The following is a 72,089-nucleotide window of genomic DNA, read 5'->3' on the forward strand; positions in this document are numbered from 1 at the left end:
TTGAAAACTGGCTACAAGGGCGAGTTCAGAGGGTGGTGATAAATGGGGAGTACTCGGAATGGTCAGAGGTGGGTAGTGGGGTCCCCCAGGGTTCTGTCCTGGGACCAATCCTATTTATTTTGTTCATAAATGACCTGGAGGATGGGATAAAGAGCTCAATCTCTGTATTTGCGGACAATACTAAACTAAGCAGGGCAATAACTTCTCCGCAGGATGTGGAAACCTTGCAAGAAGATCTGAACAAATTAATGGGGTGGGCAACTACATGGCAAATGAGGTTCAATGTAGAAAAATGTAAAAATGCCTTTGGGTGGCAAAAATATGAATGCAATCTATACACTGGGGGATTCTAGGATGGAAAAGGACCTGGGGCTTCTAGTGGATGAAAGGCTCAGCAATGGCATGCAATGCCAAGCTGCTGCAAGCAAATAAAACAGAATATTGGCATGCATTAAAAGGGGGATCAACTCCAGAGATAAAACGATAATTCTCCCGCTCTACAAGACTCTGGTCCGGCCGTACCTAGAGTATGCGCTGTCCAGTTCTGGGCACCAGTCCTCAGGAAGGATGTACTGGAACTGGAGAGAATCCAGAGAAGGGCAACAAAACGAATAAAGGGACTGGAGGATTTCAGTTATGAGGAAAGATTACAAGCACTGAACTTATTCTCTCTGGAGAAGAGACACTTGAGAGGGGATATGATTTCAATGTACAAATACCGGACTGGTGACCCCACAATAGGTATAAAACTTTTCCGCTGAAGGGAGTTTAATAAGACATGCGGCCATTCCCTAAAATTAGAACAAAAAGGTTTAAACTTAATCCCTTGCCGACCGGCTCACGCAGATATATGTCGACAGAAGGGCACGTACAGGCATATTAACATACCTGTACGTTGCCCTTTAAGACGTGGCATTGTGGGCGCCGCGAGCTCCGTGAGTGTGATCGCGGGTCCCGTGGACTCGGTGTCCGCGGGGATACCCGCGATCGTCTCACGAAGAGGAAGAACGGGAAATGCTGATGTAAACAAGCATTTCCCCATTCTTCCTAGTGACAGGACACTGATCACAGCTCCCTGTGATCGGGAGCGGTGATCAGTGTTGTGTCACACGTAGCCCATCCCCCCCCACAGTTAGAATCACTCCCTAAGACACACTTAACCCCTGCAGCGCCCCCTAGTGGTTAACCCCTTCACTGCCAGTCACATTTACACAGTAATCTGTGCATTTTTAATCGCACTGATCGCTGTATAAATGTGAATGGTCCCAAAATAGCGCCAAAAGTGTCCGATCTGTCCGCCATAATGTCGCAGTCACGATAAAAATTACAGATCGCCACCATTACTAGTGTAAAAAAAAAAAATTTATAAAAATGCCATAAAACTATCCCCTATTTTGTAGACGCTATAACTTTTGCACAAACCCATCAATAAACGCTTATTGCGATTTTTTTTTACCAAAAATATGTAGAAGAATACGTATCAATGTAATACTGACATATAATCACACACATAGGTTGGACTTGATGGACTTGTGTCTTTTTTCAACCTCACCTACTATGTAACTATGTAATTGCGCGGTCATGCAACACTGTACCCAAAGGAAATTTATATTTATTTTTTTTCACACAAATAGAGCTTTCTTTTGGTGGTATTTGATCACCACTGGGGTTTTTCTAAACAAAAAAAGACTGAATATTTGGAACAAAAAAAAAACAAAACAATATTTTCAACTTTCTGCCATAAAACATATCCAATAAAAATGTAACAAATCCAATTTGTTCGTAAATTTAGGCCAAAATGTATTCTGCTACGTGTTCTTGGTAAAAAAAATTCCAGAGGAGATGAAGCACACAATACGGATGAGAAAAACAAAACTCCCAGCTGAACAGCAACACAGCAGGAAATTGTGTCAGGGAGCAGTGCAGATTGAGGTACCTGGGGTCCACCAGAGGAAATAGTAGCAAGAACACCCCTTCATGTGTTGAATTATTGCAAGACGTTCTCTCTCTTAGGAGTATCCAAGGAATCCAGGGGTTGACGCACCCCATCAAGATTTACCTTTAAAGTGTACCCAAGGCCAAAACTTTCTTTTTAGTTTTAAATAGATTGTGAAAGGTCTAGAACTGCTGTTTTTGTGTCGGTTTTCTTGCCCTAAAGAAGGCAGAGATCTTTGAGGCCACCAAAACACGTTGGATTATTTGTGTTCTCTCAATATTAAGGTTTTGTTCCAGGTTTTTATCACTGTCTGTGAACCTGCTGGGTAGATTCACCCTCACTATTTGTCCTGGTGACCAATGTCACCTTGACTGAAATGGAAATCTAAAATTATTCATTGACACCAGAACAGGAACCAAGGAGAAACCTTCCAATGGGGACACCTGCTCTGACGACAACTGCCAAGGAGGGGATTCTGCTCACCTTGGAGAGATTTCCTCTCACTATTGTGTCTACAGGACAGGAAGTGAAAGGAATCTGACGGATGGGGCAAAGTTTAGGCTTTTTGCGATACGGCACTGCGTTACTTTAACTGACAATTGCGTGGTCATGCAAGGATGTACCCAAATAAAATTTTTGGTGGTATTTCATTACCTCTGCAGTTTTTATTTTTTGTGCCATAAACAAAAAAGACTGACAACTTTCAAAAAGAAACAAACATTTTTTACTTTCCTCTAAAACATATGCAATAAATTAAAAAAAAAAATCTAATTTCGTTATACAATTTAGGCCAATATGTATTCTGCAATATATTTTTGGTAAAAAAAATCCCAATAAGCGTATATTGATTGGTTATAGTATTGGTTTCTATAGTGTCTACAAACTATAGAAAATTTTTATTAATTTTTTTACTAGTAATTTCTGCGATCAGTGACTTATAGCTGGACTGCGATATTGCGGTGGACATTCTGACACTGACGGACACTTTTTGGGGACACTAATACAGTGACACTAATACAGTGATACAGTGACACTAATACAGTGATCAGTGCTAAAAATATGCACTGTCACTGTACCAATGTCTGGAAATGGGTTAACATCATACGTGATCAAACGGTTAACTGTGTGCCTAGCCTGTGTTTCTGTGTACGGTCTCTTTTCTCATTGCACAGCACACCTGGATTATGTTGCTAACATGTGGGATCACCAGAATTCGCCAATGGGGGGTTTGCACGTATGTACCTTGGTTTTCCACGGCTCACTGCCACAGCTCCCGGGACAGACACATCCCTGGCAGCCCTCAATTTGCAACACTGCATGCTGAATCTGAAGAGGACTTATATACACCTTGCATCCGCTCCTGAAGTAGTGGCGTGAATTCCACAAAATGCACGTGTCAAGCTTTTTTAGATGCATTATAATCATACATTTACAGCTTAGATTATTAGGAACATATTTGCAATCATTAATGATTTTAATATTATTTTATGATATGGATTACAAGCCAGCCCTCAACAATTATACTATATACTGCAATGTGTTATACATGACATCTGTGTATATATATGAATTATAATGATAATAAACCATCATGATATCTGTATGTATATGAAAGAATAAATGTGCTATTTTGCATTTGACCACTTTACCAGCTATGTGTCACGTACTTCATTTAAAGTCCCAAACCTTTTCCCTAAATTTCAGATTCAGGGATGGAGACGTATGGCTATAGAATGTCATGGGCCTCATTTAACCACTTGCTTACCGGGCACCTAAACCCCCTTCCTGCCCAGACCAATTTTCAGCTTTTAGCGCTGTCACTCTTTGAATGACAATTGAGCGGTCATACAACACTGTACCCATATGAAATGTTTCTAATTTTTTTCCCACAAAATAGAGCTTTCTTTTGGTGGTATTTGGTCACCTCTGCATTTTTTATTGTTTGTTAAAAAAAAATGTAAAAATTAAGAAAATAATTTTTAGAAAAACAATACAAAAACGTTTTATATTTAGTTAGAAATTTTGCAAGCAGGTATTTTTTCTCCTTCATTGATGTACGCTGATGAGGCTGCACTGATGGGCACTGATAGGCTGCACTGATGGGCACTAATAGGCAGCACTGGTGGGCACTAATAAGAGGCATTGGTGGGCACTGATGGGTGGCACTGATAGCTGGCAGTGATGAGCACTGGCAGGTGACACTGATAGGCAGCACTGCTAGGTGGCACTGATTGGCACCATTGGTGGGCATTGATAGGTGGCATTTGTGGGCACTAATAGGTGGCACTGATTGCTGGCACTTACTGTGGGCACTGACTGCTGGCACTGGCAGGCAGTACTGGTGGGCACAGATGCTCTTCCTCTTTGGGACCGATGTCCCTTCAAACAGAATCCGGTGATCGGCTTTTTTTCTCCTAACGTTCTCAGCGTGAGAAGAGAAAAAAAAACTATTACCGATCCTCTGTTTACATCACGTGATCAGCTGTCATTGGCTGACAGTTGATCACGTGGTAAGGGGCTGGGTAAGGGATCGGCCCCTTACTCGGATCTGTGATCACCCGAGTCTCATTGACTCGGCCGATCACAGAGCGCGCCACGCGCCCTTCAGGGGGACGTGGCGAGCCTGCAAAGGGGAGGACGTCAATAGACATACTCCCGGCAAAGCAGATCCACGCTGAAGCCGTTGTTCGGATGTGAAGCATTTAAAGTCCCAAAATTCCCCTAATACCCACTTTGCGTACTTTGGGGGAGGTGCTTTTACTAGGTTAAAGCATGGGATCCATGTCACTGCTTTGCAGGAACACATGATCCATGCCTTCCCTACTGACAGGACGGTGATCTGCCTTGTTTACATCACCGGTCTGTCTCTGTACCGAATGATCGGCGGGTGCTGGCGAACATTGAGTCACAGCGGGAGCAAGCCGCTAGCAACGCGCATTCAGGCCCACTACTCGGAAGAGCCGAATCACATATATTGTAAAGAGTCTGCCTGGGTTAGGTTAAGAGAGGGTTAATGGAAGAGGGCAAGTACTTCCCTCTCAGGCCTGCTTATTAGGCAGCTGGTCAGAGAGGCTGGGGGGAGAGGAGAGGAGAGGAGAGGAGAGGAGAGGAGAGGAGAGGAGAGGAGAGGAGAGGAGAGGAGAGGAGAGGAGAGGAGAGGAGAGGAGAGGAGAGGAGAGGAGAGGAGAGGGTTTTGCTATCAGTTCTGAGAGGACTTAAATGCTGGATGGAAGTCTTGAACCTGCTGGGAGAGCTGGCCTGTAACTGGGACTTTGCAATGTTTGTTTGGCTGGGATGCCAACATGATATAAAAGACTGTTATACTGATGAGCAGAGCACCTTGTGTTGTGTTGAGCTGCCCATGAAGACAAAGTCTGTCATTATTTTGTCTGTTTTTGCTGAATAAAGCTGTTTTTTACTGAACTGTCTCCCAGCTGCCTGTTAACCCCTCAGATCCCGACAATATATACACATTGATCCGGTTAGGGTTGCCACCTCATCCCTTTAAACCCGAATACATATGAATTACACAGGACGTTATACAAGATGCCCCCACTACCCTCATAGAAAACAAACACTGTCATTTCTTCACATTCCACATGAAAAAAAACTCTGATTGGTTGCTTTTGGCAACATGTATGTATACTTGTTCTAGAGAACATAGGGAACTATACATGAGATATCTGCCAAAAAGGTAAACAACCTTGTTGCCATAGCAACCATTTTGTTTCCTTGTTTACAAACCTGAGCTGTACAAAAAGAGCCCCCCGCTGTCTATATTACAGCTCAGGATTGTAAACAAACTGGTTGCTATGGCAAACAGGTTGTTTACCTCTTTAGCAGATAGTTCATATATAGGGCTATGGTCACTATGGGCAACAAGCAATTTTTACCAATCTTTTTTCTTTACCAATAACACGCTTCATGTAACAAGTTTATAAAGTCGAATAATTCAAAGCTCTCCAAACACCACCACCTCTGATTGGTTGCTATTGGCGACATGTTGGTAAACTTGGAAGGGAACATAGGGGTTTATTTACTAAAAGCAAATCCACTTTGCACTACAAGTGCACTGCAAGTGCAAGTGGAAGTGCAGTCACTGTAGATCTGAGGGGGACATGCAAGGAAAATAAAAAACAGCATTTTTGCTTGCACATGATTGGATGATAAAATCAGCAGAGCTTCCCCTCATTTCAGATCTTCCCCTCAGATCTACAGCGACTGCACTTCCAGGTGCACTTGTAGTGCAAAGTGGATTTGCCTTTAGTAAATCAACTCCATAGGGTCTAATAATATGAAATGTCTGTTAATGATACAACAGCCCTGATGACTATGGAAACCAATCAGCTTCCTTATGTCTTTTCAATCCTGGCTATAAAATAGACAGCTGGAGGCTCAGTGGTTGCTATGGGCAACACAAAATTGTGCCTTTAACACGAATTAGTTGACAAGCCCATTAAGTAGAACCGATTGATTTGACATCAGATTAATTATAGAGCAGAACAGAGAGTCCCGGAGCTAAGAGAAACACTGGGCGCAGGGACGGCATGACAGTGCTGGACAGCACAGTTGCCGATTTAAGAAGAGGAGATTTCCCCTTTTAGAAAAAAAATCTCCCCGTCATGGAGGGGCTAAAAAAACTGACATTTTTGTAATGTTTTTGCAAGGTTTCAAGGCTCAAATCATAAGGTCTTAAGGTTTTTTGTTTTTTTTTTAAGTGTTCTTGCATAGCAAGACTACTTACTGTTATCTCATATATACCGTATATACTCGAGTATAACTCGCTCCGAATATAAGTCGAGGCCCCTAATTTACCACAAAAAAATGGGAAAAACGTATTGAGTATAAGACGAGGGTGAGAAATGCAGCAGTTACTGTAAGTGGAAAAAGAGGGTCAACAATGCCCATCTGCAGCTGTATACCTCCCTGTGTATATGTGCATGTGTCATGTACCTGTGTGCATGTGTGTGCATCCTACCTGTGTCCTGTGCATGCCTCCGTGCGCCGCTCTGCACCGATCATTCACTGTACAAAAGCCGCGCCTCCTCCTCGTCCATGATAGGCAGAAAACTCCATTTCCCAGCAGTCAGCGGTCAGCCTATCACGGACATTCTCTCATCCTCATACCACGGACAGGGATGAGTGAATGTCCGTAATAGGCTGTACACTGACTGCCTATCACAGACGAGGAGGCGCGGCTTTTGAACAGTGAGAGCCGCTGCCGAGTGCTATGTAGCACACGCTGGCCGCCATCTGCCTGCATGACACGCTGATCATGTAGGCAGACGGCGGTGACTCGAGTATAAGTCGAGGGGGGCAATTTCAGCCCCAAAAAAGGGGCTGAAAAATTTGACTTATACACGAGTATATACGGTATATTATTATTATTATTATAGCCAAATTTACCACCCTAACTCCTCCCACAGCTTTTACACTATATAGACAGTAATATACCGAAACGTGCGGATTGTTCCCGGTTGGTGTGATATTACTTTGTGGAAAGTTTCGCTGAATGGTTCACGAAATATCGTCGTTTTTGCGGCGAAATTGGTCCCATAGGAATGAATGGCGAAATGTTCAAAACTAGAGTGGGAGGTGACAAAAGCTGCCAAAATATTATGACCACCCCATGATCAGCCAAAACATTATGACCACCCCATGAAAAAAAACATATATATATATATTTTTTTAAAATCATTTTTGAAAAAAAAAAATAAAATTTTTGAAAAAAAAAAAAATAAATAATTTTTGAAAAAAAATCTTTTGAAAAAATAAAATATTTTTGGAAAAAAAATGTTTTTGAAAAAAAATAAAATTATTTTTGAAAAAAAAAATCATTTTTAAAAAAAAAAATTATTTTTGAAAAAAATGTTCAGCTCTTTCAGCTAATGATGGGACTTCAACTGTTTTACTACTATTTATACTTTTTAAAATATTAAGCTTTTTAACACTTGAAAAAAAAAATTTTGAAAAAAAAAAAATCATTTTTGAAAAAAAAAAATACATTTTTGAAAAAAAAAAATAATAGTTTTTGAAAAAAAATCTTTTGAAAAAATAAAATATTTTTGAAAAAAAATGTTTTTGAAAAAAAATAAAATTATTTTTGAAAAAAAAAATCATTTTTGAAAAAAAAAATCATTTTTGAAAAAAAAAATCATTTTTAAAAAAATGTTCAGCTCTTTCAGCTAATGATGGGACTTCAACTGTTTTACTACTATTTATACTTTTTAAAATATTAAGCTTTTTAACACTTGAAAAAAAAAATTTTTGAAAAAAAATATTTTTTGAAAAAAAAAAATTTTTTTGAAAAAAAAATCATTTTTGAAAAAATAAAATCACTTTTGAAAAAATAAAATCATTTTTGAAAAAAAAAATTACTAAAAAAAAAAAAAAAAAAATGCTTTTTAAAAAAAAAAATATTTTTGAAAAAAATGTTCAGCTCTTTCAGCTAATGATGGGACTTCAACTGTTTTACTACTATTTATACTTTTTAAAATATTAAGCTTTTTAACACTTGAAAAAAAAAAAATTTTTGAAAAAAAAATAATTTTTGAAAAAAAAAATAATTTTTGAAAAAAAAAAAATCATTTTTAAAAAAAAAAATAATAATTTTTGAAAAAAAATCTTTTGAAAAAATAAAATATTTTTGAAAAAAAATGTTTTTGAAAAAAAAAAATAAAATTATTTTTGAAAAAAAAATAATTTTTGAAAAAAAAAATCATTTTTAAAAAAATGTTCAGCTCTTTCAGCTAATGATGGGACTTCAACTGTTTTACTACTATTTATACTTTTTAAAATATTAAGCTTTTTAACACTTGAAAAAAAAAAAAATTTTTGAAAAAAAAATAATTTTTGAAAAAAAAATAATTTTTGAAAAAAAAATTTTTTTTGAAAAAAAAAAAAATTTTTTGAAAAAAAAAATCATTTTTGAAAAAATAAAATCATTTTTGAAAAAAAAAATTACTAAGCCATGTGACTTCCAATGTTTTTGAAAGTAGTCACATGTTCAGCCATGTGACTTCAGATGTTTTTGAAAAAAAAATAACTGACACTTTGATCATGTGACTTCAATCCTCAAATCTCATTGGATACTGGAAGTGACTCTATGACATCAGAGCTCAGAGGCTATAAATAACGGCTGCTCAGTGTGTGGAGCTCATTCAAGCTGTGAAAGGTGCAGAGAAAGCATCGTTTTTTTCTGCTTCTTGTTTTGCTTGAATTTCTGAAATTTTCCACGATGGGAAATTGCTTCACGCATTACCTGCGCAAAAATAATGATGATGACTTTTATCATCAGTCATCTCCAAAATCATCAGGGTGTCATAGCCCTGCCAGTCCCACCTTGGCTAAGGCTGGGACTAATAACATCAGCACCTCCAACCTGATGGAGGTTTCTGCAATACCTTCAGGGCATTCAAGCCCTGCACATCCAGCTGAGACTGGAACCAATGACACCAATATGAACATCAGTGTCCTTTCAGGGTCTGGTAGCCCTTCCTGCCTCACCTCGGCTGAGGTGACTGCAGCCACCAATTCCATGTCTGGAGATGAGGACCACTACCAGTCATCTCTAGAACCCTCAGGGTGTCATAGCCCTGCCAGTCCCACCTTGGCTAAGGCTGGGACTAATAACATCAGCACCTCCAACCTGATGGAGGTTTCTGCAATACCTTCAGGGTATTCAAGCCCTGCACATCCAGCTGAGACTGGAACCAATGACACCAATATGAACATCAGTGTCCTTTCAGGGTCTGGTAGCCCTTCCTGCCTCACCTCGGCTGAGGTGACTGCAGCCACCAATTCCATGTCTGGAGATGAGGACCACTACCAAGCATCTCTAGAACCCTCAGGGTGTCATAGCCCTGCCAGTCCCGCCTTGGCTAAGGTTGGGACCCACATCAGCACCTCCAGCATCATGGAGGTCCATTCGCAACATTCAGCACATTGCAGCACTGCATGTCCAGATGAAGATGGAACTCCCAACAACCTGGGCACAGAGTGTGTGCTTTTAGGACCTTGCAGCCCTTCAGGATGTTTCAACTCAGAGACTGAAACCACCGGATATGACTCCATCGCACCAAGCGAGGACATGACAATAACTCTGTCAAGCTTCACGTTGCACTATGTGCTCGGAGAAGGAAGCTTTGGAAGGGTAAGTGCTCATTTACTCCCATTACTTAAATTACTAGCCCCACCCACAAAACACCCTTTCAACACCGAGGACTCCACTAATTGTTATCTTCTCTCTCATTCAGGTTGTTCTGGCTACCCACCGAAAGAGCCAGCAGAAGGTGGCCATCAAGTCAGTCATTAAGACTAGAAATACCTACGACCTCGATATAGAACGCTACGCCATGGAGAAGTCGGAAGGGTGCCCCTTTCTAATTCAGCTATATGCCGCCTTCCAAACACCCTTCACCGCCTGTTTTGTGATGGAATATGTCAGCGGAGGGAGTTTAGATGACTTCATCTGGAACTTTTCCCCAGTCAACAATGACATCATCAAGTAAGTTTCAAATAATAAAGAAAGCAAGCCTTATAAGATATTTAAGTCCAATTAAATCCTTTGTATTTATTACTGTAATGCAGTCAGGTTGTATATAGAGTAATATATATATGCTCTTCTTTCTATTTTATTTTTACATTCTCAGTGCTGCAGCAATGGTTTAAATACCTCATGCTGGCAGCACCCTGGAAAGCCTGACCACTGCTCTCACACACAGCGGGCAATGATTGCACATGTGAAAAGAGATGGAGACAGTACATAGTTGCCTAGTAATGAGTCGCATTGTACATGTGCATTGAGACACCAGCATAGGGGCAGTGTTGGAGGTGCCTATTCTTTAAAATGGAGCAGATTGGATCCTATAGGCGGGATCGCCCAGTAGGCTTTTTTGGGATCTTGGTAAAAACTGCACCAGGAATTGCACCTGTCTCAGGTGGCACTGTTAATCACACTGGACCAGCCCCTTCCTGCCCCTGCCTCCCTCTGCCCATGGGTTCTGCTTCTATCTGAATTTAATTTCTTTTAAATGTAATTTTATTTCAATCTAACTTTGTTTTTCTCTTTTACAGATTCATTGTGGCGGAAATAGCTTGTGGACTGGAGTTCCTTCACAGTAATGGCATCCTCCATAGGTAACTAATTCTATTCAATTGTAAACCATATACCTATGTAAAATGTGTGCAGAGGTGAGATTGAGGAGAGGCACATATATACAAGGGTACCTAATGTCTTCCCACTTTTCCAACCAACTGATAAAAGAAGCTAATGGAAAACTTCTGCCACTAGCAGCCATCTATAATTGAAATATCAGTTGGCGGTAAAGGGATCCTCCAAATCTGTTTTAGATGACCCGTGCCAGAAAATGACACTTACAGTTTTTCTCTTTGCAGGGACCTCAAGCCTGATAACATTCTAATGGATGAAGAAGGACATGTCCGCGTTGCCGATTACGGACTGGCAGTGGGCGGTCTATGGGATGATAAAAGGACCACCGGTGTGGCTGGAACCAGAGGATTCATGGCTCCAGAGGTTTGTATATTTCTCCATACTCATAACTTATCTATTCAGTATATCAGAATTCATCAAATACCACTCGGATTTTTCTTTACACCCATTCCTTTTATTAATGTTCGAAGTCCTGAGAAGCCAGCAGAGTGCCATATACCTTTGTAACACACTCCACTCTGCTTTATAAAGATTTATGTTTGTAAAGCAGCAGTATGGCCATTTAAAGGACACACAACAGCTTTATAAATATGTCCCTTAGAATAGGTGTTTGATGAATATACATTATAAAAGATATTATATATAAAAGACTAAGTTGGGGGGGAAGATAATGGGGTCAGCCTATTCGGCCCCTTTAAAAATTAACTCAGCTTTGTGGACTTCTTTGATGTATTCTGGTTTTCTGTACTGTCCAATGTACTTATTGATGTTCTTTCTTTGGATTGGCAGGTTGTCAACAATGACTTTTACCAGTTTGAACCTGACTGGTTTTCACTAGGAGTCATTACCTACATCTTGGCCACAAATCATATGCCATTTAGGAGCATGACCTTTGATGAATACAGGAGAACGGTGAACTTCAGCCATCCATATTACCCCCCTGACATGGACCCGGACCTGGCGGACTTCATAGAAGGAGTAAGTAGGAGAAGACCTTTTTTAACTCTAAATAGCAACAGGAACGGATTCCGGCTACTGCTGCTGCTGCTCTAGGAGTATAGTGTAGTTTTGCTGACAAGTCTGGTCATTGACTGTTGGGTAGTTTGGCTTCTTTGTCCCCCGGTAAAGGTTCAGTTAGACAATCATGGAAACACTTTATCATGGGACTGAGGGGGCAGAAGATGCCACATGGGGTAAATCACTGATATGCACATTTCATAATTCTATCCAATCAGAAACACATTTATTTTTGCATCCAGCACCTGCGCTAGCCTATATGTGTGTGTCTTCACACGTTAAGATACTCTATTGGGTTGAAAATAACCACCCAGCAGGAGACGCACAGTAGTCAGAGTTCTTTCCTAATCTATACAGAGCCAAGTGTTGTAACTTTTATTACTCATGTATACAAGTCCTCATTGATAACTGTTCATTATTTTATAGCTGCTCTGCAAATATCCGGAGGAGAGACTGGGGATCAGTGAAGACATCCGATCCCACATCTTCATGGAATCCATCGACTGGGAAGAACTAGAGGAAGGGAAAGCATCGCCCCCTTTCCAAGTGGACTGGGTAAGTACCCAAATCCTAATGGGATGATATTACTATACATCTGATAGATTGGAGCAATGCTGTGTCCTTACAGATAATGTAGGGAACACAAATGTAATCCAGCCTGCAGGAAAACCTTACAGACTAACCAGTCAATTGTTCCCTTTTCCATAAGAGGAGAAGATAAGAACATAACTTTCTATGCACCAGACACAATGGTGCACAGTTGGGAGTGAGTGGAAGTGAGATGGTACAATAGTACATGATACAATCTCTATGAGGTCTATGAGATGTGACGTCGCCCATCACCATGTGGAGGAAGTGATGGCCATAGACACATAGGGGTTAATTTACTAAAACTGGAGGAGTGCAAAATCTGGTGCAGCTCTGCATAAAAACTAATCATCTTCCAGGTTTTTTTGTCAAAGCTTAATTGAACAAGCTAAAGTTAGTAGCTGATTGGCTATCATGCACAACTGCACCAGATTTTGCACTCTCAATTTTAGTAAATCAACCCCATAATCTGCTTCTAGATTTATGTCCTATCTGTTCTCTCACTACATGGAACTGAGGAAGAAGAGATCTGCTCTAGTCTGTATTGGGAGAGCTGATAATTATTAAACAATAAGTCCAGAGATTATTAAACATTGAATATGACACATTGTGTTTTCTTTTTACAGCCCATGGACATGAAAATGGACGACCGACTTTCTCCATCGGCTATAATGCCAAAACCATCAAAGAATCCAGAAGAAGAGATATACTTATCCAAGTTCACATACATCAACAGCATGTGGGCACGCATGCAAATCTGCATTAGACAATGACATCGTACTGCGAAGATTCAGAAAAAACAATTGTACGCATTTTTGACAATTTCTTAACATCACATTGTCATGGTCCTGCTTGCCGTGTGCTCTTCGTTTGTCTCTGTTACCGACCTTGGCGTGTTCTCGAATATTCCTGTCTGCTCGTGACCCTGACCTTTTGGCGTGTCCCAGACTATCCTTGTTGTTCTAGCCTGCTGCTTCCTTCTCCTGTAGTCTACCATGAGCATGAGCTGTGAGACCCTAGGGGCCGCGACCTGGAGCCAGACTGCAGCGCAAGTCCATCCTCACCACTAGAGGCTCTGGTGAACACCTTCTGGCTGTTAGACTCCGCGCCCTGGGGAATCTATGCTCTAGCTCCCACTGGGATCTGTGTTAGTGATCCAGTAGACCTGCTTCCTGAACCTCCCTGGGTACTATCCACAGCACTCAGTCCTAGGGTCCACTATCTTAGCGGTGCACTTCCGACTCCTATGAAGTGCATCTGTCACCTGCTCTCAGGTGACCTGACACACACACCTTTTATCACCATTGTTTACACTACAGATGGTTGATCCAGGGAGTAATCTGATCGCCTTCGGGGGGTCGGGAAGTAATTTTTTTCCCTGTTGGAACAAATTATACCATGCTTCATAAGGGTTTTTCGCCTTCCTCTGGATCAACAGGTGAGTTCCATACTGTACATTCGGTTGTACTCACTTCCCAGGGTGATGAACTGTTAGTGCCCACGAAGCCTGTGTAGTAGTCCGGGGATTTGAAATCCTTGCTCTTCTCCGTCTTCTATCTGCAGCACTCGATGTTCTGTGCTGGCGATGACCAGTCAGAATGTCACTGATCTATCCTGCAAGTGCCATAGAGAGTAGAAGAGGAAGGATTTCAAAGCTACTACACAGGCCATGTGCCCACTGACAGCTCACCACAGATGGTTGATCCAGGGAGCAATCCGATCGCCTTCGAGGGTCAGGAAGTAATTTTTTCCCTGTTGGAGCAAATTATACCATGCTTCATAAGGGTTTTTCGCCTTCCTCTGGATCAACAGGTGAGTTCCATGCTGTACCATCAGCTGTACTTACCTCCCAGGGTGATGAACTGTTAGTGCCCATGGAGCCTGTGTAATGGTCCGGGGATTTGAAATCCTTGCTCTTCTCCGTCTTCTATCTGCAGCACTCGATGTTCTGTGCTGGCGATGACCAGTCAGAATGTCACTGATCTATCCTGCAAGTGCCATAGAGAGTAGAAGAGGAAGGATTTCAAAGCTACTACACAGGCCATGTGCCCACTGACAGCTCACCACAGATGGTTGATCCAGGGAGCAATCCGATCGCCTTCGAGGGTCAGGAAGTAATTTTTTCCCTGTTGGAGCAAATTATACCATGCTTCATAAGGGTTTTTCGCCTTCCTCTGGATCAACAGGTGAGTTCCATGCTGTACCATCAGCTGTACTTACCTCCCAGGGTGATGAACTGTTAGTGCCCATGGAGCCTGTGTAATGGTCCGGGGATTTGAAATCCTTGCTCTTCTCCGTCTTCTATCTGCAGCACTCGATGTTCTGTGCTGGCGATGACCAGTCAGAATGTCATTGATCTATCCTGCAAGTGCCGTAGAGAGTAGAAGAGTGGGGGTTTCAATGCTACTACACAGGCCTCATGGACTCCACGCCCTGGGGAATCTATGCTCTAGCGCCCACTGGGATCTGTGTTAGTGATCCAGTAGATCTGCTTCCTGAAACTCCCTGGGTACTATCCGCAGCAGTCACTCCTAGGGTCCACTATCTTAGCGGTGCACTTCCAACTCCTATGGAGTGCATCTGTCACCTGGTCTCAGGTGACCTGACACACAGACTTTTTACCACCATTGTTTACACCACAGATGGTTAATCCAGGGAGTAATCTGATCGCCTTCGGGGGTCAGGAAGGAATTTTTTTCCCTGTTGGAGCAAATTATATCATGCTTCATAAGGGTTTTTCGCCTTCCTCTGGATCAACAGGTGAGTTCCATACTGTACCATCAGCTGTACTCACCTCCCAGGGTGATGAACTGTTATTGCCCACGAAGCCTGTGTAGTGGTCCGGGGATTTGAAATCCTTGCTCTTCTCCGTCTTCTATCTGCAGCACTCGATGTTCTGTGCTGGCGATGACCGGTCAGAATGTCATTGATCTATCCTGCAAGTGCCGTAGAGAGTAGAAGAGTGGGGATTTCAAAGCTACTACACAGGCCATGTGCCCACTGACAGCTCACCACAGAATAAACCGATCTAGGGGTCAGGAAGGATTTTGTTTGCCCCATTGAAACAAATTACACCATGCTGCACAAGAGTTTTTTTTTTGCCTTCCTCTGGATCAACCGGGAGTTATGGAATTCACCTGCAAAACATGCCATCATCAATTCCTATACATACAGAAGAAACCCCCAAGAACTTGTGTCCTGCACCTACAGCGTCTCCCTTTTGATAGAAAGAAAGACAGAAGGAAAGAGAAAGAAAGAGAAAAAGAAAGAAAAAGAATGGAAAGAAAGAAAGCGAGGGGGATGGAGGAAGAAGCGAAGGAAGAGCATCCCCTACATCAGTGTACTCACTGGGAGGCAGGAGGGACTGGATGGATGGATGGATCAGACTCCCCTTTTCCTTTTCTGTTTGCTGGGCTTCAGCTTGAATCTTCCCGCCCACACATCCCCTTCTCTGAGGCAGAACAGAGAACACTGCCGAGGAGGGTGGGCGGGGCAGACACAGGAGAAGAGGGCGGGAGGAGGAGGAGCAGAAGATCTCTCTCCTCTTCTGTCTGGCTGTGCGGGCAGCAGGGGGAGGGGGGAGATCTGTCAGAGCAGACTCTACTGAGCAGCTCTCCCTGTCTGTGATCCGGAGATGTAGGTGAGCTCCGATCACACGTCTCACTCGCAGCCTGTATCTCTCCCTGTAGCAGAGCGAGGGGACTCGGGACTGTGTGATGGCGGAGATCTCTGCTGCTGGAAGAGGGGGCTCTCTAATTAGGTAAACTAGCCAGCTGTGCGAGGCCCCTGTGACTGCGAGGCCTGAGGCTACCGCCTATTTCGCCTAATTAGAGAGCCGCCTCTGCCGCTAAGCTTTGCTCTGTGTGTATAGGAAGCAAAAAAAAAAAAACTGGCCAGAGAGGGATTACTTTGACGCAGTTGGCCAGCTTAAACATGTATTGCGATATATGTGAACCAAAAATCCCTTTTTATGCAACATTTATTTGAAATGGAAAGGGTGTATAGCAATGTGCAGAGCACTGATTTATAGATTTTCTCCCAACACAGTGCACCACAACGCAAAGTCGCTTGTTTTGGTGCACTGCACATTCTGTTGTGCAGATTTGGAAAAAAATTCTTGAACAAGATGGATCAAGCAGAAGAGGGAAGAAGGTGATCTTTATTTATATTGGTCACATTGTTAGTACAGTCTCAAGCAATTGAAGATAATTAACAACTTCAATACAGGGCACTTCCCCCCCTTTCTGCCCAGGCCAATTTTCAGCTTTCAGCCCTGTCACATTTTAAATGACAACTGCGTGGTCATGCAACACTGTACCCAAAAAAAAAAAAAAAAAAAGAAAATTGGTATCATTTTTTTCCCATAAATAGAGCTTTCTTTTGGTGGTATTTGATCACCACTGGGGTGTTTATTTTTTGCTAAACAAAAAGACCGAAAAAAAAAAATGTTTTCTTTGTTTCTTTTTTATTACATAGTTACATAGTAGGTGAGGTTGAAAAAAGACACAAGTCCAACCTATGTATGTGATTATATATCAGTATTACATTGTATATCCCTGTATGTTGTGGTCGCTCAGGTGCTTATCTAATGGTTTTCTAAACTATCGATGCCCCCCACTGAAACCACCGCCTGTGGAAGGGAATTCAACATCCTGGCCACTCTTACAGTAAAGAACCCTCTACGCAGTTTAAGGTTAAACCTCTTTTCTTCTAATGTTAGTGAATGGCCACACGTCTTTTTTTAAGTTCCGTTGCGCTGAAAAGTTTTATTCCTATTGTGGGGTCACCAGTACGGTATTTGTACATTAAAGTCATATCCCCTTCTCAAGCGTCTCTTTTCCAGAGAGAATAAGTTCAGTGTTCATAATCTTTCCTCATAACTAAAACAAAATATGTGAACCTCTGCGCTACTAAAAAAATGTGTGCTGTGTGTAGTGCTGCAAAATCTAGTGGTATACACAAATCAACCAATGAAAAAGAGACAGTAAAAGGATTTCGCGCACAATGAAGATAGGAATCCAAGCGATAATAAATTGTCAAAAAGATCATTAAATATATGAAGTGAGCAATGATAAACATCAAAAATATTAATAAATATCCAAAAAAAGGTTGTAGTGAATCGCCAGGTACTAAATAAGGTCAATCAGTAACTTCCAATAGCATAGGCCTGGATATTCATGAATCTTCTCAAAGAATACAGTAGGTGATGAAGACAGCAATAGGTGACGTCTGTGTGGTAATGTGCTCACAGTGCCGTTACCTCTATAGGCATAGGTAATCTCCCTGAGGAATTCCCTGAGGAAGTCACGAGGGGTCGTGACGTAACGCGTAGCACCCACGCTAGTTTACGCAACCGGACGTTCTTACTCCGACCCGGTTGTTGTTGTTGCGGACCGGAAGTTTTGTAATAGGTAGCGGCAGAACGCCGCTTTGTGCTGTACTGTCTGCATCCCATGCCCTGTACAGCGGTTTTACGGGATTTATTTTACTATACCAATGGAGGCTGTCCTTTTTCTTTTCTTTGCATATATTCATCTGGATCCGGAGATGAGCCTGACCCAGCCTTATGATTGACATCTACTCACCTGAGGACTCATCGGTCTCCATCACCGTCCACCAGTTGGAGCAATAAGGCATTTAACTATGCCTATAGAGGTAAGGGAACTGTGAGCACATTACCACACAGACGTCACCTATTGCTGTCTTCATCACCTACTGTATTCTTTGAGAAGATTCATGAATATCCAGGCCTATGCTATTGGACTAAGTTACTGATTGACCTTATTTAGTACCTGGCGATTCACTACAACCTTTTTTGGATATTTATTAATATTTTTATGTTTATCATTGCTCACTTCATATATTTAATGATTTTTTTGACAATTTAATATCACTTGGATTTCTATCTTCACTGTGCGCGAAATCACTTTACTGTCTCTTTTCCTCATAACTAATATCCTCCAGTCCCTTTATTCGTTTTGTTGCCCTTCTCTGGACTCTCTCCAGTCCCAGTACATCCTTCCTGAGGACTGGTGCCCAGAACTGGACAGCATATTCTTGTAGAGTGGGAGAATTATCGCTTTATCCCTGGAGTTTATCCCCTTCTTAATGCATGCCAATATTCTATTTGCTTTGTTAGCAGCAGCTTGGCATTGCTGAGCCTATCATCTACTAGGACCCCCGGGTACTTTTCCACCCTCGTGGGCGCATGCTAGTGGCTTATCCTGCTGGACGTCATATGACATCCAGTCAGGATAATGAAACAACTTTGCAGCCGTCATATTGCTATATGGCGGGCAGGAAGTGGTTAAGAGGGACACCTCAAAGGGCTTGAGAAAAAAAATGAGGTGTGCGAAGTGTGCTGTCAAGAGGGCATGGGGGTACATCATTGGTGTCGGTGAGAATAAAATAAACCCCATTATTCGTGTCCGTGGGATAAACTAACTCCTGTCACTGGTGTTAGTATAAGAAAATAAGTCCTATCATTGGTGTCAATGAGAATAAAATAGGTGACATTGGTGTCAGTGATATTAAAATATATTCAATAATTGATGTCAGTGGGATAAAGTACATTCCATCATTGCAGAATTATAAATACCACCATTAGGGTCAGCTGAAAAAAATGAGTCCCACCATTGGTGTCAGTGGGATAAGTCCCATTGTTGTGTCACTGGGAATAAAACAAGTCCCACCATTGGAGAGAGAGCAGAGGGGGGACAAGAGTGGAAAGTGATAAACAGAGAGGGAAGAGAACTGAAGAGATTGGGGGGAGGGGAGAGGAGGCCCCCAGAAGAAGACAAACTATGACTGGGGTAGGAATGGAAATATAACAGTGTGAATTGTTGTATAAATTGCACTCACATAGTGCTCTGTAGGTGAAGGCTTGCCAGGTGCAGCGGTGGAAGAAGCCGCCGGTGGATCCTGTGTTTAGCCATGAGCGTCGGGTGTCAGCTGTGTCTGCAGCCTCGAGTGGACTCGGGAAGACGCCGGCTTCAGCTCTCGGCATGGAGGGTTTCCAAAGCTGTAAACCATGGCGCCGCCCACTGTAGTCTTTCCCCAATCAGAACTCGTTTCGGAGGCAAGGCTTTCCTCTGAAACGCGTTGTTTGACCAAAGACTGCTGTGGGCGGCGCCAAGGTTGACAGCTTTGGAAAACCTCCATGCCGAGTTGAAGCCGGCGTCTTCCCGAGTCCTCTCGAGGCTGCAGACACAGCTGACACCCGATGCTCGTGGCTAAACAACACAGGATCCACCGGAGGCTTCTTCCACCGCTGCACCTGGCAAGCCTTCACCTACAGAGCACTATGTGAGTGCAATTTATACCCCACTTCACACTGTTATCTTTTTTTAACCATTCATTAAAATGATGCTGCACTAAGATCGGCTTGGCGCTTCTCTCCCATTCCTTTCCAGCCCTCTGCTCTGTGCAAATCCACTGCAACAGAGCATGAAAGTATAACATGTTTATTATTTTTACAAGAAAAAAAACGAGACTTTACAATCACTTTAACCACTTGCCGACCAGCCGCCGCAGTTATACTGTGGCAGGGCGGCTCTATTGCGCAAATCGCCATACCAGTATGGTGCGTCAAGAAATAGATACAGCGGGCACGTGCGGCGCCTGAGCCGATGCGCGTGGTCGACGACCGTGATGTCCGCCGGACACCCGCGATCGCTCCACAGAGAGTCAGAACAGGGATCTGTCAACGTAAACAAGGTAGATCCCTGTTCTGTCAGGGGAGTACAGTGTGATTGTCTGTTCCTAGTGATTAGGAACAGCGATCTCTCTGTACTCCCAGTCAGTCCACTCCCCCCACTAGGACATACTTGACCCTTTGATCGCCCCCTTGTGTTAACCCCTTCCCTGCCAGTGTCATTTATACAGTAATCAGTGCATTTTGATATCACTGATCGCTGTATAAATGTCACTGGTCCCATAAAATGTCAAAAGTGTCCGGTCTGTTCACCGCAATATCGCAGTCCCGCTAAAAATCGCTGATCACCACCATTACTAGTAAAAAAAAATAATAATCATAATAATAAAAATTGGCAGGACAGTTTGACATCCAACAGGCTAATGCGTTTCGAGGACATGCCTCTTCCACAGAGCCAACAAAACAGTTTCCTCCGTCTCCCCTTAAATAGTGTGGTGACATGGCTGCTTGTCAGATATGGGAGTCCATTATCCGCCCCGAGGGTACAGACTGGCCGCCAAACATGTATCTATACCCAACTATCTTCAGAACCCATATGCATTATGGATGTTCTTAGTCATTTGAAACTAATTTTAACCACTTGTCGCCCGCCCACCGTCAAATGACAGCGGGGCGGTGCGTCTCTCGTTCTGGGTGGACATCATGACGGCGCCCAAAACAGCCACTCTCACGCTCGTGGGGCGCGCATTGCGGAGATCAGTGGTGCGGTGTGTCAGTCTGACACACCGCTACGCCAATCTCGGTAAAGAGCCTCCCTCTGATGGAGGCTCTTTACCACATGATCAGCCGTGTCCAATCACGGCTGATCACAGTGTAAACTGGAAGAGCCGTTAATCGGCTTTTCCTCACTCGCGTCTGACAGACACGAGTAGAGGAGAGCCGATCGGCTGCTCTCCTGACAGGGCATCTGTGCTGATTGTTTATCAGCGCAGCCCCCCCTCGAATGCCCACCCAGGACCACCAGGATGCCGCAAGGACCACCAGGGATTGCCACCACACTGGACCACCAGGTGTACTACCCTAGACCACCAGCGAAATGCCAATCAGTGCCCAGGCAGCTGCCAATCAGTGCCCATCCCCAATGCCTGCCAGTGCCATCAGTGATGCCTATCAATGCCATCTATCAGTGCCGCCTACCAGTGCCCATCAGCGCCCCCTTATCAGTGCCCATCAGTGAAGGAGAAAAAAAACTTACTTATTTACAAAATTTTATAACAGAAACAAAAGAAAACCTTTTTTTTTTCAAAATTTTAGGTATTTTTTTATTTAGCAAAAAATAAAAACCGCAGAGGTGATCAAATACCACCAAAAGAAAGCTCTATTTGTGGGAACAAAAGGATACAAATTCTGTTTGGGTACAGTGTAGCATGATCGCGCAATTGTCATTTAAACAGCGACAGCGCTGAAAGCTGAAAATTGGCCTGGGCAGGAAGGGGGTGTAAGTGCCTGGTATTGAAGTAGTTAATGATTTTATGAATTTTTATAAATTGGTTCTGAGAGTGTACACAGTGGTTGCGCTATCATCTTCTGTGGTGTGCGCCCAGTCAGATACATACCAGTGGGAGACTACGCACAACTTATACGCACTTAATATTCCATCATCCTCTCTATTGTGAGTTATTTCCCAAAGTTTCAGTGCAACTCCCTGTCTCACCACTGGGGGCGCACACTCGCAACCTAAATAAGTCCACATCCCTGCTGTGTATGCGGCATTATTATAGGCTCAGCTATGACAGTTATAATCCCCGGCTACTTGAGGCTCCTGTCCTCACACTGCGCTGTTCAGGGTGCCGATGTGCGCCCCACGCTGTCTGCCCCACGCTGGAGCGCATCACGTGACCACCGGAGCTGTAGTGGATGAAGTCGGGCAGTCGGTGGTGCTGTTTCCACCTCCAGCCACTGGAGGCTCCAGCTCGGGTTGTGCGGCTCTACATGCCGCTGTGCGTTCCACGCCGGAGCGCATCACATGACCACTGTGGACAGACAGCTGCAGTCTGGTATCCGGAGGTTTTTGGCGTTAGCTGGAACGCACAGTGCGGTCGAACTTCTGGCATGGCGGCGCTGGCGTGCGTTACATTTAGTAGTATCTGTACCACAGAGTAATCACAAATGTGACTAAAGGCCAAATCATTGTACATTACACCTACCTCCCGACTTTACATCTTCAGAATGAGGGACACCTGAGAGAGGACGTGTCCCTACGTGCGCAAAAATGGGTGTGGCCAAATACTTAAAGTGGTAGTAAACCCTGTTACACCACTTGTACCTACAGGTAAGCCCATAATAAGACTGACCTGTAGGTACTGTGAATATCTCCTAAACTGGTCTGGCTTAGAGTGCAGGGCCTTCAGAGCGTGTGACGTAAACAGCGGCTACAACGCGCACGTGCCGGAGTGACGTCATCACGCCCCGGCCACTTGTGTAGCTGGAGGCCGCGAACCCAGAAGGAAGACCAAGGGAAGAAGTCAGCCCCGACATCGGTGACCACGCGGCGCTGGAGGGCTTCTTTCTAAAGGAAGTTTCTCATAATGTGCTAGTATGCGATGCATACTAGCACATCATGACATTGCCTTGTAGGGACACTTTTTTTTAACCACCTGGGATTTACTACCGCTTTAAGAGTGGGAGGGGCTTTAGTTAAACAAAACCCGGGCTTTCTTGTACCTATAAATAATTCTATGACTTCTGTCACAGGCTGGATTCTCACAGACACAATCCCAACACAATCATTTATAAATAAGAATAAAAAGCTTCTATTACAAATGGTTTTACACAAAGTGTGGAAGGATTCAGGAGTGCGTTACATATAGTGTCACTCAGGACATGCTGGGGGTTGTAGTCCTCCTGTCAGTAGGGTCATGCTGGGGGTTGTAGTCCTCTGTCAGTATGGTCATGCTGGGGGTTGTAGTCTTCCTGTCAGTATGGTCATGCTGGGGGTTGTAGTCCTCTGTCAGTATGGTCATGCTGGGGGTTGTAGTCCTCCTGTCAGTATGGTCATGTTGGGGGTTGTAGTCCTCTGTCAGTATGGTCATGCTGGGGGTTGTAGTCCTCTGTCAGTATGGTCATGCTGGGGGTTGTAGTCCTCCTGTCAGTATGGTCATGCTGGGGGTTGTAGTCTCCTGTCAGTAGGGTCATGCTGGGGGTTGTAGTCCTCCTGTCAGTATGGTCATGCTGGGGGTTGTAGTCCTCCTGTCAGTATGGTCATGTTGGGGGTTGTAGTCCTCCTGTCAGTATGGTCATGTTGGGGGTTGTAGTCACTCACCCTCTCCCCGGCTTTGGTGATAATGCCCCCTCACAGATTACTCCTCCTGTCCTCGGTGTTCATAGACTGCAGGGTAAGGACCCGGCTCCGCCACACTACTCCTCGTCCTCGGGGTCCTCCACTCTCCTCAGACAGCGGTGGACCAACGACTTTAACGGACTCTTCATGTCACCCGGAGACAACCGCTCCATGGTGGGCGGGGTCAAGAGAAGGGGCAGGGCTCCGCGGTGGGCGGGGTCAGTAGGAGGGGCAGGGCTCCGCTCTGTGGTGGGTGGGGTCAGCAGGAGGGGCAGGGTGCTGCTCTGTGGTGGTTGGAGTAAGGAGGAGGGGCCGGGTGCCGGTCTATGGTGGGCGGAGTCAGGAGGAGGTAGCGAGCAGGGACCACGGTTTAAACTGAGAAGGAGCGCGAGGAACTCCCGGCATGAAATGCGCGCCTGACAGGAATTGGCGGGAAGAGCTGGGGGGGGGTGTGGTCATGCTAGCACTATGTGTGAGGAGAACTCTGAGGTACAGAATTGTATAATAATAAGAACTACCAGGGAACTAATAAAGGTTTAAATCAGAGTCCGTCTGACCAGACAGTCTGCACTGTATTCTCCATGTAATGAGGACATTTATTTTTTTATAGACTGCCTAATACAGATCACTGCACTGTGGTGTGAACGGTCCATTGACAGTCATCACCAGAACACATGTCCCCTGCGGAAGGATTTTCCCTTAATTCCTGTTTAGGTGACAACTGAAACTTTTGGATTCCCGTCACTTGCTGTCTGGGGAACAATGCTCACCGAAATAAGAGGAGGGAATTCATCAAAGCCTGAGCAATTCTACCTGGTAACCAATCAGATTCTACCTTCAGCTTGTATAGATATACTTTATAAATGAAAGATAAAAGCTGATTGGTTGCCATGAACATTGTAACTGACCATTGAGGCATTAGGAGCAGACATATTGTTGGAATTCAGTCTATACCGAATATAGCCGAAACTAGGGGGGGACACGTGGGGGACCCTGGGGGGTGGGGGGGGGGGTGGGAACTGATTCTTTGCCCTGGGTGAAAGAATGTCTAGCTTAGCCGCCGTGTATACCCATACATAGCGATTTTACCCCCTTGGCACTGTCAACCCCTTCCTGCCCAGGCCAAATTTACCTAGCTATGTTACACTTTGAATGACAATTGCGCGGTCACGCATGCGCAGTAAGGAATCGGCTGTGAACCCGAAAGCCTTCACTGCCGGTTTCCTTTAGTGGAGATTGCGGCAGCCGGGAGCCTATCCAAAAATCAGCTGGGGTGCGGACATTGCAGGCTCTGTGAACAGGTAAGCAGTAGGGTTCCCACCGTGAAGCCATAAGGCTACACAGCCGGGTTCCCTTACCCGCAATGGCAGCGGCAGCACCTGACAGCTGATGGAAACATCAGCTGCGGTGCCGACATCGCTGGACTCCAGGACAGGTAAGTGTCCCTATAATTAAAAGCCAGCAGCTGCAGTATTTATTCACCACTAATTTTTCGATCAACTCTCCCTGTCAGCGCGAACCGAGGAATGCCGTTTACTGTCACTTCCTGGTTCACGCTGTGATTGGTCACAGCTGATCTCGTGGTGCGAAGCCTCTGACAGAGGTTTCTTATCACAATCGGAGATGCGGGGTGTCAGACTGACACGCCAAACTCACGATCGCCGCGCTGCGCGCCCCCTCGCAGGCGTGCGCCGGCATGTTATCCTGCTGGATGTCATGTGACACCCAGTTAGGATAACAGCACCACTTCCTGGCGGTCAATCTGCTATAGGCCGGGCAGGAAGTGGTTAATCGAAATCAAGCTATCTCTCCATCCACAACAACAACACTACACAGGGCCGCCATGTAGGCAGCCTTATATAGTGTGGGGTGTGGACTTAGTCCCCCTGAGCCATGATTGGCTAAAGGCATCCTGCCTTTGGCCAATTATGGCTCTCTTAGCAGAGGGCGCTGGGATTGGCAAAAACATGCAGGTCAGGTGCATGCTTTGGCCAATTATCATACAGCAATGCACTGTGATCACGCAGTGCATTATGGGGCGTTCAAACTTACCGCAAACGCCCCATAATGTTCGCTCTTCTGCGAATGGGCGAACACCTATTGTTCGAGACGAATGTATGTTCAACCCAAACATCAAGCTCTTCCCTACTACTGATCATAAAAAAAAGGCATATCCACTAAAAGGGGTACAAAGCAGAATTGTGATCGTTTCGTATTCACTGTAGGTCCAGCTTTTGACTTTTCTCTCCCTCGGTCCAATCACCCCACACACTGTTCTACATAAATATCAGAAGTATTTACAAACAATCTTACATAGAGTGGATTGTATTGAAAAGCAGAACTGGCCAAATAAGTCTTCATAGAAAAACTTAAAGCTGAAGGTCAGGTATGGATATTTTTCTATAGTTACATTGGTCCTGCCTGGAGTAATGCAAGTATGTGCCACACCTGGCTGATCTTTGAAGAAGCTGGAAATCATTGTAGTAGGCACAGCTACTACACATCTACTACAGTGATTGCTGCAAGATTTTGGGTCCCCTGCCGAGTGGCTACCCTGCTGCTTTGTGAACACAGGTTGCTTGCTTGGCACAGGCATTGTTCAGAGAACACTTTGCATTTTCTCAATGAATGCACTCTGGGTACACGAGGTGGAGATTGTGATGTCACTGTCCTGTCTCTCCACCTCGTCCAATCAGAGAATGCTTCGCAATCACTGAGAAAATCCAAACTTTTCTCTAAATGGCACCTGTGCCGAGCAAGCGAGTGACCTCCCGTGTTCACTAAGCAGCAGAGCAGCTGCTTGGCACAGGACCCAGAAACTAATGGGGATCACTGTAGTAGTGGTGTAGATAGGTCAGTTGTAGTTAGGTCAGTATACAGAGGTCAGTAGGATGTGGGGCAGTGTATAGAGGTCACTAGGATGTAGGGCAGTGTACAGGAGTCAATAGTATGTAGGGCAGTGTACAGAGGCCAGTAGTATGTAGGGCAGTATACAGAGGTCAGTAGTAGGTAGGGCAGAGTACAGAGGCCAGTAGTATGTAGGGCAGTATACAGAGGTCAGTAGTAGGTAGGGCAGAGTACAGAGGCCAGTAGTATGTAGGGCAGTATACACAGCATAGTTGCCAACATTGAAAAAAAAATATGTGGGACACTTTTTTGGCTGTAGGCGGAGCTGTACAATAATTAGGGGGCGGGGTATTCGTTTGTAGGCGTGGCTTAGCAAAAAAAACCCATAAGTGCGGCACGCGAAGCGTGTCGCTGCGAAAATGGGCGTGGCTTACCTGAAAAGTGGGAGTGGCTTACACGAAGGTGGGGCGTGGCTTAAATGGGCGTGGCTCAAGAGGGTGTGGTTAGAGTCTGAGATGAATGAGGGATGGAGAGGAGGAAAGGGGGGGAAGGAAATGACGGGACAGCAGCCCCAGATCCTACACAATAGAAAAAATATGTGTATTCTAGAAAGTTTAACAATCAGCAGATAAAGATACTCCAAACGCCTGGTGTTAACGCTTCAATCATCCCGGCACCATGGTTGTTATGGTGTCAGGATGATTGAAGCGCATTATTTCTATTATTACATTGTAATATAAAATTAAATCATTCAACTCACCATAATGCCGAATCAGTGGGATCCCTGAGCGTGTCACTAGCCACGTCGCCTGCCACCAGCAGAGTCTGTCCTTGCATCAGGTGCCCCCGCCAGAGTCTGTCCTTGCATTAGGTGCCACCGGCAGAGTCTGTCCTTGCATCAGGTGTCCCCGGCAGAGTCTGTCCTTGCATCAGGTGCCACCAGCAGAGTCTGTCCTTGCATCAGGTGCCCCCGCCAGAGTCTGTCCTTGCATCAGATTCGGAAAATCCCGATTCGGGACAGCCTCCAATCGGGACGAGGGTCCCAAAATCGTGATTGTCCCAGGAAAATCGGGACTGTTGGCAACTATGACAGAGGTCAGTAGTAGGTAGGGCAGAGTACAGAGGCCAGTAGTATGTAGGGCAGTATACAGAGGTCAGTAGACTGTAGGGCAGTGTACAGAGGTCACTAGGATGTAGGGCAGTGTACAGGGGTCAGTAGTAGGTAGGGCAGTGTCCAGAGGTGAGTAGACTGTAGGGCAGTGTACAGAGGTCACTAGGATGTAGGGCAGTGTACAGGAGTCAGTAGTAGGTAGGGCAGTGTCCAGAGGTGAGTAGACTGTAGGGCAGTGTACAGAGGTCAGTAGGATGTAGGGCAGTGTACAGGGGTCAGTAGTAGGTAGGGCAGTGTACAGAGGTCAGTAGGATGTAGGGCAGTGTACAGAGGTCAGTAGACTGTAGGGCAGTGTACAGAGGTCACTAGGATGTAGGGCAGTGTACAGGGGTCAGTAGTAGGTAGGGCAGTGTCCAGAGGTGAGTAGACTGTAGGGCAGTGTACAGAGGTCAGTAGGATGTAGGGCAGTGTACAGGGGTCAGTAGTAGGTAGGGCAGTGTCCAGAGGTGAGTAGACTGTAGGGCAGTGTACAGAGGTCACTAGGATGTAGGGCAGTGTACAGGAGTCAGTAGTAGGTAGGGCAGTGTCCAGAGGTGAGTAGACTGTAGGGCAGTGTACGGAGGTCAGTAGGATGTAGGGCAGTGTACAGGGGTCAGTAGTAGGTAGGGCAGTGTACAGAGGTCAGTAGGATGTAGGGCAGTGTACAGAGGTCAGTAGACTGTAGGGCAGTGTACAGAGGTCACTAGGATGTAGGGCGGTGTACAGAGGTCAGTAGGATGTAGGGCAGTGTACAGAGGCCAGTAGTAGGTAGGGCAGTGTACAGAGGTCAGTAGGATGTAGGGCAGTGTACAGGGGTCAGTAGTAGGTAGGGCAGTGTCCAGAGGCCAGTAGCATGGGCAGTATACAGGGCAGTGGGCAGTATACAGAGGTTAGTAGTATCTAGGACAGTATATAGAGGTCAGTAGGATGTAGGGCAGTATACAGAGCTCAGTAGTATGTAGGGCAGTGTACAGCGGTCAGTAGGATATAGGGCAGTGTACAGAGGTCAGTAGGATGTAGGGCAGTGTACAGAGGTCAGTAGTATGTAGGGCAGTGTACAGAGGTCAGTAGGACATAGCTCCCAACTGTCCCTGATTTGGAACAAGGTCCCTCTGTCCCTCTTTCCTCTTCATTTGTCCCTCATTTTGGTCTGATCATTATAGCTGTCAAAAGCCAATATAAAGGAATAGTAGTGGTAAAAAAAAGAATTTGTGAGTTTAACTAATAATTTTTTTGTATAATTCTCCTTTTACGAAAGTGTGACAGGGGGTGTGTCCTATACTTACATACTTTTGCTAATAGGTTTCCCTCGTTTCCATCTCAAAAAGTTGGGATGTAGTAGGATGTAGGGCAGTATACAGAGATCAGCATACTTATCATCTGTCCCGAATTTCCCGGGATATTCCCGGGATTTGGACCTTTTTCCCCATTTTAGCGTTATCCGGGAAATGTCCCGGGAAATTTTTTTTCTCCCCGATTTTTCGCGGCTCCCCGTTGCCTCTGCTGAAGGTTGGCGGCCCCGCCAGCTGCCATTTTACCGAAGACCAAGAACAAGAGGCGGAGCCGGCCGGGTAGCTGACAATAGAATTTGAGCTGCGGCACTGCAGCTCAATTTCTATTGTAGCCACTCCGCCGACTCTGCCTCTATCTTGATTACCTCGGCCTGTTACTAATAATGTACAGTAATGGCAGCGGAAACTCCGCTGCAGGCACACCGGATGTAAGGAAGGGCTCCGTTGGGGACACCTAGTGTATGGAGGGGCTCGGCTGGGGACACCTGATGTAAGGAGGGGCTCCGCTGGGGACACCTTATGTATGGAGGAGCTCCGCTGAGGACACCAGATGTAAGGAGGGGCTCTGCTGGGGACACCAGATATAGGGAGGGGCTCCGCTGGGGACACCTAATGTAAGGAGGGGCTCCGCTGGGGACACCTAATGTAAGGAGGGGCTCCGCTGGGGACACCTAATGTAAGGAGGGGCTCCGCTGGGGACACCTAATGTAAGGAGGGGCTCCGCTGGGGACACCTGATGTATGGAGGGGCTCCGCTGGGGACACCTGATGTATGGAGGGGCTCCGCTGGGGACACCAGATGTATGGAGGGGCTCCGCTGGGGACACCAGATGTAAGGAGGGGCTCCGCTGGGGACACCAGATGGAAGGAGGGGCTCCGCTGGGGATACCTGATGTAAGGAGGGGCTCCGCTGGGGACACCTTATGTATGGAGGGGCTCCACTGAGGACACCAGATGTAAGGAGGGGCTCTGCTGGGGACACCAGATGTAGGGAGGGGTTCCGCTGGGGACACCAGATGTAAGGAGGGGCTCCGCTGGGGACACCAGATGTAAGGAGGGGCTCCGCTGGGGACACCAGATGTAAGGAGGGGCTCCGCTGGGGACACCAGATGTAAGGAGGGGCTCCGCTGGGGACACCTGATGTAAGGAGGGGCTCCGCTGGGGACACCTGATGTATGGAGGGGCTCCGCTGGGGACACCAGATGTATGGAGGGGCTCCGCTGGGGACACCAGATGTATGGAGGGGCTCCGCTGGGGACACCGGATGGAAGGAGGGGCTTCGCTGGGGACACCAGATGTAGGGAGGGGCTCCGCTAGGGACACCTGATGTATGAAGGAGCTCTGCTGGGGACACCTGATGTATGGAGGGGCTCCGCTGCGGACACCTAATGTAAGGAGGGGCTCCGCTGGGGACACCTAATGTAAGGAGGGGCTCTGCTGGGGACACCTAATGTATGGAGAAGCTCCGCTGGGGACACCAGATGTAAGGATGGGCTCCGCTGGGGACACCAGATGTAAGGAGGGGGTCCGCTGGGGACACCTGATGTAAGGAGGGGCTCTGCTGGGGACACCTGATGTATGGAGGAGCTCTGCTGGGGACACCAGTTGTAAGGAGGGGCTCCACTGGGGACACCAAATGTAAGGAGGGGCTCAGCTGCCAGGGACACAGATCTGTAAGGCGGGTCTCTGCTTCTGGGGGGCACCTGATGTAAGGACGGACTCTGCTGGGGGCACCTGATGTAAGGACGGACTCTGCTGGGGGCACCTGATGTAAGGACGGACTCTGCTGGGGGCACCTGATGTAAGGACGGACTCTGCTGGGGGCACCTGATGTAAGGACGGACTCTGCTGGGGGCAACTGATGTAAGGACAGACTTTGCTGGGGGCAACTGATGTAAGGACAGACTCTGCTGGGGGCAACTGATGGCATCTGGTGGCAGGCGACATGGCAGGTGACATGCTCAGGGGTCCCACTGATTCAGGATTTTGGTGAGTTGAATGATTTCATTCTATATTACAATGTAATAATAGTAATAATGTGCTTCAATCATCCTGACACCACAACAACCATGGTGCTGGGATGATTGAAGCGCTAACACCAGGTGTTTGGAGTATCTCTATCTGCTGATTTGTTAAACTCTGGAATACACATTTCTATTGTGGTGTAGGATCTGGGCCTGCTGTCCCTCCATTCCTCTTTCCTTCCTTCCCTCCTTCTTTCTCTCTCCCTCTTTTCTCCTTTCTTTCTCCATCTCAGACTCTAACCACACCCCCATAAGCCACGCCCACTATTCCATGTAAACCATGCCCATTTTTCTTTTTTGCTGTCACGCCTACAAATGCATGTCCCACCCCTAATTATAAGACTCCGCCTACAGCCAAAAACAGTGTCCCTATACATTTTTTAACAATGTTGGTAACTATGAATGTCATGAAACTTTTTCAGTCATATATTTATATGGGAACACAGAGGAGAAGTTTATTATCAGGACTTGTATTACCTGTTATTACACACATCCGCCAGGCACAGGACCTCCCAGCTGTCTACTGGCTGCTCAGTAACCCACTTCCGGCGGAAGTAAACAGATTGTCTGGCCGGTGTTTCTATGACACTGAGGGTCGCTCTGGCCGGTCTTCTCTGTGCTCCGGAATCCCGGAAGCGAGTGTGAGGCGGAATGGCGGAGAGTCCGGCGACTGAAGCGATTATTCTCCCGGGAGCGGTGGGCGGAGGAGTGGTGACCCACCTGAGCGCTCTGCAGCCCCCGGGGACCTCCCACCTGGCCGCCTCCTCGGTGTGGGACCCGACCGCCAGCGCCGACTGGGACAACGAGAGGGCGTCCGCCCAGTGTGTGCTCCGGATCAAACGGTGAGCGGGGGGAGGGGAGATGTCACCGACACACCGGGGCAGGAGTGCGACATACACTGTGCGATCACAACGAAACCATCTGATCGCTATGTAGCCGATCAGACAGGCTCATGCACTGTATAGATGATGGTAGAAGTAAAGGAGATCGTACAATCAGATTGTATAATGTATGGACAGCCTGAGAGCAGCAGGTGATGATGATGACGAATTGCTGCACTTTATCAGGATCCTAAAGACCATCTCCAGGCCGGGCAGATCCCCCCAGTGTGGTATACACATCCCTTTTTATTTCAGGAGACATCTGGCCAGGGGAGGGTAACGGCCACCTTCCAACTGTTGTGGAACTACATGTCCCAGGAGGCCTCGCAAGACTGACAGTTACTCCCAGGAGTGATAGGACTTGTAGTTCCACAACAGTTTGGCCGCCCCTGGGCTCGGCCCTCCCTCTAATGCAGGGGTGGGCAACTGCAGCCCTCCAGCTGTTGTAGAACTACAAGTCCCATCATGCCACTGGGAGTCAGTCTTGTAACTGTCAGTCTTACAGTGCCTCTTGGGACATGTAGTCCCACAACAGCTGTAGGGCCACACAGGGTTGCTGTTAGAAATCACGGGGGCCCCATAATGCTTACCTGACTGATGGGCCCCGGGCCCAGTACAGGAGGGCCAGCTGTACTGCCTTATCAGTGGCCCTGGGGCCACAGTTTGCCCTTCCCTAATGGGAGCCCGGGCTGATGACAGGACACACCCCCAGGGGGTGGGCCCTAATGGGAGCCCGGGCTGATGACAGGACACACCCCCAGGGGGTGAGCCCTAATGGGAGCCCGGGCTGATGACAGGACACACCCCCAGGGGGTGGGCCCTAATGGGAGCCCGGGCTGATGACAGGACACACCCCAAGGGGTGGGCCCAGGCTGATGACAGGACACACCCCCAGGGGGTGGGCCCTAATGGGAGCCCGGGCTGATGACAGGACACACCCCCAGGGGGTGGGCCCTAATGGGAGCCCGGGCTGACAGGACACACCCCCAGGGGGTGGGCCCTAATGGGAGCCCGGGCTGATGACAGGACACACCCCAAGGGGTGGGCCCAGGCTGATGACAGGACACACCTCAAGGGGTGGGCCCAGGCTGATGACAGGACACACCTCAAGGGGTGGGCCCAGGCTGATGACAAGACACACCCCAAGGGGTGGGCCCAGGCTGATGACAAGACACACCCCAAGGGGTGGGCCCAGGCTGATGACAAGACACAACCCCAGGGGGTGGGCCCAGGCTGATGACAGGACACAACCCCAGGGGGTGGGCCCTAATGGGAGCCGGGGCTGATGACAGGACACAACCCCAGGGGGTGGGCCCTAATGGGAGCCTGGGCTGATGACAGGACACACCCCAAGGGGTGGGCCCAGGCTGATGACAGGACACACCCCAAGGGGTGGGCCCAGGCTGATGACAGGACACACCCCAAGGGGTGGGCCCAGGCTGATGACAGGACACACCCCAAAGGGGGGGGCCCAGGCTGATGACAGGACACACCCCAAGGGGTGGGCCCAGGCTGATGACAGGACACAACCCCAGGGGGTGGGCCCTAATGGGATCCCGGGCTGATGACAGGACACACCCCAAGGGGTGGGCCCAGGCTGATGACAGGACACAATCCCAGGGGGTGGGCCCATGACAGCCCTGTGTACGAGAAGTGGGCTGAACAATGCTAGATGGTACAGGAGAGGAAGATTAAAATTACACCCAGAGTGGATTGTAAAGTATAGCTAAAGGCAGAACTTTTTTTCAGATTTTGATAGTGTGGAGAAGGATTAGAACATTGTAGTACTGTTTGTGTCCCTGTTAGGGAGATTCACCCTTCTCTATTAGTCATTATTACTAAGTAAAATAAAGTCCCACATTTTGGGAATAGGAAGAGATGAGAAATCTGAAGGGGACACTCGTTCTGGTGACACCCCCGGGGTTCCTTCACTTTGGAGGAATTTCCTCTCACTTCCTATTGTGGCTATGGGACAGGAAGTGAAGGGACACAGAGGGCAAAAAAATTGACATGTTATAACCCTCTCTTGCTCACATGGGGGGGAGGGGGTTATAATATATCTTGTTCAGTGTATTGTGGGTAGGGGTTTCCATGGTAATGTGGACACCTGCTGCTGGAGATCATAATTGCTTTTGAATGTTTCTGGTGATATATTTGGGGGGGATTTACTAAAGACAAATACTGTGTACTCTGCAAGTGCAGTTACTCCAGAGCTTATTAAATGAGGTGACACTTCACTGTACAAGAAGTATCCAATCACATGTAAGGAACATAAAAACAGCATTTTTGCTTTCACATGATTGGATGATGGAAGTCAGCAGAGCTTCACCTTATTTATTTTTAACAGGTTGAGCTTTCCCTTATATACTAAGCTTTGGAGTAACTGCACTTGCAGAATGCAACTTCAATTGCAAAGCACACAGTCTATTTGCCTTTTGTAAATCAGCCCCATTGTGTCCTATTGACACTCCGGATGCTGCCCCATGTTGCCGTTTTTGATACTGTTTTTATCCAATTGAGGGAGAGGTTGGAGCTAAGTGTAAATCAATTTTTTAGGGCTCATTTAAATTAGCGGTTGGTGGGCTGTAAATCTTGTTGGTTGAACTGTGCTTTTACCACCCCTCAATCGTTACCACCCCCCCTTTAGTCTCAGTTAACATATATGCGTTGTGCGAAACATAGTGAATCCTGTGCGTTTCCTGCTCCAAACCCCCCCCCACCACCGCCATCAAAAAATTTAGTCAGCAGCTACAAATACTGTAGCTGCTGGCTTTTACTTTTAAGAAACTTACCTGTCCAGGGATCAAGCGGTGTCCTCACCCAAGCCGATTCTTGAATCAGTTTTTGGGTGCTGGCACCACCATCTTGGGTAAAGGAAACTGTCAGTAAGGCCGCAAGGTTTCCTACTGCGCATGCAGGAATCGCTTTGCGTTCTTTCAATGGGCCGGTTACGGCGAGGGCAGATCTTCTGTCTGAGTTTGCCACTGCAAACTAAGCAGGAAGTGGGAGCGGGTACCTGTCAAAACCAGGTACCCGTTCCCCCTTCCCCCACAAGGTGCCAAATGTGGCACCGAAGGGGGGGTGGGAGGAGGCAGATAAGCAGAGCTTCCCCTTTTTGGGGGAGCTCTGCTTTAAATGAACAACCCCCCTCTCTTAACATATACATTAGAGATGGAGGCAGATGAACCTACCCACTCATTGCCTCATATAACCCCCTCTCCCCTCTTCTCGCAACACCCCAGAACAATTTGCAAATCGCAGTGCGACAGAATCAGATCACATTGTTGTGAACGCCCATGAGATCCGATTTTCAGTGCAGGTAGGGAAGGTCCTGCACCTTTTTTGGTGCGGATGCAGTGCGATTTGAGCCATACAAATGAATGGATCAAATCTCACCGCACAGGCATTGCATGTGATTGGAATAAGAATGCAGTGCAGTTCCTATTCGAATTGCATGCAGTGTCCCGCACCGCATATATGTGAACTAGGTGCAAGGGCAGTGGTGGGGGTCGTGATGCTTTACTTTGTGGTGGCTGCAGGAATTCTACCCCCTGTCGGTTTAGCATCTTCTGAACATGACCTATTCAAGTGAATAGGGTCACGCTGCAAGAGCCCTGCAACTGTGTGAAATGCAGGCTTCAAGGGGCTAAAGCTGCCAGGGATACAGCACCTCATTTCTGTCAAATGCTTTCTGAAGAGCGATCTCAATGCGGATCGTTCTTCAGAGAACACCTCTGGTGTGAAAGACCCCTAAGGGTGAAGGCCTGCTGTAAGGAGCGGTCATGTTCATTACAAGAAACTACAATGAGGGTGAAAGCACGGTCAGTTTATTTTCTTCCTCCTCCATAGAAGTAGATCAGATCAGATAGTCACACATGGATATGTCAATTATTTTATGTTCTGACATTTCCCCGTTCATTAAATAGAATCAGCCACATCTGAGAATTCCATTTCTTTGTGCTTCTTAAACCAGGAAACTGTATTTCTAGACGCCCGGCCCTTTCACTTTCATTTCTTGTGTACAGGGTGTGGTGTGGAATCATTGTGCTCTAACTGTCATGTTTTCTTCATTCAGGGATATCATGTCCATCTACAAAGAACCTCCTCCTGGGATGTTTGTGGTGCCTGACCCACATGACATGACAAAGGTAAAGGACTCTCCATGTCTTCTAGGTTTCAGCACTGCAACCCCTGTTCAGACCGGTAAAACCGGAGCCTGGAATGTTTCCTGGTACAGCACTTTGTTTGGACATGACTTATTTTCTAAAGGGTTACTCTAGAGCTGATTGATCTACCAGGTGACCAGAGATAATTGAATCCCAGATGACGACGGATCTTTTAAAAAGGAATACGGTTCTTTTATTTTATTCAAGTTTGTTGCTGTTAAAGTGGTTCTAAAGCCTAAACAGTTTTTTTATCTAAAAGGGGTTGTAAAGGTAAAAATTTTTTCACCTTAATGCATTCTATGCATTAAGGTGAAAAAACTTCCGACAATATCGCCCCCCCCCCCCGTTTTACTTACCTGAGCCCTCGAAAGTCCACCGCTCGCCCCCAACATCCTCTTCGTTGATCAGCCTGACCACTGATTGACTAGAGTGGCTGGATTGAAAGCAGTGCAGCCATTGGCTCGCGCTGCTGTCAATCACATCCAATGACGTGGCGCGCCGGGGGGCGGGGCCGAGTGATACAGTCAGCGACTATGGCCGCCGGCTGTATCACGGGAGCGCGCCCGCAAGAACTCACCACCATGCGAGGGAGCTCGCATGGTGGTGATTAGTTCTTGCGGGGAGGAGCTGAAACAGCCGCCGAGGGACCCCAGAAGACGAGGTTCGGGGCCACTCTGTGCAAAACGAGCTGCACAGTGGAGGTAAGTATAACATGTTTGTTATTTAAAATAAAAAAAATTACCTTTAGTGTTCCTTTAATGTATTCTTTGCATTAAGGTAAAAAATGTTTAGGCATCGAATGTGTCCCCTCACCCCCTATATACTTACTTGAGTCCTCATTTGATCCAGCTCCATACACGTCTGCAGCGCCTCTCTCCCCTAACTTCTGGGTCTCACTGGCTTTGCTGGAGCACCGCTGCTGTCAATCAAAGCCAGTGATGGGGGCACGGGGCCCAGTCCTGCTGTCTGTGTCAATGGACGCAGCAGCAGGGCTCAGGAGTGAGCATGCACAAGTGTCCCCATGGGAAGTGGCTTCTCATGGGGGCACGTGACAGAGAGCAAGAGCCAGGAGCGTCTGCGGGGGGACCCGAGAAGAGGAGGATCTGGGCCGCTCCCTGCAATTAATTTGCACATACCAGGTAAGTATAGAGATGTTTGTTATTTTAACCACTTCCCACCTGCCATATAGCAAAATGACAGCTGGAAAGTGGTTCTGTTATCCAGACTCGGCGTCATATAATGGCCAGCAGGATAAGCCGCGGAAGTCAGTCTGACACACCGCATCTCCGATCTCGGTAAAAAGAGCCTCTGATGTAGGCTCTTTACCACGTGATCAGTTGTGTCCAATCACAGTGTAAACAGGCAAAGCCTTGTATCGGCTTTTCCTCCACTCGCACTGACAGACGCAAATACAGCGATCCGCTGCTCTCCTGACAGGAGGAGTCTGCGCTGATTATTAGTGCAGCCCCCCCGAGGATGCCCACCCATGACCACCAGGTAACCCCACTAGAGCCCACCAGGGATGCCAGTCAGTGCCCATTAGGGATGGCACTCTATGCCTGCCAGTGCCTCCTGATCAGTGCCGCCTATGAGTGCCCATCAGTGCTGCTTATTAGTGCTGCCTATAAGTGCCACCTCATCAGTGTGCCACTACCATCAGTGCAGCCTCATCAGTACCCAACAGTGAAGGAGAAAACATACTTATTTACAAAGTTTTGTAACAGAAAGGAAGAAAAACTTTTATTTTTTTTCAAAATCTTCGGTCTTTTTATTTGTAGCGCAAAAAATAAAAACCACAGTGATGATCAAATACCACCAAAATAAAGCTCTATGTTGGGTACAGCGTCGCATGACCGCGCAATTACCATTCAAAGTGTGACAGCTGAAAATTGCTCTGGACAGGAAGGTGTATAAGTATCTGTATTGAAGTGGTTATAAAATAAAATAAAAAAAAAATGTTTCCTTTTATAATTGCTTTTAAGCTTTTCCATAAATGGGTCCCTTTTTTCGGTCAACCAGTGGAATATGTCGATGGGGGAATCTTCCCTGTTGTGTCTTTGTATTCTGGCAGCGGAGAGACTTCTATAGCATACAGTGCTGATCGAGCAGAAGTTTATCGGTAGATCGACTTCTGTTTCAATCACATTTCGGCCAGTCCCTGCTGAACGGGTTAAATATCAATCCATGTATTTTCTGTTTTTTTTTTTTGTTAAAAAAAAAAATCGATCCATGTATAGTGAGCTTTAGGCATCGTTCACACTTGGGGGGGGCACAGTTTTACCACCACTTGACCACCTGCCTGGACACTAACATACAGCATGTCACTTTTGGCGGGAAGTGCTGCCGCCACACACGACTAATGAAGTTCTATGGGGCCGCACAGCAACTGCTTTCAGTGCAGATGATTTTGAAGCTGTAGCATGACAACGATAGGATAAATTAGGTGCTGAGGAGGTGACATATCACCACCTGTCAAATGCCTCTGAAAAGCAAACCAAATCATGTATGGCTTACCAAAATTTAAAGTATCTAAGCTTCTAGTGTGGGGCATGTATATAGCAATGTTTAAACAAAGGTCAAGTATGCCTTGGTTGTAGCTCCAGCAGTAACATGCCAAAAGCCTTGACTCTCTTAAAGTGGTTGTAAACCTCAGACATGAAATATGAACAAGCATATCCCTCTCTTGTCTCACTAAGTGTAATTTCTGTCTGCTGCGTTCTTCTGCTATCAGCATTAATCACTTCTGATAAATTTTCCTGACACTAAGAGAAAAATGGTGACGAGGAGGGACCTCCAGCTGATTGACAGCCTCAGCTCTGTTCCTGTGTGGAGGGGGGTTGGTCTCTTCCCTCCAATCAACTCTCTTTCCTGACCTCTGCAGAGTGTAACCAGCTCTCCGCCCCCCTTTTTCTGACAGCTCAGACAAGCTTTATATATTGGGAAATTTGAATAGATGCAGAGAAGAGAAGACTGCAGATAAACGGGTACAACTTATGTAGGGGGATTTGTTTCATCTCTGTTTATCACCTAAAAGGAGAAGTTCTGGTTGCATCCCCTGACACACCCCCCCAAATCCCTGGCGATCTGAGCGGAAGTTGACCCCCCCCCCCCCCCTTCCCCCTGAAGCATTCTGGGACTGCAGGACCATTCACAATGCACGGCTTGCGCATGCGCAGTAGGAAACTGGCTGTGGAGCTGGCGCCTGCACCCAAAGTCAAAAAAAGATTTGGATTGGGTGAAGTATTTGTAGCTACTGACTTTTTATTCAATACAAACCGCTGTTGCTGCTTACTGCTGTGTCTGCTTTGCTGGTTACAGTTCAGCTTTAAGAGGGATTTTATATATGCTGGTATTTACTACCCTGTTAGGTAAATTTTGTGGGGGGTTTTTATTTTTTCCCCCTAGTTACAATAAAAGGTATAGAGCTGCATGGAGCATCCTGTGAGATTAGTGTGCTGACTACAGAGAGCAGAGCTGCCAGCTGTTATAAGGCAATGCTGGCTTTATTGAGATGGCCGATGAATTGTAGATTGTATGTACTTTGTCACGTAGCAACCTTCTTGTTTTGCAGATCCATGCACTCATAACTGGTCCATTTGACACCCCATATGAAGGAGGGTTCTTCTTATTCTTGTTCCGATGTCCTCCAGATTACCCGATTCATCCACCACGAGTAAAACTGATGACAACGGGCAACAGCACTGTGAGGTTTAACCCAAACTTTTACCGAAATGGCAAAGTCTGCCTTAGTATCCTTGGGTGAGCATATTCATGTCATTTCCTTCACTGTAGGTTTAAAGCTGATCTCTGAGCACAACTATTTTCACTATTGCCAATGGAATGGAAGAGCTTGGCGGGCAGAGACTGGAGAATGCTGGCAGCAGCTCCACCCACTCCTGTCAGTTCTGATATGATTGCAATAGTGCCACCTGTGCAGGAGTACCAGGGGGCGGGTCACATTGGGCTTGCAGAGGATGCAGTGGTGACCAGTCTTCACAACTAGATTTTTATGCCCATAGGCAGATTAAAGCTCAGGACTGCAGGACACCGGTACCATTGTTTAACCCCTTTGTGCCTAAGGGTAAAACAAATCTAAATGCCTAAGCCCAATTTTGTGACGTTAACATGTGTTAGTAAAACTGTACATAACGTCGCAACTACTTTGTGCATCCAGGTGGATTATACCTTGTTTTTTGTTTGTTTTTTTTTCAGGACAAATTGGGCTTTTATTTGGTTGTTAATGGTAATGGATATCTCATGCTTTTTTTTTTTTTTTATCGAATGAATACTGACCCAAAAAATTAAAAAAAAATAAATTTAGCTGTATATTTCTTGGAACTACCATAACCTACCACCAAAGAACAACCCGAAATAAATTCTGCTCCTGACGATCGCAGGGATACCATATATGTGTATGTTAGGTGTTGTAAGTCCTCGTAGTACAGCCCAAAACAATAGTGGGCATTTTGCTTCCTTTTTTTTTTTTTTTTTATCCTACCTAAAATACACTGACATTTTATTTTTTTATTATTCTTTCATCTATTTATTTATTTATTTTTTATGCACAGGTTTTTTTTTTTTTCTGCACAAGGAGTGCGAGTGATACAATGTATCTCTCTCCTCCATTCACAAAAAAACAAAACACAGAGGCGGGCTTCACATTGCCTGATCGCTGTGATAGCCAATGAGAAGATATCACAGTGATCAGGTGACCCGGAATCTCGAGTTCCGGGTCTTGATCGTTAGTACGGGGCCTGTGGCTCACAGTGAGACCCCAATCTCTCTAGGCGCGCACTGTGTGGCGCACTCCCAGCACAAAGGGAGCTAAAGCAAATATGCGGCCCCATGGCAAAAATCCCAGTGCTGTGTGGCCGCATGTTTGTGTGACGTCAGCGTGAAGGGGTTAAGGAATACTAAACTATGGTATAACTAACAAAATTCCACGCAGCATTGCCATAATTAATTTGAATGGACTTCATTTTTAATTATCACATTTAAATATATATTGCTGGAAGTCACAAGCTATAGCACATTGTGTATTTCTGTGCTAAACTACACAAGCAACTTTAAGCTTGTGCTACTATGCGATTTAAGCACTGGTTGACAGACACCTATTTGCTATGCTGCAAGTGCTAAGTGCTGCAAATGAAGTGACTGGCTGCTAGGGGGTTACAGCCTAAGTGTAGTTAAAAGCACAAAAATCAGCACAAGGGACATGACTTACTATTATTTTGATGTTTCCTTTAAATTTTCTTCCATCAATTCCCTCCCCCTGCCTGGATTTGCTGGGCAGAAAGGGTGGGCATTGTTCAGGCACTTTCAAGGAGTACAAATGACAGATCCCTCAGTTCTGTTAACCCCCTGTCCACACTATAAGATTACAGTGGCAGGGGTTGGAGGGGGATTGATGGAGGAAAATCAGGAGCCAGCAGCAGAAAGGACACAGTGCATTAATAGTAAGTCATGTCCCTTGTGCTGATTTTTGTCGCTTAGGAGCATGAGATTAAAAGAGATGTATGGGATTTTTTTTTCAGAATCATACTTACCTAGGTGGATGCAGCATCGGTCCCTCGCCGCCTCTTAACACCACCGATTGTTCAGTTCTCAGGGCTCCGTGAGCAGAGGGCTGGTGACTGTCAGTCACCGCTTTCTTCTCTGCCCCCCCCCCCCCTTACTCACTGGAGCTCTGGGCTATGGAGGGGACGGGAGCGGGCGGCTCGCTGAGAGGCTGAGCTGGGTGCCGGTCCAGGCATGTGGGTGGATCCCGACTCCATTGTCCCGTTCTTGCCTGAGCCTGGACCAGCTCTGTGATATCAGCAGACTTCAGCCCGGTGTCTGCTGAAAACGGGTCACAGGAGTGCAGAACGAACTCCACTCCTGTGATCCATAGCAGGAGCATAGCCAAATGAGCTTTGGCTGTACTTCTTTTAAGTTCACCCATACATTTTAGTAGTCGGGTTGCTGCTTAAAGTAGTTCTAAAAGCAGAGGGTATTTTACCCTAATGCATTCTCTGTATTAGCGCCCCCCACCCCCCCTCCCAGTTCACCATATACTTACCTGAGCCCGATCTCGATCCAACAATGTGCATGAGATCAGAGGCTCTCTCCCTCTTTATTAGCTCAGAGACAGCAGTGAAAGTCATTGGCTCCTGCTGCTGTCGACCAATCACAACCAGTGAGGGGGAGCAGGGCTTGGGAGCGCACACACAAGTGCCCCATAGAAAACGGCTTGCTATTGGGGCACTCGAGGGGGAGGGAGCCAGGAGTGTCGGCGGGGAACTTGAGAAGAGAAGAATCGGGGCTGGTAAGTATAACATCTTTGTTAATTTAATTTTTAAGAAAATCAAGCATTTACAATCACTGTAAGTGGCAGTTCACTACCAGGCATATGAGAAACCATTTAAATAGCCATATTGTATAACCCAAAGGCCTCATTATGCATATACATGAAATCATTATTAAATGAATTATTCTTAATATCCTTAAAACCTGCTGTCTGAGGGCCGGTCATCACCACTGCATTGTGGTAAAGGTTGGTAACATATGTGATGTGTGTTGATGTGCTGCAGTGCCATTCATTTTGGGTGGCACCCCAATACACTACCACAACACATTGTAACGCGTTTTGTGAAGGAAAAAAAAGAAAAATTCTTCAGGTACGATTAAAGATCGATCGCGGTGTGTTTGGCACGCCAATTCAATATGTGTACAGGTAAACGCACTGCAACAGGTGTGATGGGCCCTGACAAAGCTTCTTTAGGGGCCTGGCATCAAGTTAACTTTTGTGGTCTCTCCTATAGAACTGATCAGATTGTCTGACTATGTATGTTGGGAAAACAAAGGGATCAAGGGATAGTGTGCTGATCTCAGTTCAGACCAGCAGAACGCAGGATACTAGCATCTGCCAGCAGGATGGGTGCGGAGCTCCTTGATGGGTGCCAAGTTATGGGAAGAGGATCGGAGGAGTCGGGGTCTCAGCAGAGCTGATGTTTAAATACTTGCACTCTTGCTCTGTTGACAGTTGCACTTTAGCCATTCTAGATAGCAGTATAGCAGTGCTGGTGGTGGAAAAATGTATCCTTCCCTTTGGTTAAAAATCCTGTGTCTGAATGCTGGGGGGTTTTTTTCAGTTTGTATTTTACGATCATTGAAGCGGATAAGTACCGAGTGACTCATGGAGAACAATTAGAGGAAATAACCTGAAACTTTTTCTATAAAACTGAGGTTCGCAGTAGTTTGAGTTGCAGGACGTTGATCATTGCTATTTTTTTTTTTTCTTCCAATACCAGTACATGGACAGGACCTGCATGGAGTCCAGCTCAGAGCCTGTCTTCAGTGCTCATCTCTATCCAGTCCCTGATGACTGAGAATCCTTATCACAATGAACCTGGCTTTGAACAGGTATTGGTGTTTATTGTGCTCTCACCTCTGAATCTAGTCCTTTACAACCTATTATGTAATACTCACCCTATGCTCGTCCCCAGGAGAGACACTCAGGAGACAGCAAGAACTACAATGAGTGCATTCGTCACGAGACCATCAGAGTGGCAGTATGTGACATGCTGGAGGGCAAGTGCCAGTGTCCAGAGGCCTTACGGTAAGTCCTATGTTGTGAACAAACTTTTTCCCCTGGCCTAGTAAAGGAAATGTACCTTATGCCAACACCTTTGGAAGACAACAGAGGATGCCAACTAAGTGAAGTTTTAAAAGATACTTTTATAACTTAAATTAAAAGACCATTTCTCAGAAACGCGTAGCCTCGCCTCTTGGCCGCAGGTCCTCCCCCGTGTGATGGCCCTTCTGCTCCTGTGCTTCACAGTGGTTCTGGGACTTCTTGGTTTGCCTCTACAGCATTCCCACACACCGCTGACAGCAGCAGGAAAGATCCATTGCAGACAGAAGCATCCACTGGCAGGTGACCATCCCAGAGCGGTATCCACTTATGATGAGCGCACCCTGCTCTTATTCTAGTGAGTTGGCAATTGTCTTTTAATTGTATAAAGTATCTTGTAATACTGCACTTAGTTGGCGCCCCCTGTTGTCTTCCCTTGTGTTACAGAAATCATTGCTGTCTCTTGGCGAGAGTTGCCACTTATGCAGAATACTCCTATATGCATTCATGGACTTTTGTAGTATCTTTGAGCATTTATCACTTTTATTACCACTATATTGGAATACCTATTGGTTGCTGCTATTTACTTATCCCACAATCCCCAGTTGCCCCTTTGCTGGAGCCTTGTGAAATGCCTAGTACCTGTTAGTATGGGAGAGCATGGAACTCACTTCCTTTCACACTTCATCTCTGTGCCTTCAGTGCTACATGCCTCGATGTCCAGTAACCAGGTCTTAGTGTTGTCACAAGAGGGGAGGGTCCTTAGCCTGTGGGCTGAACAAGAGAAAATCAATTGTTTCCCCATCTAAACTAATAGTGTATATAAGGGAATCTCCACTGCTGGCTGTTATACCCGAACAGTGACTGCATCTGACAGGATGCAGTTGCTGTTTGGCAAAAAGTTTTCTATCCAGCCCAGTTGATATACAGCGGGTAAAATAAGAATTGAACACGTCACCATTTTTCTAGGTAATATACATTTCTAAAGGAGCTATTGACATGAAATGTTCACCAAATGTCGGTAACAACCCATGCAATCCATACATACAAAGAAACCAAAACAAATAACTTCAGAAATGAAGTCATGTGTAATACAATGGAATGACACAGAGAAAAAGTATTGAACACTGAAATGTATTTAATACTTGGTACAAAATCGTTTGTTGGTAATGACAGCTTCAAGATGCCCCCTTTTATGGAGAAACTAGTCACATGCGTTGCTCAGGTGTGATTTTGGCCCATTCTGCCACACAGTCTTCATATCTTGAAGGTTCTGTGGACCTGTTCTATGAACTCTGAGCTTTAGTTCTTTCCATAGATTTTCTATTAGATTAAAGTCAGGTGATTGGCTGGGCCATTCTAGCAGCTTTATTTTCTTTTTTTGGAACCAATTGAGAGTTTTCTTGGTTTTGTGTTTGGGATCATTATCTTGCTGAAATGTTCACCCTTGTTTCATCTTCATCATCCTGGTAGATGACAACAGATTTTTATCAATGAATGTCTTGGTACATTTTTCCATTAATCCTTCCTTCAATAACATGAAGTTTACCAGTATGCTGAAAAACAGCTCCACACCATGATGTTCCCACCTCCAAACTTCACCGTTGGTATGGGGGTGTTTTTAGGGTGATGTGCCATTTGACCTCCAAATGATGTGTATTATGGCATCCGAAGAGTTCAATTTTGGTCTCATCTGATCAGACTATATTCTAACAGTATTTCACAGGCTTGTCTAAATGTTGTGCAGTAAACTTTTAAATGAGCTTCAACATGCTTTTTCTTCAGCAGTGGAGTCTTGCGTGGTGAGCATTCATACAGGCCATGGCGGTTGAGTGCATTACTTATTGTTTTCTTTGATACAATCGTACCTGCTAATTCCAGGTCTTTCTGAAGCTCTCCACAAGCGGTCCTTGGCTCTTAGACAACTCTCCTGATAATATTTCACTCTTCTGTCAGAAATCTTGTGAGGAGCACCTGGTCGTGGCCAGTTTATAGTGAAATTATGTTCTTTCCACTTCCAGATTATGGCCCCAACAGTGCTCACTGGAACTTTCAGAAGTTTAGAAATCCTTCTGTAACCAATGTCTTCACTATGTTTTGCAACAATAAGGTTGCAAATGTCTTGGGAGAGCTCTTTGCTTTTACCCATCATGAGATGTTTCTTGTGTGACACCTTGTGGTAATGAGACACCTTTTTATAGGCAATCAGTTGAGACTGAACCAGCTGATAGTAATTTGCACTGACAAAGGGCAGGATTGCTTTCTAATTACTGACAGACTTCAGCTGGTGTCTTGGTTTTCCATGCCTTTTTGCACCTCCCTTTCTTAATGTGTTCAATATTTTTTCCCTCCGTCATTCCATTTTATTACACATAACTTCATTTCTGAACTTATTTGTTTTGGTTTCTTTGTATGTATGGATTACATGTGTTGTTACTGACATGTGGTGAAAATTCCATGTCAATAGCACCTTTTTAACTGCTTCCGCGTACATTTACTGTGGCAGGGCGGCCTGGTTGCGCAAAATCACGTACCTGTACGTGATTTCGTGCACGTGGTTTCAGGGGTGCGGGAGCCAATCAGGGGGTCCGGCGGCCGCGATGGCTCATGCAACCCGTCGATAGTTCAGAAGAGAACCGGAGCAGTGGTGTGCCGATGTAAACAAAGCACACTGCTGCTCTGTCAAGGAGGAAAAGAGAGAGATGGTGTTTCAGCTAAGCTGAATCACGATATCTCTTTTCCTCCAGTGTATCCGTCCCCCCACAGTTAGCAAGCCCCTCCCAGGGAACACATTTAACCACTTGCTTACCGGGCACTTAAACCCCCCTCCTATCCAGACCAATTTTCAGCTTTCGGCGCTGACGCACTTTGAATGACAATTGCGCGGTCATACAACATTGTACCCAAATGAAATTTTTATCATTTTTTCACCACAAATAGAGCTTTCTTTTGGTGGTATTTGATCACCTCTGCGGTTTTTACTTTTTATTAAAAAAATGTAAAAAACTTAATTTTTAAAAAAAAAAAGTTTATTTTTTTATATTTTGTTTTAAAAAATTTTAAACGGGTAATTTTTTTCCTTCATTGATGTACGCTGATGAGGCGGCAGTGATGGGCACTGATAGGCGGCAGTGATGGGCACTGATAGGCGGCAGTGATGGGCACTGATAGGCGGCAGTGATGGGCACTGATGGGTGGCAGTGATGGGCACTGATGGGTGGCAGTGATGGGCAGCACTGGCAGGTGGCACTGATTGGCACTACAGGTGGGCATTGATAGGTGGTACTTGTGGGCACTGATAGGTGGTACTTGTGGGCACTGTTAGGTGGCACTGTGGGCACTGTTAGGTGGCACTGTGGGCACTATTAGGTGGCACTGTGGGCACTATTAGGTGGCACTTTTATTGGGCACTGATGAGGCAGATGTGCCTCTTCCACTTGGGGACCGATGTCCCTCACATCCGATCCGGTGATCGGCTTTTTTTTTCTACTCGCGCTGTCAGCGTGAGTAAAAAAAAAAACCGATTACCGATCTTTTGTTTACATCATGTGATCAGCTGTCATTGGCTGACAGCTGATCACATGGTAAGGGGCCGGGACCGGCCCCTTACACAGATCGGTGATCAGCCGAGTCTCAGTGACTCGGTGATCACAACGCGCCCGGCGCGCGCCCTGCAGGGCGCGCGCAGGGAGCGTGCACAGGGGAGGACGTCATATGACGTCCTCCCGGGAATGTAGGTCCGCGCTGTAGCCGTCATTCGGCTATAGCGCGGATGTCAAGCGGTTAATCCCTTGATTGCCCCTGGTGTTAACCCCTTCCCTGCCAGTGTCATTTATATATTAATCAGTGCATTTTTTTTAGCATGATCACTGTATTGGTGTCACTGGTCCCCAAAAAGTGTCCCTTAGGGTCAGATTTGTCCGCTACAATGTCGCAGTCCTGCTAAAAATTGCAAATTGAAGATTGCCGCCATTACCAGTAAAAAATTTCACAAAAAAAAAAAAAAGTCCAAAAATCTATCACATAGTTTGTAGACACTATAACTTTTGCGGCAACCCAATCAATATACACTTATTGTGATTTTTTTTTTTTTTTTTTTTTTTTTTTTTTTTTAGTGGCCTAAACTGATGAAGACATCCATCCTTCTTTTTTTTTTTTTTTTTTCAAAATTGTCTTTTTTTGTTTATTGCGCAAAAAATAAAAACCGCAGAGGTGATCAAATACCACCAAAAGAAAAGCTCCATTTGTGGGTAAAAAAACAAACCCTATAAATTTTATTTGGGTACAGCGACGCACGACTGCGCAATTGTCAGGTAAAGCGACGGAGTGCCGTATCACAAAAAATGGCCTGGTCAGGAAGTGGGTAAATCCTTCCGAAGCTGAAGTGGTTAAAATGACATTTATGTAGAAAAATGGTGACGTGTTCAATACTTTATTTTACCGTGCGTGTGTGCTTTACAGTATTTGGGTTTTCTTGCTGATAACAACCAGATCGAGACTGCATTGCATTCTGTGTAAACTGGTTTTCTTTGCGTGCACAACGAATTGCAAACTATTCTTGTGTAAGTGGCTAATATTTACTTACTACCATGTGATAGATACGCTGTAAAACATTTTGCTCACTAGTTTGATTCAAACAGTTTTCCAACAGAACAAATCAAAGAGAAACATGCAGTACATGCTCCAAAGTGCTTACATTCTAAGGGCCGTTCCCATCTCTCTGGTGTGTTGGGGGTCATTAACGGGTGTTGTGTGTAAAAGCCAACTCTGGGTAGAAAAAAAAAAGTTTTTTCAAGGGTTAACTACTTGTATTTGTCTAGATCAAGGGTCTCAAACTGCGGCCCTCCAGCTGTTGCAAAACTACAAGTCCCATGAGGCATTGCAAGGCTGAGAGTTACAAGCATGACTGCCAAAGGCAGAGGCATGATGGGACTTGTAGTTTTTGCGACAGCTGGAGGGCCGCCAGTTTGAGACCCCCCTGGTCTAGGGGATTGGAGAAAGGAGATACTCACCTAAACCTCCCTGCACAAGACCAGTCCCTGGGGGGGGGGGGGGGGGGGGGGGGGGGTTGTTAAGATGTTTTGGGAAGCTCTGTTTCTCAGGGATTGTCCTGGGGACTTGTAGTCTTTTTTTTGTTACCTTCTCCTGGCCCAGCACAATATTGTCATTACTGAGTTGGAGGCGGCTGCATAGCTGTTGCTTTCTGTGGGCCATGACCACTGGGGTTGTTGCTCCTTCGGCCTGCCCGGGGACTGTGAAGCGTGCGGAGACTCTGTGCCCCCTGCTTGGCGGGGAGGAGGAAGCGGTCACTTGGCTTCCGGGACTGGGCACAGCAAATGCAGTCCAGGCTGGTTAATCCAGATGTAGAGGCACCACAGTGCACGGTAGTGCCTTTATATTGTGTGTTGTGCTGAAACGCAGGTGTGTTCCTTTTAGTGCGTTTAATATAAATAATAATAAACTTTATTTTATGTAGCGCATTTTTAAAGGTGGCTTCTCAAAGCGCTTTACAAGGAAAACACAAGGAATACACAGGATAACATAAGGGAAAAGGGACAATTAAATAAAAGCTTGTCTAAAGAAAAATGTTTTAGATTTGATTTGAATTAGTTTGGAGAAGACGACTCTCTGATGTTCTTAGTGAATTCCAGAGTTTTGGAGCTTAGCAGGAGAAGGCTCCTCTCCCATTGAGTGTAGGTGAGTAGAGGACACACAGAGGACCAGAATTTGATGAGCGGAGGTAGCGGGGGGGGGGGGAGGGGGGGTGTCATGGGTGATTTGATATGGTATTATGTATTCCCGGACCCTCTCAACATTTCAGCTTGTATAAAGCAAACTGGAATATTCCCTCCCCATAAACACTTCAACCAGGTCACAGGTTTGGCTTGTGGCTAAGAGGGGGGTGACCCGACTCCGGAGAGGAAGTATGTTGTATGGTATAATGCTCCTGGTAATCAATTGACTGGTAAGGGTTCCGCTGCCATAATAGGTCTTTATTTTAAAGGAGAACTCCTGAATATTATAGATAGAATCATGTTTGTCCACCAAGGCCTTCCTGATCAGCAGTCATGTAGTGTAGGCCAGAGGAGTTCTGCAGACCTGAGACTGGTCAAAGGGGAGTCTGTGTATGTTCTGCTTTCCTCGGATGGCCTGAGAATGTAGAACTGCCTGTCCCTTTTCTGTGATACTCTTCATTACTTCCCCTGAGGTTTTTCTCCTACAGGAAATCTTTTCTGGGTGCCTTGGAGTAGTGTATGGTAGAGTCTGAAAGAGTAGGGGCTATAGGGCAATCCGCCCTGTCTCTGTTTGAATCCAATATAAACATGACTGCCTTTAGTTTATGTTGAAGAATTTTGATGTGTTGGTTGGGTATGAATGTCACCCTATTCTACCTTGAAAAGGAGGTGATGTTATCTCTGTAAGTAATAGTAGGTGCTAGTGGTGCTCTCTGAAAAGCAATCCACATTTGGATTGCTCTTCAGAGGACATTTGGCAGGCAGTGAGGAGGTATTGCCTCTTTGCCACCTGGTTTAACTCCCTTAAACCTGGCACTAGGACAATGCACATGGTTGCAGGGCATCCCCATGCAGTTGAATGGGTCCTGTTAAGCCAGCAGTGGCACGGGGCAAATTTGTGCCATGCTGCGATGTAAAGCATTTCTGCTGCAGCATATGTGCTCCACCCTCTGCCACCTTTGTAGCATAAGAGGGACACACTCACATTTACTCGCTTACATTTACTTGGCCCTGTTTTCTTGTTTTTGATTCTTTACTCACCTTTTTCCATTTTAACATACACTATATTACCAAAAGTATTGGGACGCCTGCCTTTACATGAACTTTAATGGCACCTCAGTCTTAGTCCGTAGGGTTCAATATTGAGTTGGCCCACCCTTTGCAGCTTCAACTCTTCTGGGAAGGCTGTCCGCAAGGTTTAGGAGTGTGTCTATGGGAATGTTTGACCATTCTTCCAGAAGTGCTTTTGTAAGGTCAGGCACTGATTTTGGACGAGAAGGCCCGGCTCACAGTCTCCGCTCTAAATTATTCCAAAGGTGTTCTGTCGGGTTGAGGTCAGGACTCTGGGCAGGCCAGTCAAGTTCCTCCACCCCAAACTCGCTCATCCATGTCTTTATGGACCTTTCTTTGTGCAGTGGTGCGCAGTCATGTTATAACAGGAAGGGGCCATCCAAAAACTGTTCCCACAAAGTTGGAAGCATGAAATCGTCCACAATGTCTTGGTATGTTGACATCTTAAGAGTTCCCTCCACTGGAACTAAGGGGCCAAGCTCAACCCTGAAAAACAACCCCACACCATAATCCCCCTTCCACCAAATGATTTGGACCAGTGCACAAAGCAAGGTCCATAAAGACATGGATGAGCAAGTTTGGAGTGGAGGAACCTGTCTGGCCTGCACAGAGTCCTGACCTCAACCCAATAGAATGCCTTTGGGATGAATTAGAACGGAGACTGCGAGCCAGGCCTTCTCATCTATATCAGAGCCTGACCTCATAAATGCGCTTCTGGAAGAATGGTCAAGCATTACACAAGGTTTAGGAGTCTGTCTATAGGAACGTTTGACCATTCTTCCAGAAGCGCATTTATGAGGTCAGGCACTGATGTGGATGAGAAGGCCTGGCTGACGGTCTTCACTCTAATTCATCCCAAAGGTGTTCTATTGGGCTTAGGTCAGGAATCTGTGTAGACCCGTCCAAGTTTCTCCACCCCAAACTCCCTCATCCATGGCATTATGGACTTTGCTTTGTGCACTCGTGCGCAGTCATGTTGGAACTGGAAGGGGCCAATATAGTGCATCTCAAGTGAGTTTCCTAGAAGGACAAGTTCATTGTTTAAAAGAAATAAAATTATATAGAACGTCCTGTGAGCCTCCACTAACAATAATAAACCAATAGATCCTCTTTGAATCAGCTGCAAGTAGTAAACATGTCTCAAACCATGTAAAAGTACTAAAATCGCATTAAAAATGATGCGCGATCAAAGGTATAAGCAAAAAGCCTCTGAACAGGTAAAAATATATCCTCTACACCGTGGTAATAATAAATGTATAAAATATATGATGAAAAATATATAAAAAGACACATGCTTAATAGCCAAATAATAAAGTGACAATGTGCATTTATATAGTGATAAAAAATATTAAAGCAAATAAGTCCGTGGAAATCTAAATAGATCCAAATACTGGAATTATAAAAAAGTGCTTAAGTGCACTGTGCAAAGTTCAAATTGATCCAATTTACAGGTGCTCCACACTCCATGCGATTCAGTATGCTGTGAAAATGATGCGATAATCAGAAGCTGTGTTCTCACTCAGGTGCTCCCCCCCCCCCCCATGTAATGAAGGCTCACCTTAAGGTGTGTGACCTTGCTGTTAAGCTTGGTCAATACACGCTTTGGAACCACTAGAGGGTTCAACAGTGCGTCCGGGATCCTGGATCAATCGCCCATGTGCCTCAGTAAATCAATGAAAAAAGGATCTCTTAGTGTAATATGCTTATGCAATTTTTTGAACCAAAAAATAAACCGATCCCACACAGAGTACTCACGATATCCAGGCGCTTCAGTGCGCCATTCTACATCAAGCAAAAAACGAATGGTGGAAACCGGCCGGTAACGGGATGGTATGCTGATCGTTCCTAACAGCTGATCTGCTAAGCGTGCCGTCCTTTCCCCTTCCCCTACATGTGTCGATACAAGGGAATGGTATGCTTCCAATCACATCACCCCCTGAGGAAAATACGAAATTCCTTTGTATCGACACATGTAGGGGAAGGGGACAGGATGGCACGCTTAGCATATCAGCTGTTAGGAACGATCAGCATACCATCCCGTTACCGCCCGGTTTCCACCATTCGTTTTTTGCTTGATATAGAATGGCGCACTGAAGTGCCTGGATATTGTGAGTACCCTGTGTGGGATCGGTTTATTTTTTGGTTCAAAAAATTGCATAAGCATATTACACTATGAGATCCTTTTTTTTATTGATTTACTGAGGCACATGGGCGATTGATCCAGGATCCCGGACGCACTGTTGAACCCTCTAGTGGTTCCAAAGCGTGTATTGACCAAGCCTAACAGCAAGGTCGCACATCTTAAGGTGAGCCTTCATTACATGGGGGGGGGAGCACCTGAGTGAGAACACAGCGTCTGATTATCGCATCATTTTCACAGCATACTGAATCGCATGGAGTGTGGAGCACCTGTAAATTGGATCAATTTGGGCTTTGCACAGTGCACTTAAGCACTTTATAATTCCAGTATTTGGATCTATTTAGATTTCCAAGGACTTATTTGCTTTAATATTTTGTATCACTATATAAAATAGAAAATATTGCATCTTTTTTTTTTTTTTTTTTTCACTGCAGCCTGTAAATCATTGCACCCACAATCAGCAGACCACGGGTGAACTACAAGCAGTCTGTCACAGAGGCAGACAGTACTTGTTCAATCATTCACAGAACTTTGTGAATGAACGACATGGCAGTGTCCCAAACAGCCCCACTGTTTTCAAATTGTGACAGTGGGTGTGGGGAGAGGATCCCCCGCCCGTTACCACAATGAGGGATTGGGGGTGGTGGCAAGTGCATTATTATTATTATTATTATTATTACACCCTAAATACAGGTATAATGTGTAACATGTTACAAAGGTGAACGTATCTTTAAATGGATTTTGGGTTTGCTCCTACCTTTTGCTCAGGTGTCTGGCTTTGCTGATTGCACTGGTTAGACCCTCCAGGCTAACTGCAATTCTTGGCATGTCCCATCTCTCATCCATCTCCCATCCATCCCCCATTCTCCCGTCTTCAGACAAGTCTCTGCTTCTAATCTTAGTCCCATCCACCCAGGATAATGAAAAGAATATGATCAAGGTGTGATGATGCCATTGGCAGGAGATAGCATTCATTTGGTAACCATCTCTGTGTTTCTTGCAGGACCGTTATGGAGAAATCGTTTTTGGAATATTATGATTTTTATGAAGCAGTTTGCAAAGACAGATTTCATCTACAAGGACAGAGCATGCAGGTAATGAATTGGGGGTTGTTTATGGCAAGCGCAAATGTATCTGTTTAATTACTTGGTGGTTAAAGCTCCATTCACACTAGTGCGACACCAAAGTTGAGCAATTTTGAGTGTGACTTTACACTCTCTGGCAGTCAAGTTGCATCAAAGTAGTGCAGGAACCTTTTCAAAGTTGCTGCGACTTTGTCACCCAGAATGAAACGGGTGCCTTTGAAGTCAATGGGCTGCGACTTGTCATGCGACTGTGTCCAAAGTTGCATGGCAAGTCACACTAGTGTGAAGGGAGCCTAAACCAATGAAGAGAATTGGAGCTCTCCGTGTTTACTATTTGTTGACATCTCAGTTGGTTTATGTACAATAAAGCGTAATACTTCTTGGGACAAGCTGATATCTGTTTGACCAAAATCTACCAATAGGAGCTACAGAGGATCTATAGTGCCAGGCTACAGTCCACAGGCCCAGACTAGCCCCTGACTTGGTACACAGTCCTCCTGATTGGCAGATTGAGACACCGTCCTGGAACTAAAGCATTGATGTCAATCTTGACACCTTGCTTTTAAAGATTTGTGAATGCTGCATGTTTTGTGTGGGTGAATTTCCTGCATCTTCACTGATCCGGGTAGTTCAGCTGTTCACATATTTCATCAAGGGCTGTAGAGTGCACCCATGGGAAAATGTGGAGACCTAACGTGATGAAATTTTTGACCAGTCTTGCAGGGAGCACTAATCAACCTGTATGTGGTTTCGGAGGTGCTATAGGACTATAACTGATGCCCTCTGCTGTCATGTTGGGGGAATTAAGTTTCACAGCTGCAACAGCTTTTTCTGCAATACTTTCAGAGCTGCTGAGGAAGGTTTAACTTTTCTGAACTTGTACAGAGAAAATGTAATCTTAACCCTTTCACTGCCAGGTCCTGACAGCGGGGGGGGGGTGTATTGCACACAATCTGATGCACCAGGATTGCATGTAAAACTGACAGGCAGACTCCTGCCTGTCAGGTGAGAGCATTCGGCCAGCTGTGCTTCTGCTCAATTACTCACACACACACTCACACACAAAGCTTAAAGTGATTGTAAAGTCTCCTTTTTTTATATATATATATATATATATATATATATATATATATATATATATATATATATATATATATATATATATATATATATATATATATATATATATATATATATATATATATATATATATATATTAAAATAACAAACATATATTTACCTGCTCTGTGCAGTTGATTTTTTTACAGAGCAGCCCAGATCCTCCTCTTCTCGGGTCCTTGGCTGGAGCTCCTGGCCCCTCCCTCCTGTTGAGTGCCCCCACAGCAAGCAGCTTGTTATGGGGGCACCTGAGCCGAGCTGCAAGTCTGTGTATCCATTCAGACACAGACCTGTTTCGGCCTTGCCCCCTCCTGGTTGGCTAATTGAGTTTGACAGCACCGGGAGGCAATGGCGCCACTGCTTTGTCTCAGCCAATCAGGAGGGAGAGTCCTGGATTGACGAGGCTCTCATGGACATCGCTGGATAGAGATGGGGCTCAGGTAAGTCTGAGGGGGGCTGCTGCACACAGAAGGCTTTTTATCTTGATGCATTAAGATAAAAAACCTTATACCTTTATAACTCCTTTAACCACTTCCCGACCGCCGCACGACTATGTACGTAAGTTTGAACGGGGATATCGTTGTTATGGCAGCAGCTAGCTGCCATAACCCCGGTATCCCCGTTTTCGTGCGGCGGCCGGCTTCAGATAAAAGTGGTCCCTGTGGCGAATTCGCAGCGAGATCACTTTTATCGGTGGCGGGAGAGGGCCCCCCCCCTCCCGCCGCGATCCGGTGCCCTCCGCCACTTACCGGAGCCGTCGGTAGCGGCGGAGGCGATCGCGTCCTGTTCTCTGGTGTGTCTGGAGACGAGTGAGGCCAAGATGGCGCTCACTCGTCTCCATGACACTGCTGGGCGGAAGCGACGTCAAAACGTCACTTCCGTCCACGCCTCTTAAAGGCATATATTTTTTCAAATGTAATTTTTCTAAATGACTTTTTTTTTTTTTTTTTTTTTTTTTTTATTGCATTTTAGTGTAAATATGAGATCTGAGGTCTTTTTGACCCCAGATCTCATATTTAAGAGGTCCTGCCATGCTTTTTTCTATTACAAGGGATGTTTACATTCCATGTAATAGGAATAAAAGTGACACAATTTTTTTTTTTTTTTTTAAACAGTGTAAAAATTAATAAAATATTGTAAAATAAATAAAAAAAAAAAGTTTAAAACCCCCCTGTCCCGACGAGCTCGCACGCAGAAGCGAACGCATACGCGAGTAGCGCCCGCATATGAAAACGGTGGTCAAACCACACATGCGAGGTATCACAGCGACCGGTAGAGCGAGAGCAATAATTCTAGCCCTAGACCTCCTCTATAGCGCAAAATATGCAACCTGTAGAATTTTTTAAACGTCGCCTATGGAGATTTTTGAGGGTAAAAGTTTGACGCCATTCCACGAGCGGGCGCAATTTTCAAGCATGACATGTTGGGTATCAATTAACTTGGCGTAACATTATATTTCACAATATAAAAAAAAATTGGGATAACTTTACTGTTGTTTTTTTATTCAAAAAAGTGAATTTTTTCCCAAAAAAGTGCGCTTATAAGACCGCTGCGCAAATACGGTGCAAAAAAAAGTATTGCAATGACCGCCATTGTATTCTCTAGGGTGTTAGAAAAAAAACAATATATAATGTTTGGGGGTTCTAAGTAATTTTCTAGCAGAAAAACCTGTTTTAAACATGTAAACGCCTAAAATCCAAAACGAGGCTGGTCTTAAAGTGGTTAATTGAACCAAGCTGAAGTTAGAAGCTGATTGGCTACCATGAAGAGCTGCAGCAGATTCTGTGTGCACCAGTTTTAGTAAATCTCCTATGTAGCCACTATGCCTTCCCTAGCTGTGACGCAACATAACAGCCAGGCAGCTGGCTTTTTCATAAGGAGCAGCTTACATATTTCTCTGACAGGATTCCTTAGGCTTATGTGTTCTGGAAAATTAGTGTTTGAAATGAGTTTTTTTTTTTTTTTCTGGTTTTAGGATCCGTTTGGCGAGAAGCGAGGGCATTTTGACTACCAGTCTCTGCTCAGCCGCTTGCAGCTTATCCAGCAAAGAGTTCGGGAGAAACACCGGTGTGAGACTGTGGATATAGACTCAGAATCCAGCTCTTCTGAAACAGAAATGGACACCCAGGGGAGCTCAAACCCCTAAACTATGGCAATGTAACCTGTAGAATGCAAGTCGCATAACCGTAGCCAAGTTCTTAAGGATTACACGGACAATAAAAAGACTTTGTTGTAAACAAAGCCCCAATTTTCTTCTGGCTGCTGTTTGGGGGCAGAGTCAGTCCATTTCTCTGCTAATCCTTAGGGGGATGATGGCCTGTAAGCATCCTATAGACAAGAGGCTGGGGCTTGGACTAATGGAGCCTGGATCGAACACGAAGGCGGCGCACTTTCATGGATTCAATCCTTTTCTTCGTGAAATGGTCATTTAGTGGCCCAGACAAGCCAAAGAGTTTTATCGCAAACAAATTGAGCCTTCCCCAGCCACGGGATTAACCAGTTGCCATTTTTAGCTCCAGACATAATTATGCACCCCCCCTACATTTTCACCCCTAGAGAAGTGCACTTTGTCTACTTTAATGGGCATTGTCCATTTCCCTGTTATATATATTTGGTACTGGGATAAATCAAGGCTTCAATGTCTTTTTTGTTTTTTTGTAATTTTTGTGATGGTTGTAAATTTTGATGAGAAAAGTGTATACATCTCTTATTTTACTAAAATTGTATCATACAGACAGAATTCAGGGACACAGAAAAGGTCCAATTAATCTGTTTTCTTAACTAGTGGATGAAATTGGCATAGATGCCAGCTAAAGGAGTACAAGAGTTTGAGCCATAAAGCAAAAGACATCAATAAGGGCATAAGGGTATGTGACTGTTACGAGTATTGTGTCAGTGTACGGGACAACAAGCGCAATTAACTAGGCTCTTTTATACAAACACTGCAACATATCAACTTCTCCCTTTATTTCAGAAGGTTCAATATTCTAATTTGTAATTTTGAAATTTGCAAAGTCAGATAAGTTGTAACATTGAAAGTGTAAAGTGGTTCTAAAGTCTAAACATTCTTTATCTTAATGTATTTGTTGCATTAAGGTAAAAAATGTTTAGGTATCATGTTTTTGCTCCTTACCCTCATTTGATCCAGCACTGTACAGTTCTGCAGTTCTTCTCTCCCCTCCCTTCCGGGTCTCACTTGGGCATTGGGAGCCATTGGCTCCTGCTGCTGTCAATCAAAGCCAGTGACGAGGGAGTAGGGGTAGGGCTTGGTCCCGCTGTCTGTGTCAATAGACGCAGTAGCAGGGCTTGGGAGTACCCTTCATGGGAAGCGGCTTCTCGTGGGGGCACTGGACCGAGAGGAGGAGCCAAGAGCACCAGGAGACACGAGAAGAGGAGATTCGGGGCCACTCTGTGCAATTTGATTGTACAGAGCTGGTAAGTATCGACATGCTTGTTTTTTTTTCCTTTTACATCCACTTTACAGTGTTTGTTACCCTAAAAAAATAAAAAATATTGGATCCTGTTCCTTTAAGGCATGTTATACAGCACAGTGCTTGTGCTGTGTAATTTGGCCCCCTGTAACACCTGAAATACCTGGCTGATCCTGCCAGTTTCTAAACTCCCCCCTGTAAACTGAACACAGTATATCATGGCTGCTGAGCCCTGACACCGTGGTCAGTTTACGTGCTTCCCTCATCCGCAGCTCTCCTCTGTCCTCTCCTGTGTGTCCCCCATCCTCCCTCCCTCCCTGTCAGCTCCGTCCACTTCATGATCCTCCCCTCTTGTTCTAAAAATAACAATTTTTCTATTATAGTCCCCTCTGTTATAGAACATTAGGCTCCCTAGTGGATGTCATTTATAAAAATATTCTTTATAATGGCGCATTTCTGAGCACCGCTTGGCGCTCACGTGACTGCCCTGATGGTCTCCTCCTCTCCTCAGCTGACGTCAGCGCGGGATACCCAGCACCTCCCCCTGCAGCTATCAGATCGGGAGAGGAGACCAGCGGACAGTAACGCGAGTGCTGAGTGGCGCTCGCAAATAAGGTATTTATACAGCATATTTTTTTTATAAATGACATACACTGGGGGGGGCTTAATTTTCTATAACAGAGGGAACCATAATAGAAAAAAATTTGGCTTAACAAACACTAACTCTAGGGCAGTATTTTTTGTTTAGAAATAGTCAAAAAGTTAAAATTTGTCTGTTTTTTTATTTCTGTTTGCTACTCCATTGGTGACCCTGTGACACCCATATATGAAATGGGGTAAGTGGGTGACCAAGACGTGTCCCCATTAGAGATTGCCCATCTTTTAACTGACAAATAATAAAAATCTTGACAGGGGTTCTAACCCTTTGTGCACTATGCAAATAAAAAAATAGAACAGCTCGGGACTAAGCTGGACATATTGCATAAAATCTTTAAAAAAAAGTTTCTAAAAAAAAAAAGGGGGGGGGGGGGGGTCAGATTTGTAAATATAAGGTAGCCAAACCTGTTGTATTTCTTTCCCCCCCAGCAGCTGATAACGGCAGTAGCGGTATCAACAGCTGAATATTTTAAGTGATTTGTATGTGCCAAGGGGGCTGTATCCAAATCCTGTGTGCAAAACAAATACTATAGATGACATTTAAAACAATCCTACCCCTTCACTGTGATTTAGAATTCCTGCAATCACAAACCTTTTAGCTCTGGTTCACACTGATGCAATGCGGGAAATGCATAAGATCCGCTGCGTTTCCCTGCATCGCACTGCTTGGCAATCACGCGGCGTCCATGCGATCTGCTGCGAGTGTCAATGTTAGATTAACGACACCCAAAACACATGGCGATTGCCAGAATCCCATAGCATGGGTATGAACGCCCTTGCGATGTGATTCAGGTGCGGGGAAAAAAGCGACCTGCACCATTTTGGTGCGGATGCGATTTGAGCCATACAAAGTGTGAATCACATGTGGTGCTTTCCACACACCAGTGTGAACCGAAGCTAACACAGCACTGTCTTGCCTTTTCCAGTGTCCATAACCCCAACTTGATCCTTTCTGTAGCACTTTAGCGCCCGTACCTTTATACCCCTTTTTGACATTTTCACCGTTTATTTGGTGATAACTTAAAGGTGAACTCCAGCCTTAGCTTACATCTTGTACAGGCTCCTCTCCTGTAATAACACTGCTTATGCTGATTTCATCGCACACTGTTTCTCACAGTGTGCATTAGAAGGTGCAGCAACTTCGAGCCTGCCTCATTTCCTGGGTGGAACACATCCAGCCTCTTCCTCTTCCACCTTTCTGTTCCAGGCCCCACCCCCTCTTAATTATTGGATTTTCAGTTCTTTCCATCATGGAGGCTCAGAATCGCACGTGGTCGTTCCCTATTTTCAGAAAGCAATAGGCAGCACCACACCAATTATGATCTGCAAGTGTTCCATAGAGAAGCATAAAGACCTAATGATAATATCACTGGGCCCCAATATAAGGTATGGTATAAAAACAGGTTTTATTTAATAATTAATGAGAGAGGAGTAGGAACCAGGCAAAATATGAGCAGATTAAATGTCAGCTTTAAGATAATCAAGTAATATGTACATTTTTTTTTTTTGGGGGGGGGGGGGGGGGGGCTTTCTTTTCGCAATATTGTTTTGCAAAAAGTAGAATTGCTGTAAATAAAAAGTATACATTTTATATTATAATGTCTCCCCTTTAAAACAATGTTTCTGGTACAAAGCATGATAGTTATTTGCTGACAAAAAAAAAAAAAAAAACTTTTTATTGTATTTTATTTTTTTTTAGCATTTTTTTTTGTTTGTTTTATGTGACACTGAAAAAAAGTTAGAAAAGAAACAAAAAGTTAAAGTGGAACTTTACTCATAACAACTTGATAAAAATGTTCTTCAGCAAGGAACATACATTCCACATTAATAATTAGCTACCAAGATTAGTTTGTGCTGTAAATTGCCTCCAGAATTGCTCGTTTCTTCTTGCCAGAGGCTGCCTTTTTGTGGAAGTTCAGAGCCCCTGAACAGCAGTAAATCTTAGGCTGTCAGCAGATTGCCCTCTACCGCAGTGGCTCTGTTTTTCAGCACAATGCCAAAAAATAGAAAGCAACTGAGCATGTGCAGAACAGGGTGAGACAATTGATTACTGGTTAGTACAATATAGGCACTTACGTTTAATGTTTTACGTAGCAATACCTGCAAAGGGCCCAGCCTAGCAGGGCTTCATTTTCTGACTAAAGTTCCACTTACATAGTTAGTAAGGTTGAATAAAGACACCAGTCCATCGAGTTCAACCTGAGCAAGTGTGGGTGCGTGTCTACAATTATCCCTATATTTTTTATTTAAGGTACCCATATAGCGCTGTCAATTTTTACGCAGCGCTCCACACATATATCGCACACTCACATCGATCCCTACCCTCAAGAAGCCCACAATCCAAGGTCCCTAACATTCATATACTAGGGCCAATTTTTGAACAGAAGCCAATTAACCTACCAGCATGTCTTTGGAGTGTGGGAGGAAACCGGAGGAAACCCATGCAGGCACAGGGAGAACATGCAAACTCCAGGCAGGTAGTGTCGTGGTAAGGCCTAATTAGTAATAATATGTGGTTAAATCGGGATGCTTTTTTTTTTTTTTGTAAGTTTACTTTTACTGATCTCCATGCAGAGCAAAGGTTACCTCTTTGATATAATATAACTGAAATAGAAAATGTAAGGCTCTGCTCAAATCATCGTGTAGCGCAGATATATGCAATTAGTGGACCTCCAGCTGTTGCAGAACTACAAATCCCATGAGGCATAGCAAGACTCTGACAGCAACAAGCATGAAACACAGCCAGAAGCATGCTGGGACTTGTAGTTTTGCAACAGCTGGAGGTCCGCTAATTGCATATCCCTGGTGAATGTTCCTGCTTATGCAGTTTTGGGTGTCGCATAGGGCCAGCCCATTTGTTTCAATGGGCTACCCGCTGCGCCTTTGTCGCCCAAAAAAAAAAGCCCCTGCTGCTTTTCAGGTGACAAACTTCATGCGATTTTGAAAGGTGCGGTTTGCCAATTTTGTGTGTCACATAGAGCCAGACCATTCTCTTGAATGGGCTGCCTGCCATGCCTTTGTCACCCAAAAAGAAGCTCCTGCTTTTTGGGTGACAAGCTTCACGCGATTTTGAAAGGCGCCATTTGCCGCGTGACAATCTTGGCAAAATAGCATTGCATTTACTGTGCCATTAAGGGATAGTGGCACTCAGATGCATGTTGTGCAGCAATTGCCACGGGATTCGGAATTGCAGGGATTCTGACCCCGATTCCAAATTGCAAAGCGTGAATGGAGCCTAATGAGACAATTGCATTGCATTACTTGCGCAGCAACATTTGCAGACTATTAGCAAGTGTCATTTTACACAGACAGGGCTGCATTATGGCAGTCAAACCTGCTACATGATGCATAGCACGTTCCAACCATTGGAAGAAGAGCCAGGACTTGCTCTGTATTGCCGATAATAGCAGTGGTTATAGGCAGAGAGGAGCAGGGCATAGGAGATGCACCTTAAAAACGTAGTTGGAAGTTTTTTGGAGGAGATTGAGCCTTTTTCCTGAGTCCAGTATCCTACAATTTCACAGACTAGGAGCACAACCATGGTAAGGTACAAGGCTGGGTCTACACTAGCTGTGGCCGCGGCTCATAGTAGGGGGTCCAGTGCGTGTCAGTTCACTGTTTCGGGTGTGAATCAGGTCCGAATCTTTTGTCTGAGTTTGCACCTGAAATGGAGCCAAAGATGCACAGGACCCTACTGCGATTTGGACCACAGCCGCCCTGGAGCTGTGTGAACTGGCTCTATTCTATTGAGAGCCGGTCATACGAATTGGATGCAGGGAAATTCGCATTAGTGTGAACCCCAGCCAAGGCTGGACCTGTCATAAAAAAAAAGCAAAATTATTCAAAACCTAGCTAAGTAATAACACTGCTGGATCCACAAATGAGGCAGCTTGCTGGAAAAAAAAAAAAAAAAAAAAAAAGCTTGCCTCAAATATGTACAAGGTCATTATACATTTAGAGGGAAAGAACCACTGTCAAGGTTCACCCATCTCTATAACGGAGGGCAGAAAAACAATTGGAGCTATTTACTAAAACTGGACAGTGCAAAATCTGTTGAAGCTCTACATAGAAATTAGTGGAGGGCTCCCCCACCAGATGATAGGATTAAATGCTCAAACCTTGTAGGACTCTATAACGTGGCTTTTGTGTACAGCTCTACATAGAAACCAATCGGCTTCCAGGATTTATTGTCAAAGCTTAACTGAACAGGTTGAAGTTAAGAAGCAGATTGACCACCAAGCACAGCTGCCCCAGGTTCTGAGTTCTACAGTTTTTGTAAATCTCTCCCCAATGGTTTTGGACTCTCAATGGGACAGTAGTGGTAGAAGCTGCAAGTCGTTCTTCCAGAATCAAAATGAGGCAATAAGAGTCAAAACAACCCAAAGAAGTTTGGTAGCAATAGCAGGTCCCTGGCAACTGTCAGTAGCTTCCTCTGAGGAGCCTACAAGATGTGGCTTCAGACAAGGTCCATCGGCTCAGAGCCACTAAGTCACAGGCAGATCATACAAGGATAAACAAAAAAGAAGCAGCGCTATGATTTAAATAATGTAGGTAGAATCATAAGTAGTGAATAGTGATAAATAAAGCTCATAAACAATCAAGTGACAAAATAAAGTCCAATAAATGGAAGAAAATCTTCAAAGGTGCAATGGATAAACCGGACAACTGAGTCCCTTATAGGCAAAAACAGATGGGGCTGGATGGACCTTCACCACACCACAGTGTTACGAATAAAATGGGCGCTTACCAAATGGCAAGCTTAAAAAGCTTGTGACCTTAACCCGGTCGGGGCCTTTAGTGAGATGGGAACACCGTTTAGACACTTCCTCAGACCGTGGATGGCTCACTATCCTCCACAAAAGAGACCAGGATGCAGAGAGGGCTATGCCCATAACCTAGAGTTGTTCTCACAAACAATGCCCCAAAAAAGAAGGAAGAGCAACATAGCGTAATCCTGGATGGATATTTATTTAAAAGACATTAAAAATACACTTACAGTGTGTAGAGTAAAAAACAGCATGGAAAGCCGGCTGGCTAGCACGAACACCGGTCCTACAGACGGTGGATACAGCACGTCAGCACGCCCGACGTACGTTTCATCATACAAGGATACTGTGGTGAAAAAGTCAAGGAGGCACGCACATTACCACTGTTGCTATTTGACCATACAAACCTGAACCTCCTGGGATAGAGCTGAGGAGGAAGCCATGCTTAATGATGCTAGGGAAGTTCCAAGGATGCCAGATTCCACCTGCTGATGACAGCATGCATGTAAAGTACATCCAGATACAACTGTAGGCAGTCACAGCACAGGGTGAAACAAGGTTCCAGAGCCCAACAGAGACTGAGACATAATAACCAGATCAGTAGGGAAGGGAAGAAAGATTAGGCAAACTCACCACTCCCTGGGTCCCTGCTACAGAGTGCCCCAGTGTAAGGTGGTGGTCCATGTATTGTATTGAAATATGAGTGGTGTATCCGCGCAATGGAACAGAAAATTAAAAAAGTGGAGAAAATGGAAAAAAATGGAAACAATGGAAGAAATTGCATAAAGGACTACTGCCTCCACAGATGTGATTTCCACCTAGGTGGAAAAAACAGAAGGTAAGTGAAGGGTTAGTGTGTGGGTGTGGCGCTGTCCTAATTCATAGAAATACTTGGTAAATTGTGTGTAGCCAAATCCCATATGTAAAGTCGCATAAACCAAAATTGCAAATAAAAAATTCAACGAAAATAAAACCAAACATAAAACAGCAAAGTGACCCCCTTTGGAGTGTGTAGGTGTAACGTTGTCCTAGTGGAGAAAAAAGTGGCGAAAATGGAAAAAAAAATGGAAACAATGGAAGAAATCGCATAAAGGACTGTTGCCTCCACAAATGTGATTTCCACCAAGGTGGAAAAAACAGAAGGTAAGTGAAGGGTTAGTGTGTGGGTGTGGCGCAGTCCTAATTCATAGAAATACTTGGTAAATCGTGTGTAGCCAAATCCCATATGTAAAGTCGCATATAAAGTATAAACCAAAATTGCAAATAAAAAATTCAATGAAAATAAAACCAAACATAAAACAGCAAAGTGACCCCCTTTGGAATGTGTAGGTATAACGTTGTCCTGGTTTAAAAATACTTTGTAAATCGTGTGTAGCCAGATCCCACATGTAAAATCGCTTGTAAATTATAAACAAAATATAAACAAAATCGCATATAGCAAATTTAACAGCTAGGTTGGCCCCCTTTGAATTGGGGGAGGGGGAAGGGGAACAGGGGATGAAATCAAAAAATGACTTTAGCCAAAACTATTCCATCCGCATAAAAACCCCATATAGTGATTGACAAACATAACATTGCTGAATAATTACATAGGTTAAATCGTGACTAGTGCTCAGTGCAGTTTAAGTGAAAAACTTGACATCTTTGTAAAACAAGGCAGGTATTTGTATTAATCTTTGTGACCAGGTGCTCGTGTCTTGTGATCATGCGGACACTCACCAGCTTCTTTAACCCCTGCGGGGGTAATGCGCAGTCACAGTGTATGCCACTGTGCGGCAATCCACAGGCTGTTTCTGGGTCACGGTGACGTTTTAGGCATAAGAGAAGAAAGAGGAGATTCCATAGCGTAAAACCATAAAACACTCTTTATTGAACGCAGATGACAGAATGGTAATCACATTTAAGCAGTTTATAATAGGCAAGACATTTGGTTGCCTGACCCAGAAACAGCCTGTGGATTGCTGCACAGTGGCATACACTGTGACTGCGCATTACCCCCGCAGGGTTTAAAGAAGCTGGTTTGTGTCTGCATGATCACAAGACACGAGCACCTGGTCACCAAGATTAATACAAATACCTGCCTTGTTTTACAAAGATGTCAAGTTTTTCACTTAAATTGCACTGAGCACTAGTCACGATTTAACCTATGTAATTATTCAGCAATATTATGTTTGTCAATCACTATATGGGGTTTTTATGCAGATGGAATAGCTTTGGCTAAAGTCATTTTTTGATTTCATCCCCTGTTCCCCTTCCCCCTCCCCCAATTCAAAGGGGGCCAACCTAGCTGTTAAATTTGCTATATGCGATTTTGTTTATAATTTACATGCGATTTTACATGTGGGATTTGGCTACACACGATTTACAAAGTATTTTTAAACTAGGACAACGTTACACCTACACACTCCAAAGGGGGTCACTTTGCTGTTTTATGTTTGGTTTTATTTTCATTGAATTTTTTATTTGCAATTTTGGTTTATACTTTATATGCGACTTTACATATGGGATTTGGCTACACACGATTTACCAAGTATTTCTATGAATTAGGACTGCGCCACACCCACACACTAACCCTTCACTTACCTTCTGTTTTTTCCACCTTGGTGGAAATCACATTTGTGGAGGCAGCAGTCCTTTATGCGATTTCTTCCATTGTTTCAATTTTTTTCCCATTTTCTCCACTAGGACAACGTTACACCTACACACTCCAAAGGGGGTCACTTTGCTGTTTTATGTTTGGTTTTATTTTTGTTGAATTTTTTATTTGCAATTTTGGTTTATGCGACTTTACATATGGGATTTGGCTACACACAATTTACCAAGTATTTCTATAAATTAGGACAGCGCCACACCCACACACTAACCCTTCACTTACCATGTATTGTATTGTATCACCCAGCAACCAGGTCCGCAGCTCCATGTCCCTTACAGTGCTGTCCGGACTCCTACTGTGTCCTCCTCTGTGCAGTGGTGACCATTCCAATGGGGTTTAAACATTGAGTGCCGGTTCACACAGGGTCGGCACGACTTGCAGGTCAACTCACCGACCTGCACACGACTTTAGCGGCGACTTGCAAAACGACTTCTGTATAGAAGTCAATGCAAGTCGCCTGAAGTCGCCCCAAAAATACTACAGGAACCCTTTTCTAAGTTGGAGCGACTTGCGTCACACCTATTAGAATGGTTCCGTAGTACAGAACAGACGCAACTTGTCAGGCGGCTAGGTCGCCTGACAAGTCGCCCCTGTGTGAAACGGCACTGATGAGCCTTCCTATGTTTTACATTATGTGAGTCGCTACAATTAGGAGCTTATTAACCACCTCAATACAGGGAACTTTCACCCCCTTACAAAAAAAGGTCACTGCCCCCACCTATAACTGGTCTTCACGGCAAGGAGCACTGGAAGGGCAAATGCACGTCAAACAAACCCAAAGAATTTCAAAGCTCAACTTACCAACCAGCCTGCGACCAACCGAATTAACCTGTCTAACAGTATGCGTTAAAAACAGGGGTTTAGTTGCACACATTTGCAAATATGTGCGTAAGCTGCAGGCCCCAGCAAGGCACCCTGTATCCTGCAGACCCCAACTCTAAATTTTAAGAGTCTTCACAGTGGAAGCACATGTATTCTAAAGGATAGATGAAGGGCAGATGACTGAAGGGAGCCCAACCCTCCTTAAAGGCACAGGAGCACACTGAACATCCAGCACATTGCACAATGGCAGCAAAGGTGTCAATGCGTAGCCTGACCAATATGTCAACAATACAAAAAAAGGTCACTGCCCCCACCTATAACTGGACTTCACAGCAAGGAGCACTGGAAGGGCAAACGTATGTCAAAAGAAACCAAAGAATTCACCCCCTTTTGCGGTCATGTAACACTGTATCCAAATTAATTTTTATATCTTTTTCTTCACACAAATAGAGCTTTCTTTTGGTGGTACTTAATCACTAGTGGGATTTTTATTTTTTACAAAAGAAAAAAGATCGAAATGTTTTTCTGTCAGTAAATTTTGAAAGTAAGTAATTTTTCTCCTTCACTGATGTGTGCTGATGAGGTGGCACTAATATGTGGCACTGATGGGCAGCACTAATGGCCACTGATAGGCGGCACTGATGAGCACTAATAGGCAGCACTAATGGGAGGCATTGATGGGCAACACTGATGAGTGGGCAATGAAAGGCTGCACTGACTGGCATCACTTACGGGCACAGATTCTTGGCGCTGATGGGCACTGCTAGGGCTTTCCTATATGTAGTAAAAGTAGGAAAAACTCCTCAAGAGACTCATCAATAAGGGAATAAAGCGGGTTCAAGAAAAATTACAAATGGCTTTATTACATAAACATACATAAAACCACAATTACCTTCACCATAACATAGTAAAAATTGACAACGTTGTCAGTAACAGACTTACAAGCACCCTGCTCAAGCCTTCATGCTCACACACACACTATCACACATCAGGTATACAATGAAGGAAATATCGCTGGTAGATGATAAAATAACAGCCAGATTTCAGTGAAGATCACATTGAAGGCAGCAAGCTCAGTGCAAAATAAATGGAAAGTCAGGCTGGTACATATCAAAGCAGACAGGCAGATGGAAGTAACGTGTCACAGGGAGATGGGGTGGTGTTGGGTTTAAGCAGGTGCAGGTATCTATCCACCCAAAGATCCACCGGTTAACTCCAGGATCTGTCTCCATAGCACGTCAGTCACCGTGTCCATACTCCTCCTGTCATGCCAGCTAAGAGTCCCTGCTTAGTAGTTGGAGCATACAAGGCAAGTCAAGTGGCCGTAGTCTGGATCAAAGCATCACACCCTCTGTGATATGCGCCACTGGTGGGCACTGATAGGCAGCACGGATGGGCAGTGCTGATGGGCACTAATGGGAGGCATTGATGGGCTGCACTGACTGGCATCACTGATGGGCACTGATTGGTGGCGCTGATGGGCACTGCTAGGGCTTTCCTATAATCAGTGCCCTGATTACCAGCCCAGGTCTCCCCTGTGAGGAGATGTTGCTGATTGGCACTTCTCGCCACACACTCTGTCAGTGTGAGGCAATGAGAGCTGATTACCGCCATTTCCGTGTTTACTTGTGACTGGACACAGCCGATCACATGGTTAAAGAGCTGCGGCCTCGGCTCTTTACAGAGATCGGGGTCGTGCCGTGTCCTAGCAACACGGCGTGACACCAATCGGCATGCGAGAGTGGCCGTTCTGGACGCAGTCATATGACGTCCACCCAGAACAAGAGCCACACCGTCCCTCCGTCATTTGACAGTGGGTGGGCAGCAACTGGTTAAACTATAATACAGTCTACACTTAGAAGTGCTTCTCTTTTTCACCTTTTCTTAACACTTATAGAGTAGGGAAACCAGCGGGCATGTCTGCGTCCTAGGCAGCTGCCTAGTTTGCCTAGCGGTAATGCCAGCCCTCCCTATGAAGAACACTCACAGGCTGCTCTTGGATCCAAGATAGGGCTGTTGCAGCTGACCCTACACGTACTGTAGTTGCAGATCTGCATACACTTGATGGCTGAGCTGGGGGGAGGGGGAACTACAAAAATCTATTTTATCCAACTTGTCACCCAGTACAGCTTTTGATTTAAAGCAGGGGTCTCCAAACTTTCTGAACAAAGGGCCAGTTTACTGTCCTTCAGACTTTGAGAGGGATTGAACTGTGGACAGTGTGAGTAGAAAATGCCCTGGCACCAACAGGAGTAAAGAATACCCCATCATTGGCATTAGTGGGAGGAATATTGCCCCGTTGTTGGTATTAGGGGAAGAAATGGTGCCCCATTATTGGTGTCATTGGGATGAATAGTGCACTATTGTTGGTATCAGGGGAAGGAATAGTGCCCCAGTATTGGTGCTAATGGGAGGAATTAGTGCTGCATTGTTGGTATAAGGGCAATGAATAGTGCCCCATCATTGGTATCAGTTGGAAAAACAGGGCCCTGCAGTTGGTGCCAGTGGGAGGAATAGTATTCCATCATCAGTGTCAGTGGGAAGAATAGTGCCCCATTGTTAGGGTCAGTGGTTGTATTAGTGCCCTATTTTTGTTATCCGTGACAGGAATTATGCCCCATTGTTGGTGTAGAAGGACTAGTGTATCAGTGGGAGGAATAGTGTCCCAAGGGCCTGATAAAGGCAAGCAAAGAGCCACATCCAGCCCCCGGGCCACAGTTTGGAGACCACTGATTTAAAGGGTAAGTTCACTTCTGGAACATGTTATAAGTTCCACCCCTTTTCCGGGTGGGACATGTACCAGCATTTGCAATTCTCCCCTCTCTCCCCCACCTGTGACAGGTAGCCAGGGATCTTCTCCCTGCATCCGCTATCACTATTTGAAAACAGCCTGTCTGTGCAGGACTCCACCCACGCAGCTGTGTCATTCATTTCTTTTCTGTGTATGAATGCCTAGAGGTACCGCCAGCCATTGCTCGTAGTTTATTGATTCTTCCTGCTCTCAGGGAACTGTCTGCCCCATACAAGGTACAGGCCGACAGCTATGCTAAGAGTCTGCAGGAGCTGGATATTGCACCCTTGATCTGCTGATGGCGGGTACAATGCTCTTCAGGCTTCTTAGAGAAAAAAATAATTAATGCACATTTTTTTTACCTGCAAAAAAATGTGCATTTATTTTTATCTGCAAAAAAATGTGTATTTATTTTTATTTTTTGAAAAATGAACCTATCCTTTAACCAGTTGCCGACCAGCCGCCGCAGTTGTACTGCGGCAACTTGGCTCGGCTGCGCAAATCGACATACTGGTACGTCGGTTCGTTCACTGGATTTTGCTGGCGACAACGATCACTTACTGTACAGCATCTATGGAGGAGCAGCAGCATTGTCACCCTCATACAGGACAACAGAAACTCCTCTTTATCAATAACATAGGAGAAGGTGTTCTGTAGTTCTCAGAACAATATAACTGATAAGAGTTTAGCACAGACAGCAAGCACTGTAAGCACTGTAAGCACTGTAAGTTACCAGATATCTGGCAGGATCAACGGATACTTTTTTGCACTTTTTTTTTTTTCAATTCTATACTTAAAAGACCAAAAGGGAACAAATAGGAGAAGCTTATTGTTACAGTTTACAAACACTTTAATAACCTATTAAGCATTTTATAGACAGTAGTATTTCTTGGACAAATAGAGATTTCTTTTGGTGGTATTTGATCACCTCTGCGGTTTTATGTTTTACACTGCACAAAAAACACAACACAACAACAAAACACAACAAAAAAAAGACAGACAATGTTGGAAAAAAACACACTATTTTTTAATTTCTGCTAGGTGACTTTCTTCCCCATTGGTGTGGCCTCCAGCAATTCCAATAAAAAAATTATTCATAAATTTCGGCCAATATGTATTCTGCTACATATTTCTGGTAAAAAAATCCCAATAAGTGTATATTGATTGGTTTACACAAACGTTATAGCGTCTACAAACTATGGAATATATTTAAGGGTTTTTTTTATTTAATACTAGTAATGGCGGCAATCAGCGACTTATAGCTAGATTGTGATATTGTGACAAGCAATCAGACACTAACTGACACTTTTTGGGAACCATTGACACTAACACAGTGATCAGAGATAAAAAATATGCACTGTCACTGTACTAATGACATTGGCTGGGAAGGGGTTAACATCTAGGGTGATCAAAGGATTTCTTGTGTGCCTTGCCTGTGTTTTTGTGTACTGTGTGTGCTTCTTTTACTAGAAGAGATTATATATATATATATATATATATTATACAGGATTTTTATAGCGTCAACAGTTCATGTAGCGCTTTACAACTTGAGGGTAGACAGTACAAATACAATACACTTTAATACAGTAGGAATCAGAGGGCCCTGCTCCTTAGAGCTTACAATCTAAGAGGGAAGGTCAAGTGATACAAGAGGTAATAACTGTGGGGGATGTGCTGATTGAGAAGATACATGTACAGTTGTTAGGTGGGGGCCAGATAGGCTTCTCTGAAGAGATGAGTTTTCAGGGATCATCTGAAAGTGGATAAAGTAGGAGAAAATCGGACGGATTGGGGTAGAGCATTCCAGAGGATGGGAGAGGCTCTGGAGAAGTCCTGAAGGCGAGCATGGGATGAGGTGACAAGGGACTTTGAGAGCAGGAGGTCTTGGGAGGAGCGAAGAGAACGATTAGGTTGGTATTTTGAGACTAGGTTAGAGATGTAGCTGTGGTCCAGGTTGTGGATGGCTTTGTAAGTTATAGTTAGTATCTTGAATTTAATTCGGTGACTGAGTGGCAGCCAATGGAGGGATTGGCAGAGGGGTATAGCAGACGCTGAGCAGTTTGTGAGGTGGATGAGCCTGGCAGCATCATTCATGATGGACTGAAGTGGGGATAGCCTATTTAGAGGTAAACCAATGAGGA

At 45.0% G+C, this 72,089-nt stretch overlaps 1 protein-coding gene across 1 annotated transcript; it reads left to right on the forward strand.

The window, feature by feature from the left end:
- The first annotated feature begins 31,536 nt into the window (after positions 1–31,536).
- On the forward strand, positions 31,537–57,522 carry UBE2Z (ubiquitin conjugating enzyme E2 Z). Its single transcript, XM_073608047.1, has 7 exons — positions 31,537–31,861; positions 35,976–36,048; positions 39,638–39,825; positions 43,356–43,467; positions 43,551–43,663; positions 53,628–53,718; positions 56,804–57,522. The coding sequence occupies exons 1-7, from the start codon at positions 31,671–31,673 to the stop codon at positions 56,972–56,974; spliced, it is 939 nt and encodes a 312-aa protein (XP_073464148.1). The 5' UTR covers positions 31,537–31,670; the 3' UTR covers positions 56,975–57,522.
- The last annotated feature ends 14,567 nt before the right edge of the window (positions 57,523–72,089 follow it).

The sequence above is a fragment of the Aquarana catesbeiana genome, linkage group LG12 (assembly GCF_042186555.1).
Source record: "Aquarana catesbeiana isolate 2022-GZ linkage group LG12, ASM4218655v1, whole genome shotgun sequence".
Lineage (NCBI taxonomy): Eukaryota > Metazoa > Chordata > Amphibia > Anura > Ranidae > Aquarana > Aquarana catesbeiana.

What these genes read in the sequence shown, in the direction of transcription:
- UBE2Z (XM_073608047.1), top strand. Translation starts at nt 31,671, where the DNA reads ATGGCGGAGAGTCCGGCGACTGAAGCGATTATTCTCCCGGGAGCGGTG. An exon ending in TGTGTGCTCCGGATCAAACG is followed by an intron (nt 31,862 to 35,975) that starts GTGAGCGGGGGG and finishes TTCTTCATTCAG; the next exon opens with GGATATCATGTCCATCTACA. An exon ending in TACAAGGACAGAGCATGCAG is followed by an intron (nt 53,719 to 56,803) that starts GTAATGAATTGG and finishes TTCTGGTTTTAG; the next exon opens with GATCCGTTTGGCGAGAAGCG.